The sequence below is a fragment of the Artemia franciscana genome, chromosome 3 (assembly GCF_032884065.1).
Source record: "Artemia franciscana chromosome 3, ASM3288406v1, whole genome shotgun sequence".
NCBI lineage: Eukaryota > Metazoa > Arthropoda > Branchiopoda > Anostraca > Artemiidae > Artemia > Artemia franciscana.
This window is the reverse complement of record NC_088865.1, coordinates 14,572,005-14,644,093: the sequence shown is the minus strand read 5'-3', so window position 1 is coordinate 14,644,093 and position 72,089 is coordinate 14,572,005. Positions and strand designations below refer to the sequence as shown.

At 35.8% G+C, this 72,089-nt stretch overlaps 1 protein-coding gene across 1 annotated transcript; it reads right to left on the bottom strand.

Annotated features, from left to right (window-relative positions):
* Positions 1–18,790: 18,790 nt before the first annotated feature.
* LOC136025470 (transforming growth factor-beta-induced protein ig-h3-like) lies at positions 18,791–63,088 on the bottom strand. Its single transcript, XM_065701502.1, has 8 exons — positions 62,965–63,088; positions 27,003–27,173; positions 25,003–25,210; positions 24,580–24,640; positions 23,543–23,741; positions 22,092–22,303; positions 20,976–21,042; positions 18,791–18,949 (listed from the first exon to the last, which is right to left on the bottom strand). The coding sequence occupies exons 1-8, from the start codon at positions 63,086–63,088 to the stop codon at positions 18,861–18,863; spliced, it is 1,131 nt and encodes a 376-aa protein (XP_065557574.1). The 3' UTR covers positions 18,791–18,860.
* Positions 63,089–72,089: the final 9,001 nt, after the last annotated feature.

Below are 72,089 nucleotides of genomic sequence, written 5' to 3'. Positions count from 1 at the left end.
GTACCATTGTTTGTGCACATAAATAGATTGTCAGGTTTACCGACTCTTGAACATGCAACATATAATTGTCCATGGGAAAACAATCCGTATTCAGATCTATTACCGCATTTTTCTAATGATTGCCCTTGAGCCTTGTTGATGGTGATTGCTAATCGAATATTCCCTGTGTCCCCGTCGTCATTTATATATCCCCCCTGTGCCCTTCCGGCGTCCCCGTTGTAGTCGTGTCCTGGCCGTCATTTGTGTCCCAGTGTCTTGGTCTGTAATTTCTCTTTGAGTGTCCCGGTCGTCATTTATATCTGTGTCCCGATCGTCATTTGTGTCCCGGTGTCCCGGTCTGTGATTTCTCTTTGAGTGTCCCGGTCGTCATTTATATTCCTTGTTTCCTGGTGTCCCGGTCGTCATTTGTGTCCCGGTGTCCCAGTCTGTAACGACATAAAGTCTTCAATGGCTCTGGTAGTGCAGCCAGTTTAACTTTCCCTGAGGCGCAACATATTCCCATTGTTTCACCATTAAATTTCAAGGCCTTGCAATAGGGACAAATTTTAGACATAGTCCCGATTTGAACACATCTACTCAAGCTATAATCATCGACTGGGCTGTACCTGAATGCCAGGCGACAATTTTCAGGTTGCTCTTGTGATTCCTCGGCACGCTTTCTTCTGGTGATTTCTCTTTGAGACGCAAGCCTGTTTTCACGCTGTTGTTGTGATTCGACGGCACGCTTTCTTTTTATACTTTCCCTATTAGCCGCAAGCCTGTTTTCACGCTGTTGTTGTGATTCCTCGGCACGCTTTCTTTTTTTCTTTCTCTATTAGCCGCGAGCCTTTTGGCGTGAACTCTTTGAGCAGCTTCCTCGGCTGTTTCTTCTGCCATTGTAGGTTCCTCTGTCATTTGGGCGCGAAGCCTGTTTTCACGCTGTTGTTGTGATTCCTCGGCACGCTTTCTTTTCTTGCCTTCTCTATTAGCCGGAAGCCTTTTGGCATGAGCTCTTTGAGCATCATCCTCGGCTGTTTCTTCTGTCATTGTAAGTTCTTCTGTAATTTTAAGATCTAAATTAAAATTTTCTCTTTGAAAGGCCTTCTTATATACTTATAATGACGTCATATACAAAGCCTTTGACGTCATAACAAACATGACGTCAGTCGACAAGCAACTTCATGACGGCATAATGATACATCCTTATAATGACGTCAGTCAACAAACGTGACGTCAGTCGAAACACAAATATAACGTCAGTCAGCACACAAACAACTCGTTTTATATATCTATATATATAAAAATAAGTTGTCTGTGTGTGGATCTGTGGATGGATCAGGTGACGTCATGTTTCGGCTGACGTCATGAAATTAGTTGCCATCATTTTTGCTTTGAAGGTGACGTCATTCAAGTTATATAAGACATATGTTCGCCGTCATGTTTCGGCTGACGTCATGAAATTAGTTGCCATCATTTTTGCTTTGAAGGCGTGACGTCATTCAAGTTATGTAAGACGTATGTTCGCGTAGAATTCTATTAATGCTTAAGTTTATAATGACTGATGAAGATGCTCAAAGAGTCTATGCCAAAAAACTTGCTGCTGATAGAGAAAGTCAGAAAAGAACGCGTGCCGAGGAACTACCAGAGCAACGCGAAAGCAGACTTGCTGCTAAAAGAGAAAGTGAAAAAAGAAGGCGTGCCGAGGAACTACTAGAGCAACGCAGAAGCAGACTTGCTGCTAAAAGAGAAAGTGAAAAAAGAAGGCGTGCCGAGGAATCAAAAGACCAGCAGGGAAACAGGCTTGAGGCTGATAGAGAAAGAAAGAACAGAAAGCATGCCGAGGAACTACCAGAGCAACGCAGAAGCAGACTTGCTGCTAAAAGAGAAAGTGAAAAAAGAAGGCGTGCCGAGGAATCAAAAGACCAGCAGGGAAACAGGCTTGCTGCTGATAGAGAAAGTAAGAAAAGAAAGCGTGCCGAGGAATCAGAGCAATCTGAAAGTTATCGCCTGGCATTCAGGTACAACCCAGTCGATGATTATAGCTTGAGTAGATGTGTTCAAATCGGGACAATGTCTAAAATTTGTCCCTATTGCAAGGCCTTGAAATTCAATGGTGAAACAATGGGAATGTGTTGCGCCTCAGGAAAAGTTAAACTTCCTCTATTGGGTGCACCACCAGAGCCATTGAAGACTTTCCTTACTGGAACTACGTCAGAATCTAAGCGTTTTTTGTCAAAAATCAGACAATACAACTCATGTTTCCAAATGACGTCGTTTGGAGCCCAAATCGAAAATCCAGATCAATTTATGTCTACTTTCAAAGTAAAAGGGCAAATTTATCATAAAGCAGGGTCCCTTCTACCATTCTCAGGCGAGAATCATAAATTTTTACAATTGTACTTCATCAGTGATAGAAATTCTGAATTGAATGCACGTTGCGAAATTTCTCCCAACGTTGAAAGGACAATCGTTTCCCAATTGCAACATCTTTTCCACGAAAATAATAAGTTAGTGCGTCTGTTCAAAACAGCCATCGATTTGATGCCTACTGATACTCATAAAATTGTTATTTCCGCTGACAAAACGCCTCCTGGCCAACATGTGCGTAGATACAATGCTCCGACTATCGACGAAGTGGCAATCGTTATGGTCGGTGATCAGTTTTTACCTCGAGATATTATTCTACATAAGCGAAACGCTCAGTTGTTAAGAATTGCTGAAACTCATCGATGCTACGATGCCCTACAATATCCTATCATTTTTTGGGATGGAGCCGACGGCTATCACTTTAATATTAAATTGATGAATCCAGCCACTAACAAAGAAATGAATAAGAAATGCAGTGCAATGCATTATTATTCCTATAGACTAATGATTCGGCAGGATGAAGAAAATTATATTTTAAAATGCCGTGAATTGTTTCACCAATTTATGGTTGATATGTATGCTAAAATTGAATCAGAATGTTTGCTATATATCCGCCTGAATCAGACCAAGCTCCGCTCTGAACAATACATTCATTTGCGAGATGCAGTTATAAATGACGGTAATACCACAAACGTTGGAAGATTAACAATTTTACCTTCGTCATATGTTGGCAGTCCCCGTCATATGCATGAATATGCTCAAGATGCTATTGCGTATGTTCGTCTCTATGGTCGTCCAGATTTATTTATTACATTTACATGTAATCAATCTTGGGACGAGATACTGCAGCTTTTACTTCAAGGACAATCGGCGGTTCATAGGCATGACATTACGGCACGTGTCTTCCGGCAAAAGTTGAAATCACTGATAAACTACCTTGTAAAACATGAAGTGTTTGGGTCAGTGCGATGCTGGATGTACTCAGTGGAATGGCAAAAACGAGGTTTGCCACACGCACATATACTAATCTGGCTACATAAAAAAATTACTTCAAACGAAATTGATGATGTGATTTCCGCTGAAATACCTGATAAAAATGTCGATAAGGGGTTACATGATATTATTGTAAAAAATATGATACATGGACCTTGCGGTGCACTGAACGAAAATTCACCATGCATGGCCAAAGGAAGGTGCACAAAGCAATATCCTCGACTTTTAGTACCCAAAACAATTACTGGCAATGATGGTTACCCACAATATAGAAGAAGATCTACTGAAGATGGCGGTAAAACAGCAATAATAAAGAAGCGTAACGGTACCACCATCGAAGTAGATAACCAGTGGGTTGTTCCATATTCCCCTTTATTATCAAAAACATTTAATGCACACATAAACGTTGAATACTGTAACTCCGTAAAGGCAATCAAATACATATGTAAATACGTCAACAAAGGCAGTGACATGGCAGTTTTTGGCTTGCAGTCCGAAATCAAAGATTTCGATGAAATCGTAGAATATCAGGCTGGAAGATACATAAGCAGTAATGAAGCTGTTTGGCGAATTCTTTCATTTCCGATACATGAACGTAGTCCAGCTGTTGTTCACTTAGCGGTACATTTACAGAATGGTCAACGTGTTTATTTCACGGAAACCAACGTGCAACAAAGAGTCCTGAATCCACCGGATACAACATTAACAGCTTTTTTTTCGCTTTGCAAAAATAATTCTTTTGCGAAAAAACTGCTGTATACTGAAGTGCCTTCGTATTACACGTGGAATACTAAAAATAAAGTATTTGAACGTCGAAAACAGGGTAAGTCAGTCGACGGCCAACCTACCATCTTCAAAGATACCACGATAGGAAGACTCTACACCGTTCACCCCAATCAACATGAATGCTTCTTTCTACGCCTGCTTTTGGTGAATGTACCCGGTCCGACATCCTTTGAGTATTTGAGGACTGTAAATGGTACTATACATGACACTTACCGTAGTGCATGCCAAGCTCTGAATTTATTGGAGAATGACCAACACTGGGATAACTGCATCAATGACGCGTGCGAAACGTCAACCCCAAGTCAAATTCGTGCATTGTTTGGCATCAGTTTAACAACTTGCTCTCCATCAGCTCCTACAGATTTATGGGAAAAATATAAGTCAAAAATGTCCGAAGATATACTTCATCGAAAACAGTTAGAGACGTCAGACATGACTTTTGATTTTACACCAGAAATTTATAACTACACTTTAGTTGTTATAGAAGATTTTTGCATAAGTATGGCAAACAAACCTCTTCAGGGTTTGGGAATGCCTTCACCTAACCGTATCGCTGCTGTTTCGACATGTGTAGAATTGGATCGTGAACAAAGTTACAGTACGAGTGATCTATTGTCGTATGTACAAAATAACATTTCCAAGTTAACGTCGGAACAAAAAGACATTTATGATACGATAATGTATTGTGTCGATAACAACGTTGGAGAAATTTTCTTTTTGGATGCGCCAGGAGGTACTGGTAAAACGTTTGTGATAAAACTGATTCTGGCATCAATTCGATCTAAAAATGATATAGCGTTGGCAATTGCGTCGTCCGGAATAGCCGCAACATTGCTGCCTGGTGGAAGAACTGCTCATTCCGCTTTGAAATTGCCTCTGAACTTGCATTCTACAGAAACTCCCACGTGCAATATTTCCAAATCATCTGGGATGGGTAAAGTATTGCAGCAATGCAAACTTATTATTTGGGATGAGTGCACAATGGCACACAAAAAATCGCTCGAGGCTCTGGATCAATGCTTGAAAGATTTGCGAGGGAAGTCGAAACCCTTTGGCAGCACCTTAATATTGCTTGCGGGAGATTTCAGGCAAACATTACCTATAATACCTAGATCAACTCCTGCAGACGAAATGAATGCTTGCCTGAAAAATTCTAATTTATGGGCACACGTAAAAACATTAAAATTAACTACAAATATGCGTGTCCGATTGCAAAACGATGACTCTGGTCAAACATTTTCAGATCAATTGCTGGCAATGGGAAACGGAAAGCTCCCAGTAGACTCAATTTCAGGACGTATACAACTACCTGCTGATTTCTGTAATTTAGTGACGTCCAAAAATGAATTGATTGAAAAAGTATTTCCGAATATTCTAAAAAATTATAAAAATAATAAATGGCTAAGTGAAAGAGCGATTCTCGCACCCAAAAATATAGACGTCCACGAAATCAACAATATTGTTTTGACCAAGATTCAAGACCAGGCAGTCCTTTACAAGTCAGTCGACACAGTTTTGGAACCAAATGAAGCGGTTAATTATCCATCTGAATTTTTAAATTCCATAGATCTTTCAGGGTTTCTACCACACGTGCTACAACTAAAAATAGGCGTACCAATAATATTGTTACGTAACATAAACCCACCAAAGCTTTGCAATGGCACTCGACTTGCCGTAAAAAAAACAATGGAAAACCTAATAGAGGCCACAATCCTGACAGGGCCTTTTGAGGGTGAGGCTGTTCTTATTCCTCGCATTCCCATGATTCCAACAGATCTGCCTTTTCAATTTAAAAGATTGCAATTCCCAATTCGATTAGCATTTGCAATCACCATTAACAAAGCTCAAGGTCAATCATTAGAAAAATGTGGTATTGATCTTAATACTGATTGTTTTTCCCATGGACAATTGTACGTTGCATGTTCGAGGGTCGGTAAACCTGACAATCTATTTATATGCAGCGAGAATTGGACAGCGAAGAATGTTGTATATTCGCAAGTTTTACGCAGTTAATTTGTATTTCGGAACCAAATGAAGCGGTTAATTATCCATCTGAATTTTTAAATTCCATAGATCCTTCAGGGTGTCCACCACACCTGCTACAACTAAAAATAGGCGTACCAATAATACTTTTAAGAAATATCAACCCACCAAAGCTTTGCAATGGCACGCGACTTGCCGTAAAAAAAAACAATGGAAAACTTAATAGATGCCACAATCTTGACAGGGCCTTATGAGGGTGAGGCTGTTCTTATTCCTCGCATTCCCATGATTCCAACGGATCTGCTTTTTCAATTTAAAAGATTGCAATTCCCAATTCGATTAGCATTTGCAACCACCATCAACAAAGCTCAAGGGCAATCACTAGAAAAATGCGGTATAGATCTTAATACAGATTGCTTTACCAATGTACAATTGTATGTTGCATCTTTGAGGGTCGGTAAACCTGACAATCTATTTATACGCACAGACAATGGGACAGCGAAGACTGTTGTATATTCACAAGTTTTACGTAGTTAATTTGTATTGTATCTATCTATCTATCTATCTATATAAAAACGAGTTGTGTGTATGCATGTTTGTTTGTTTGTAAAAAGAGCGTTTGCATATGACGTCATTATTAGTACATACGGCTTTGTATATGGACAGACAATGGGAAAGCCAAGAATGTTGTATATTCGCAATTTTTACGTAGTTTGAAACACATATATAAATCTATCTATATTCACAGGTGGGACACAGGGACACAACTACAATGGCGCGTAACTAATATGGCGCGTAACTAATATGGCGCGTAACGACTTACGCGCGCGGGGGGGCTTGGGGGGGGGCGAAGCGCCCCCACCAACTAGGTGTTGGGGTGGCGCGAAGCGCCACCCCAACAGCTAGTATATATATAGATTTCCAGGACTATTCAAGAAAAATATAGTTTTCAGCAAATCCCCAATGACGCAGTAGGCCTTGGACTTTTACAATTAAGGAAGCGGGCAGAGGCCATACTCTTATTTGTAGAAAAAATTACATGTGTTTTGAATTTTCATTCAAAGAAGAGAATCTATACTAGAATTAAATAACTGAAATTAAAGAATTAAATTAACTGAAAGTAAGGAGCGACATTGAAACTTGAAACGAACAGAAATTACTCCGTATATGAAATGAATTGTCCCCTCCGCAATCCCTCGCTCTTTACGCTAAAGTTTTAATTTTTTTAAATAGTAGAATTGTGGCAGAGTCAAACAATAGCGTAAAGAGCGAGGGATTGCGGAGGGGACAACTCATTTCATATACAGAGTAATTTCTGTTCGTTTTCAGTTTCAATGTCGCTCTTTACTTTCAGTTAAAAAAACTAGTTTTTTTATTTAATTTCTGAACGCTTTTGAGTTAATGCATGTTTGATTTTGGCTCTCCGCACATAAATTATTAAAATGAAATTTGCATATTAATTCTTTTTTGGCTAAATGGCTTTCTCTTAGTTTTGATCAGACGATTTTGAGAAATAAGAGGTGGGGAAGGAGTCCAATTTTTTGGCTACTTAAAAAGGCAACTAGAACTTTTAATATTTAACGAACGTTTTTGTTAGTAAAAAATATACATAACTTAAGAATTAACTTACGTAACAAAATTTTATATTCTTATATTTTTACTTTGTATATGAGGGGGTTTGTCCCCTCGTCAATACCTCACTATTTACACTAAATCTTAAGTTTTGTCCCAATTCTTTAAGAATGACCCCTGAATCAGAAAGGCCATAGAATAAATAGTTGAAATTACTAACAATACTTTAGCAAAAAGAGCGAGATATTTATCTCCTCCTAAATACCTCGCTCTTTATGCTAAAGTACTTTTAGAACCCCTCATATGCGTAATAATATCTGTTTTTTTTAAGTTTTAATGCTACTCCTTACTTTCAATTGAAAAACTTTTTCATGTTTATTTTTTTATTGTTTTTTTTTATAGCAATGCTAGAAAATTATGCACCCTTTTCATTAAATTTCTCTTCCCCCATGACATATTTCTCCAAGGAAAGATCCTCCCACATAGCCCCCTCCCCTCAACCCCCAAACCAAAAAAATCCCCCTGAAAACGTATGTACACTTCCCAATAACCATTACTGTACGTAAACAATGGTCAAAGTTTGTAACTTGCAGCCCCTCCCCCAGGAACTGTGGGGAGGTAAGTCATCCCCAAAGACATAGTTTTATGGTTTTCGACTATGTGGAACAAAACGGCTCAAAATTTCTCAAAATTTTGATCCGTTGACTTTGGGGAAAAAATGAGCGTAGGAGGGGGCCTAGGCGAACTCCAATTTTTTTGTCACTTAAAAAGAGCACTATAACTCTTCATTTCCGTTAGAATTAGCCCTCTGGTGACATTGTAGGACCACTTGGTCGATACGATGACCCCTTGAAAAAAAAAAAAAAAACATGCACCGTGATATGTCTTCCTGCAAAAAATACGAAATTCCACATTTTTGTAGATAGGAGCTTGAAATTTTTTTACAGGATTTTCTGATATGGTGAATGCGATGGTGTGATTTTCCTTAAGATTCTATGACTTTTAGGGGGTGTTTCCCCTATTTTCAAAAATAAGATAAATTTTCTCAGGCTCGTAACTTTTGATGACAAAGACAAAATTTGATAAAACTGATATATTCAAAATCAGTATAAAAATCACACATAGCCCCCTTCCCTCAACCCTACCCTCCAAAACAAATAAAAATGCCCCTGAAAACGTATGTATACCTACTTCCCAATAACCATTACTGTACGTAAACAATGGTCGAAGTTTGTAACTTGCAGCCCTTCCCCCAGGGACTTTGGGGAGGTAAGTCATCCCCAAAGACATAGTTTTATGGTTTTCGACTATGTGGAACAAAACGGCTATCTCAAAATTTTGATCCGTTGACTTTGGGAAAAAAATTACCGTAGGAGGGGGCCTAGGTGCCCTCCAATTTTTTTGTCACTTAAAAAGAGCACTAGAACTCTTCATTTCCGTTAGAATGAGCCCTCTGGTGACATTGTAGGACCACTTGGTCAATACGATGACCCCTGGAAAAAAAAACAAAAAAACAAACAAACAAACACGCACCCGTGATCTGTCTTCTGGCAAAGAATACGAAATTCCACATTTTTGTAGATAGGAGGTTGAATTTTTTTTTTTTACAGGGTTTTCTGATGTGATGAATGTGATGGTGTGATTTTCTTTAGGATTCTATGACTTTTAGCGGGTGTTTCCCCCTATTTTCCAAAATAAGCCAAATTTTCTCAGGCTCGTAACTTTTGAGTACAAAGACTAAATTTGATGAAACTGATATACTTAAAATCAGCATAAAAATCCGATTCTTTTGATGTATCTTGTAGCATCGAAATTCCGTTTTTTAGAGTTTCTTTCACTATGGAGCCGGGTCGCTCCTTACTGCAAGCTCGTTACCACAAACTGTTTGATCTATTCCCAGTGAAGTAGTAATGCAAATTGAAAAACATTATAATTACCCATGTTAGAAAAATGGGGTGTGCAGAATAGCTCAAGAACAACATGAGGGATCGAGCTGAAGCTTTCAGGAGGTCTTGTTGGGTCAAGTCGATTTCAAATTTTGTCTTGGAAGACTGGGCACAGGTAAATCTAACAACATTATATGTGTCCAGGGTGTCAAAATAGTCTATCTGCAATTTATTGGGAGCTGCTTTGGAGGTACAAATACTTTTTTGTTCTTAATACAACATTGAACATCAAATGAAAATTGCAGTGAAATAAAATCTTTAACTGATGAGCTTTTAGCAATTATTAGCATTGCATATCAAACATTCACATTGATTTTATTAGTTATTTTCAGGACTATTCAAGAAAAATATAGTTTTCAGCAAATCCCCAATGATGCAGTCGGCCTTAGACTTTTACAGTTAAGGAGGCGGGCAGAGGCCATACTCTTATTTGTAGTGAAAACTACATGTGTTTTGAATGGTCATTTAAAGGACTAATAAAATTAAACTGAACATTTGATAGATAATGAATTTAGTTGCTGAAAACTCATCTGTAAGAAATTTCATTTAACTGTAATTTTTATTTTGTTTTCAATGTTGCAATAAGTATGAAAGAAAATATTCCTAATACAATTATTTTTCAGTAAAACGCCAATGACGCAGTAGGACATAGAGTTTTAAAGTTAGGGAAGAGGGCAGTAGCCAAACTCTTGTTTGTATTGATTTTTATTCGTTTTAGGCTTGAATCACATATTCAGTTTATATTTTACTAGCTTTAAGATTTATTTATTCATTCAATTTAGTACTTGTTATAATTTCGTTAGCTACGGTTGTTTATTTAATATCTGCTCGTTTTTGGTTTCATTTCTTCATGCATGCTTAGTTAATTTTCTTTGAAAAACTTATTTTTCGAAAAGTTTTTATTATTGACCCTTATCGACAGAATGATATGCTTAGCGATGGAATGGCAGATGATTATTTTGCAATTGATTTTGATTGCCAAAGATTGAGTAAATATATTCCAGTTATATTGTCGCCATGGGAAAAAAGTGAGAATATTCTTCGTGTATGCCATTGGAACTATCATCTAACATCAAGTTATAATGATATCTTGCATTTACTAGATCTGACTAATAGCTATTTTGATGTTGTTGGGTTTTGCGAGACTTTTTTGACTTCTGAGTATTTTCTGCCAGCTTTTCAATTTCTAGGTTACTAGTTAATCGTGAAAAACCCTGACTTGATGGCTCGAGGAGGCGTATCCTTCCTGGTGAAAAATGAGATGCTTTGCCGTCAAAGGGGGGATGTAGATGTTTGGATACAAGGTAAGGTTGAATCACTTACTCTTGAACTGGCTATTAATTCAAAATAAATTATTGTAAGTAAGGCTTATTAACCACCAAGTGCTCGTTTGGAGGATTTCACGGAAGGATTTGAGATATTAATGAGAGCTGCGGTATCTAGCCAGTTGGATTTTATTTGTATGGGAGATTTTAATTTGGTTTGTATGATTTACATGCTATTAGTTTTGATTTTTTAAATTAAATGGTTTCAAATTATTTGTTCCCCTTGTTGGGGTCCCGACACGCATAACTAGTCATTCAGCAACTATAATAGATAACATTTGTGATAATTCGAAGTACCTGAAATCTAGTGCTGGCGATGTTCTAGTGTTCCCATGTTCGGATCATCTCCCAGTTATAACTTCTGTGCCACTAGCATATCCCAAGGAGAAAAAGGTAGAAAAAAAGCAAATGCGTCAATTAAAGAAGCAGAATATTTAAAACCTCGCTGAGAAACTTAGTAAGGTGTCATGGGAACTGGTTTTTGATGAGACAGACGACGCTTCCCATACATTCGATATTTTTATGAATTTGATATTTTACGGTGGCGTGATAGTCTTGACTAAAAAATGTGGCATTTTTATTAAGACCTCTCAGAAATAACTCTTAATATGACTTACATTTACCTCTAATAACAAGCCCCCCCCCCTCTAGAATTGGTTGCTATGACATCGTTCTTTAATTCATGGTTCTTTTGGCTTATATTTTATCCTATATCATATTTTTTTACGTTTTGTTTTTCTCTCTGTTGAGTTTTAAATTTTTTTTCAGTGATTTAATGGTTGTTTTTGCTTATATTATATCCTTTATAAGCTTTTTCACTTTTTGCTTTTTTTGTTTATTGACTTTTAAGTGCTCTTTCTGTGATTTCATGATTTTATAAAGTTTTTCTATTAGTAGAACTTTTATTTACAATAAGAAGTGTGTCTTTTCAGATTACTTGTTCCAGGACAAATCTTCAATGTGTAATCATTTACGTGAACGACAAATACTTCGTAATCAAATGTATTTTCACTGGAAGCAGTAGGGGCTCTGCTTAGAACTATTCCATTGTTTCAATTATAAAATGATCAGCAATCAAATGCATTTTCATTAAAAAAAGAGCACGGATGGGTGTCTTTTTCTATGTTTTTTTTTCAGGGGTAAAAGCATCGACCCATTGGTCCTAGAACATCGTGATAGGGCTTATTTGGACGGAAACCAAAAGTTCTAGTGCCCTTTTTAAGTGACCAAAAAGATTGAAGGGCAGCTAGAACCCCTCTCCCACCTTTTTTTCACCAAAATCGTCCGATCAAAAATTTTGAGATAGCCGTTTTCTTCATCATCCTTTTTTCACACACTACTGATTGTGTACTTGTGAAAGACAATACAAAAAACAGTGGAAATTGCTTGGATGGTTGAGTCTATCTCCAGTGTGTTCTGTCAGTCAGAATGAAAACTGAGTCAGTTAAATTTTTCTTTAATTCGGCTAATTTTTTTTAGGGAATATGAGGTGTTCCTACTCATCTATTGTGTCCTAATCAAACTCAAACTATCAGTACCTTTAAACCATTTATCTCATGGGAACAAGGACCCAGCTTTTTTTTGTCCAAGGTGGAAGAAACAACAATTATTTACAAAATCTAAAATAATTAATCCGGGCTCATTTTCATTTTAGGCCAGCCATATGGTGAATATAAGGTTTATCCTACTCATCTATTGCGTCCTAATCAAACTCAAAATACAAACTATCAGTACCTTAAACCCTTTATCTCATGTGAACTAGGACCAGTTTTTTTGTCCAAGTAGGAAGAAACAATAAAAATTTACAAAATATAAAATAATTTATCCGGACTCAGTTTCATTTTAGGCAATTTCTTTTTTCTTAATTTCAGAAAAAAGAAAAGGACTTAATTCCAGAAAATTATTCTGTATATGAAAGGGACTGTCTTCTCCTCTACGCCCCACTCTTTACACTAAAGTTTAACTCTTTCTCACAACTCTACTTTTCAAAACAATTACAAAAAAATTACAAATTACAAAGAGCGGGGCGTCGAAGAGGGGACAGTCCCTTTCATATACGCCTTAATTTCTGTTCGTTTTAAGTTTTAATATCGCTCCTTACTTGCAGTTAAAAAAACTTGTTTTCTTTTTTATTTAATTTCTGAATGTTTTTGAATTAATACAGGTTTCAATTTTTACTCACTATACATGAAGAAATTAAACGGGATTTGCATATTATACATTATATATTATTATATATTTACATATTATATATGCATATTATTTTTGTATATTATATATTTGCATTCATTTTACTTTTTTTTAACTAGTAATAACCCTACAATGACCTAAATTTGATTTTTGTTCCAGTTATTTAAGAATGGCTCCTGAATCACAAAGGCTGTTTAATTTGAATAATAGTCTCTTTTGAAAATAAAAATAAAAGGTTTTAATGTTGCTCCTTACGTTAAGTTAATAAAACTTATCTATTTATGTAATTGCTGATCATTTTTATATAAAGTTGTAAAATCCATTTCCCCGTCGAGGAAAAATCCATTCCTCCACGGGGAATTCCTCTATGGAAATATCCTCTCACCTTCTGTGACTTTAGGGGGTGTTTCCCTCTATTTTCTAAAATAAGGCAAATTTTCTCAGGCTCGTAACTCTTGATGTGTAAGATTAACCTTGATGGAACTTATATATTTAAAATTAGCATAAAAATATGATTCTTTTGGTTTAACTATTAGTATCAAAATTCCGTTTTAGAGGTTCGATTACTATTGAGCCGGATCGCTCCTTACTACAGTTCGTTACCACGAATTATTTGAAAGTATAGAGAGGGAAATCAGCTTTCTTCCATGTACCTTTTTCAGACCATTTTGAAGACTGGAGTGCTTTATAAATGCTCGTAAGAGTTAGTTAAGCGTAAGAGTCAATGAAACAAGGAGATGATCTAAACCTTGTTCTTCAGTAATTACAGACAGTATTGATGTAAAATGAGCAGACGCTATTGGTGTAAATGAGTACACTCCGACGTTTCTGCGACCATGAGGTGGAGGTAGCCTATGGATGAAGAAGGAACAGTCTCTTTCCTATACTGAACTATATTCCTATTCTCTCCCTCCTCTCCTATTTACTGATATTAAATTTCTACGGGGGAATTTTCCGCAGGGGGACGGAATTTTTTGGCGGGGGAGCCAGGTCTCCCGTTATTATTCAAAAACGATCAGAAATCAAATTATAAAAAAAACAACAAGTTTTTACAACTGAACGTGAGGAAAAACGTCAAAACTTAAAACGATCAGAAATTATTACGAATATGAAAAGTGTTGCTCCCTCCTCAAGACCTTGCTCTTTATACTAAAGTTTTGACGCTTTTTCCCAATTCTTGAAGATCGATTCCTGAGACACAATAGCAGTTTAATTAGAATAATAAGCCTTTTTTAGTTCTATAAAAAAACATTGTCACCACCCATAAAAAAAACTCTTAGAATTTGACAAGGCCTTCGTCCATAAAAATTTAATTATAAACAAAACTTTGCCACCACCCGTAAGAAACTCGTAGAATTCGACAACGCCTTCGTCTGTAAAAAATTAATTATAAACGACACTTTGCCAGCACCCGTAAGAAACTCGTAGAATTCGACGACGCCTTCGTCTGTAAAAATTTAATTCCAAACAAAACTTAGCCACCACCTGTAAAAAAAACTCGTAGAATTTAACAACGCCTTCGTCCATAAGAATTTAAACAATGCAAATTTGTTGGTTCCCAAAGCCAACCATCATTTCAAAGGAAAGCTAATTCTTTTTAAGTCTCTTGGTGTCATATGATTTTAGCTTAATTTTGATGATTTTTCGCCTATATTTTTGTTGTTCTTTTTTTTTTATTTGGTGCCCGCTGCTGCCAAAAATTGCAGAAGCTCGTATGGAAGTCAATTCAATATAAGTAGATTTGTGAATTTTTTCTTAGTTCTAAGATAATTATGGTGTGTAAATTCCTCTTTTTCCCTTTCCTTAGCACTTCTGAACTAAACTACATAAAACTTTAAAAATCTCAGATTTAAAACCATGTTTTCTGCCGGGAGTGGGGGTATTTTCAGGGAGGTATTTTCACTGGGGACGTTTTCCAGAGGGGCGGGGGGTGGGAGTCGGGAAAACCCTAGAACTTTGATAAAGTGACCAACCGAGGTGCTATGTCTCCCTGACATATCTTATACTTCTTTACTCTCAAAATTTAATGAGCTCTATTAAGTGTTTGTCGAATTGTCAGGGAAATTTGAAATCAGCTGAATTTTCCTTAATTACCCAAACCTAATCCAGCAATTGGTAATCATTCAACATTTGGTTCTAAGCGCTATCATAAATATATCCCAAATCCATTTGCGTTGAAAGGACTCCCATAATTTCCGCAAGCTGCCTGATACTCTTGGCGGACATGCCTGTTAAAAAGCTAACACACAAGTATTTGTTCTATAAGAGAGTCAAAGTTACTCCCGTTAAACACCCTTACCATTTACAAAAACATGAAAAACTATAGGTCTCCTGTTCGCCTGTAAGTCCAAGGGACATATCTCAGTCATGCGTAAATTCTAAATCACGGTAGTCCGCCTGAAACTCTAAGCGGGCAAGCTTATTAGGATTAGCTCACTTGTTCGCCTGTGATTTCAATCAAATTCACTCCCCCGTTTTGCATACAAGTCAAGTGGATATGTCGTCTGAAATCTACCACAAAATCTCGATCATCACCATTGCAATTCTAGTAGGTTTTCCCAGTATTCAAAGCTCATTGGCCTATAATGAGAAGAATCATAATTACCCAATTGTCATCAAACTCCTTTGGACATGGTGAGTCATAAATCTCTGAAACTCTACTCTTATTAGGTGTCTACAATTGCCTTCAAATGGCACATAGAAATCCAAAGAGTATTTGAATTACCCTTATTCTATGACTATCTACCTTAGTTCTGCCCTAGGATGGATGGATAATAGACTATCTATCAACAAGTGAAATAACATCATTTTTGTACAATTCTTGAAAAGGCTTATGTCAGCTTTGCCTCTCAGTCAGACTATCAGACTGTATTGGCTTTCTTCCAATCTATCTATATATATAAAAATAAGTTGTCTGTGTGTGTGTGGGTCTGTCTGTCGGGTGACGTCATGTTTGTTTGTCGACTGACGTCATGTTTTCAACTGACGAAATTACAGACCGGGACATCGGGACACAAATGACGACCGGGACACTGGCACATAGGGAATATAAATGACGACACTCAAAGAGAATGCGACCGGGACAAAAGGAATGTTCAATTAGCAATCACCATCAACAAAGCACCGGGACACAAATGATGACCGGGGCACAGGGAGTATAAATGACGACCAGGACATAAGTAAAAAAAACTAAAAAAACTAAAAAAAAAGGTAAAAACTACAAAAAAACTAAAAAGAAAAAAAAATTAAAAACTAATAAAAAAACTTAAAAGCTAAAAAACTAAAAAAACTAAAAAAGAAAAAAAATATTTGGTTTGTTTTAAGTTTTAATGTCGCTCCTTACTTTCAGTTAAAAAAAACTAGTTTTTCTTATGTAATTTCTGAACGTTTTTGAATTAATGCATATTTGATTTTGGCTCTCCGCACATAAATTATTAAAATGAGATGCGCATATTAATTTCTTTTCTGGCTAAATGGCTTTCTCTTAGTTTTGATCAGACGATTTTGAGAAATAAGGGGTGGGGAAAGCCTAGTTGCCCCGCAATTTTTCGGTTACATAAAAAGGCAACTAGAACTTTTAATTTTAACGAACGTTTTTATTAGTAAAAAATATGCGTAACTTAAGAATTAACTTACGTAACAAACTTTCATAACCTTATATTTTTATTATGTATACGAGGGGGTTTGTACCCTCGTTAATGCCTCGCTCTTTACACTAAATCGTGAGTTTTGTCCCAATTCTTTAAGAATGACCCCCGAGTCCGAAAGGCCGTAGAATAAATAGTTGAAATTACTAAAAATACTATAGCATAAAGAGCGAGGTATTTATCTCCTCCTAAATACCTCGCTCTTTATGCTAAAGTATTTTTAGAACCCCTCATATGCGTAATAATCTCTGTTCACTTTAAGTTTCAATGCTACTCCTTGCTTTCAATTGAAAAAACTTTTCCATGTTTATTTTTTCATTGTTTTTTTTTTATAGTGATTTTAGAAAACCCTGCGCCCTTTTCATTGAATTTCTGTTCCCCCATGACATATTTCTCCAAGGAAAGACCCTCCGACATAGCTCCCCCTCCTCAACCCCACCCCCAAAACCAAAAAAATCCCCTGAAAACGCTGTACACTTCCCAATAGCCATTATTATATGTAAACACTGTCCAAAGTTTGTAACTTGCAGCCCCCCCCCAGGAACTCTGGGGGAGTAAGTCATTACTAAGGACATAGTTATTATGGTTTTTGACTATGCGGAACAAAATGGCTATCTCAAAATTTTGATCCGTTGACTTTGGAGAAAAAATGAGCGTGGGAGGGGGCCTAGGTGCCCTGCAATTTTTTTGGTCACTTAAAAACGGCGCTAGAACTTTTGATTTCGTTAGAATGAGCCTTCTTGCGACATTCTATGACCACTTGGTCGATACGATGACCCCTGAAAAAAAAACAAATAAAAAACAAATAAACACGCACCCGTGATTTGTCTTCTGGCAAAAAATACGAAATTCCACATTTTTGTAGACAGGAGCTTAAAACTTCTACAGTAGGGTTCTCTGATACGCTTAATCTGATGGTGTGATTTTTGTTAAGATTCTATGACTTTTAGGGGTTGTTTTCTCCTATTTTTTAAAATAAGGCAAATTTTCCCAGGCTCGTAAATTTTGATGGGTAAGACTAAACTTGATTAAAAGTATATATTTAAAATTAGCATTAAAATGCGAATCTTTTGATGTAGCTATTGATATCAAAACCACAGTTCGTTAACACGAACTGCTTGAAATTTGCATAAGTAGATTCTTAAGCTCCAAATTGTTCGTTGAATTGTCACCCAATAGCCCCTTAGGCTTTTTTGGGCCAAACTTGCTTGTTTTTGGTACAAAATAGCAAAAACAGCATTCTGGTGAGAATTGATATGTCTTTTATACTTATTATGGGCACTTAAACTTTTCCAAATGTTTACCAATAATGGTTTGATAAGATTCACCTTGATAAAAATTCACGCTGAGGCTTCAGTTACTATTGCAATGGTCTTTCTTTACTCACTGAGCGCTACCATGAACAGTTTAACAAAAATGGGCTTAGCAAAGGCTCAGGGTGTTTTCTTCTCAGTTGAAAAAAAAAGTTTGAAAGAATAAAAGGAAATGTTTGCGAACCAATATTAGAAAATTTAAAACTAGTGATGGCACTGGTCAATCGTGGTTCTGAAGCATGGATGCTTTGAAAAACGGAGGAGCATTGGCTATACGCTCCCCCAGAGAAATTTTTTACGGATTGTTTTGGGTACCCATCTGACTGACCGTATTTCAAACAGTAAAATGTGTGAAAAAATTTGGTTGTATCCCCCTTATAGAGCTATAATGAGAAAAAGTTTAAGAAGGAAGGATTAGGTTCTGAAGATAAAGATAAAGTTTATATTTATCGGCCAAACATTTAGGACAGAATAAAAAGCTAGTTGTCTCCGATTGGTTTGGGAGTAGGTCACAAGGAAAAATTAAGACAAATTGGAACCTCTTGGGAGGGTGTAAAAAGGCAGATTTTGAATAGATTGTGAAGGAGATGGAGTTCATGGAGCTGAATTGGCATCAGGCAGCTTGGTCCTGTTACGAGTCGTAAACAGTAGTAGTATATCACACGTGACTTTAAATTTGTAAAAGGATATACAATACGCATGTTTTATTCGTAAAAAATCGTAAAAAAACAACAAAACAAATTATAATACAATTTTTGTTTATATCACTTTGTTGATGACATGGATGACACCATTAGTTGCTGGGAGGTCAGCTTGGATAACATTAGCATCATTTACGCTGACACCAGCTGAAATGAAATTAGATCGAAGTTAGTTAATTGTCACTTCATAAATAACTGAAAAAAGATTACAATGTGTAAAAAAGATCACTTAAAATGAAGAAAAGATTAAACCCTTCAATAAACATGAAAATTCACTGAAATGGGAAAGAGCTCCCATGACTGAAAAGAGCTTCGGGCCTCAATCACAACATTAGGTCTTAAGAACGAAGGGGGAAAAGCGAACAAATAAATACAAAACATGAGCAGCGCCTGTAATGAGTAATAAGAAGGGGGGAGTAGGGGGATGTTTTATTTGTTTTTCCAAAATGTAGGGGACAAAAGTTTTTTTTATAGCTGGAGGTCTGACAGCGAAGCGGTCCAAGGGAGGTGGAATATAAATAGGGAGGTTTTTTTGAAAAAGTGTGAGCCCTGCATGGGTTTGTCTTTGCATTTTCTTTTAAACGGTCGTGTGTAATATTTCTTTTATCAATAATTTTGACTGTAATGTGGTTGTGGAGAGGCAGTCTCCCCCACATACGGAATAATTTGTGTGCCTTTTAAGTTTTAATGTTGCTCCCTGTTTACAGTTAAAAAAACAAGTCTTTTCATTGAATCATTGGGTAAAAGGAAATCTGATCCAAAATAGAAAACTAGCCTTAATTTATTGCCCCAACCCCCTACTAAGGGCAAGCTAAGGGTTAAAGAAGGGCCAAAAAATGTTTTTCTTTACTCTACTTACATGTCAAGGTTACAAGAGAATGCTATATTCCCCTTTATAAGGGCAAAAAGTGATTTAAAGGTAGTCAGCCTCCCTTCTATGTTTTTTCTGCTACCCCCTCCTTCATAACTCCAGTGATATTGGACTAAATTTTGAGATATCCATTTCGTTTAGGAACATTGAGATGCATAATAAGTATACATCCTGGGCAAACGTAAACCCCAGCGAACCAGGGGCAAGGACCCTAACTAAATAAGGTAAAATAGCGATTGTCCCCATTTAGGTTTTAGGAGAAAACACAAAGTAACATTTGCTAGGCCAAAATTTCCAGAGTTTCACAACAGTATGATTATAACGTTGTGAAATTCTGAGACGACACGTTTACCTGAGTAAATAAAAAGATGCTATCTGTAACCGAGTTTTCAAAATATATAGAATGTCTCCAAATAACCTGGAGGATTAGCTTAGAACTTTCAGGCGGTCCTAAGGAAAGAGGTGCAAGTACACCTAAAGTTTTGACTTGAGAAGGGGAGAAAAAACCACGCGTATTCAGATCATCAAAAGTGTATATTGGTAACATTTCAGCAATGGCCGGGGGGCTAACGTTCAACCTTGCAATTACTTTTGGGGAAATTTAGTGGGAGCGTAGAGCAAGCAGACTTCAACTCTTATTCAAAGGGGTTCACAATCTATGAATAGATAATTAGTAAGCTAAATCAAAAGACAGTATATGCTGCTACGCTATTAAAATTTGCTGGGAACTGCTTGGGATATCATGTAAAATGTTTAAGGGAGTGCTTAGGGGGAGGGGGGATAGATTAAATTTGACCTTAAATTCTGATTTTCACAAAGATGTAGCTTTAAATGAAAACAAACTATGTGCATCCAGGTCATCAAAATAGCAATCTAATAGAATGTGGGGAGGATGGGGCAAGAATATTTCAAGCTCAGTGTTGAGGGACGATGGAGGGGTTAAAAAATTTTGTTTCTCACCCACAAAACATTTTTTAACTGCCTATCGCATTTATAACCTATAAAAAATTAAGTAGCAAGGCGAATCAAAAGACACCATGTCCGATAAAAGCTAATAATGAATAACAAATCTAGCTAAACAGAGAAAACGAAATCTATGGCGAGATAAGTAACTCCGCCTTTTTCAAAACTGATTGGTTCTTTTGGAAAAAATATCAAGCAAGTAGCTAGAACGAAAGGTCCTTGAACCAAAACATTCTTATAGGTAACAAAACTCTCTATTTCTCTCTAGTTGAATTTTTATTTCAAATAACTAACCTATTATTTTCTGTTAAAGCCACACATAAGTAAGATATCAATTACAAGACACTTTTGTATCATTTGGGACTCGGTTAACAACCATGTCTTGTCTAGATGTCATTATATACCTCTAAATAAGAGAGTTTGGGAGTTCAGTTTGGGAGATAAACCTAGAATTTGAAAAACTGAGAAGGAAAAATGTTAAGAAAACAATTATTTCTTTAGGCTAAGCAAGAAAAATGTAGTTAAACATTTTGAAGGCACTTTCACTTTACGTTAACCCCCCCCCCCCTACTGTTCAAAAATATAGCCAAAATTATATGTTTCCCATGTGTTTTTCCGTTTTTGATTTTGTGTAAGCGCTGATTCAATTTACGGGTACACGGGTTGAACAAGAGAAAAATACATGGGAAATATATAATTTGGGCTATATATTTGCACATTATGTGTGTCGGGTTGGGGGGGGGGGGGGGAGGGGCAAAGTATAGTAGAGTAACGTGTTCCTTCTCAATAACCCCAATTCTAAGCTTATACAGGCCCAGATTTACCCGTAGGCCCACTAGGTCCGGGTGTAGGGGCACACAATGCCACGGAACGCAGTAAATTATTACTGAGTGATTCTGTCTTAGCAAAGCTAGACTTCTGGGATTTATCGTCAAAGTTCCAGATGTACTCCGCCGTCAAACTGCCTATTCACAGAAAAGTGATTTTAGAAAAAAAAAACAGGAATTCCGTAGCTACTTATAACTTGTCAGATGTCTCCAAGAATTACAGCTGAGAATCGGGCATCACCTCTCTTTCTTATTACTTGTGGCTCGTCAGCTGCGGTTCTGTTAAGTACTTCCATTATTGTATTTCCCCGAGTTTTCGGATATTTCCCCGAAATTGTCACAAAAAATGGAGTGGCTAGGCCTAGCTAGGGCCTAAAAGCATCAAAACTTTAAATGCAGTCCTGGGCTTATACCAAATTTTGAACTAAATGACGTCCCAGTTTGAAGTATTTTAGCTGGATCAGCCTCCTTATCAAAATAGTAAACCTTTGCTGAGGTTCATTAATAAGAAATGATAAAATTACAGTGTATCGGATAGGATAGATGCAACGTAGATAACTCCATTAGAGGGACATAACACCCTCTTAATTATTACTAAGCAATAATAATAGAAAATTCACTATCTTACCAGTAGACATTCGGACGCTGATTTGGGTGCCACTTCTAACGGCAGGTACAGCCCCGGCAGCAGGGACACCTTAGCGAAGATGGTGCCTGGAACAACATGACCAAGAAGTACGTTCCTCAATGCTACTTTATCTTTCAAAAGACCATCAAGAGTTCCGGCAGGTAGGGCATTAAAGGCATCGTTGGTTGGAGCACATAGAGTATAGGGTCCATCTAGAATAATTGAATAATTTTATGAATTTATAGCATTTTTATGTAATAGTTAAAGTCAAATTGTAATATTGTGCGTTTGAGCATCATTTTTCCTTAGGATTGAGCGTCAGAGAAATAGACCCGCTATACTTTACCCTTATATACGCGTAATATATATAAGGTAATATATACCTTATATTACCCTAAATATCCTTATACACGCGCACATCCTCGGAACTTTTTAAGATTAACCCATTATTGACATTTATACTCAGAGGAACACAGCACTTCAGAAAGGTTAAATTGAAAAATTAGAAAAAATGAGGTATTTTTAACTTACGAAGGAGTGATCGGATCTTAATAAAATTTCATATTTAGAAGGACCTCGTAACTCAGATCTCTTACTTCAAATCCCGACCGGACCCAAAGTCATTAAGGGGGGAGGGAGTTGGGGTGGAACCAGAAATCTTGGAAAACACTTAAAGTGGAGAGATCAGGATGAAACTTGGAAGGGAAGAAATTTTTAATTCTTAGCAGCACATTTATCAAGACGGATGGGTTTTAGAGATCTCTATGTCTAAAATAGCAAGCAAATGAGTGGAGACCGTTTGTATAAGCCTATTTGCATATTTAAGGTTTCCCTTGAGTCAGCTTATTCTTATACAATGCAATCTATATTATCCTCTGTTGTATTATAGGCTTTACTGATTACCGTGTCCTCCAGGGAACCATTTTTTTTACAAGCCTTACCGAAACCCTTTTTTTTACAAAGAAATCTTGAATCATATTAGGAACAATAATTTGAACGTTCACCAATTCCCAAAGCCCCGCTCACCGTTCAACCCCTGTAATAAGAGAACAAACGAATTTCAAACGAATTTCAAATGGTAAGAATTCATATTAGAAACATATTTTATGTAAATCACCTAATGTTTGCCGTTAGAAACAAAACCCTCTTTAATTCTGTCGTCTATGTCGTCCAACCCATAACCCCATACCTATATCCCATACCCATAACCATAGTTTGCATATTCCACGTATTCCACGGAGTCCATAGAATCGCCGTCTTAAATATACTTATAGCTTTATTTTTACCCTGCTTTATTAAAACTCTTCAACGTATGGAGAAGCTGAGGCTTTGCCACTGGATTACACAATCCATAAGAGACACACGAAATAAATTATTTTCCATTTGTCTTATATTTTTCCCCGAATAAGAGAATTATTGGATTCGTTTCTTTTGATCTAGTTAGGACTTACCAGCTTGAAGTGTTTCGACTAGATCAGCCTCCTTAACAGCTGTTACCAAAGTAGTGAATCTCTGTTGAGGATCGTTGATAAGGACTGATGGAATTGCTGTTTCTGGGATAGGATAGAGGACTCTGTCTACAACACGGATTATTCCATTGGAGGCACGTACGTCTGGTTTGATAACTTGTGCACCATCAGCAGTAATGGCCTAGAAAGAAGAATAAACACTGAATATATACCTTAAATTAATGGTATTTATATAACCCGGTCGATCAGGTAGGCAATACAGGTGCAACAAATACTCAATGTAGGCAGAGGTTTCAAATACTACATCACATTTTGTGTAGCAGATATTTTGCTTGTAATTTTTCTAAATATTGAGCTTTTATGCTTATATACTAATCCAGACAGGGGAAAAGCTGGGTATACACTTCATTCCTGTTTTTTTCTGTATTCGTTTTGGGTAGATATTTAAAAATAAAGATTTTTAGTGGTTATCCCTCTTGTTTTTTTCTCACTACTAGATTTTTTAGCCTTTCGATACATGTTTGCTGTTTCAGAGAGGGGTGATCCAATCAATTATTGGTACCTATGACATAATAAACTACCTATTTAGCTATTTACACTAAATTTAGGATGGATTGAATTAGACACGATTAAATTACAAATGACCAGAAAATGGCCAAAACGAGCAAGATTTTGAGGAGGGATTTTAAGGTATCTCATAACATGATTTCGAGGAATCTCCAGGATTTTAGCAAGGTTTTGAGAAATCTTCAAAACTTTGGTCTTGAGCAAGATTTTGAGGTTAAAAACAAGCAAGATTTGACAATTCTCCAAGATTTTAATGTTAACTTTGAAGAGTATTTGCTTTCAAATTGTTACTCCACTTTGAGATGTATAACCACTTTTCTAGCACATTTTCGAAGCACTATTTGGTCTCAAAAGAGGAAAAAATGATAAGGAAGAAGAAAAGAAATTCAAAAGTCCATTGCTAAATTGAACGCTTAGTTTTGCCATTTACTATTAAATAAAAAGTTTTTTACCCAATTCCTCTTCCTTATTCTTAAAAATAATACTCTCAAAGTTACTTTTAGTGTCTGTAGCCTAAAAAGTATTAAGTGGCTAAGGAGCAAAAACTAACAAAATTAGTAAAAATGATCACCAGAAAATATTTGGATTCATTATTTAATACTATTATATTTAACATTATCGAAATCAGCTTTTCTGTAGAATAACCTGAGGCCCCCCTCCCAGCCCTCCAGAAGAGATTCAAAGATTTGATATATGGATAATAGTATTATATTATCTTGTATGTTATACACTAAAGCTAATGTACCTGTTCGTCCAAGGCGCTTTGCGCCCATCCTTCGAGCTTTTCATCTTTCTTTGGAAGTTTCAAGTAACACCCCCCCCCCCCCCCACTACGACTTCAATAAATTATATATAACACTCATTAAAATACTTACATCTCCGTAAATGTTAACACGAACTTTAGCACCTTGAAGATTTGGCGCTGTAATGTCATTGGCAAGAGCGTAGATGGCACTTCACCTTGGACAACGTGGTACAACAAGACTTTTTTGAGCAGTACGGTATTTTGTCCAAGTGCGTCGAGTGTGGGCTTGGGTAGGGCGGCAAAAGCATCGTTTGTTGGGGCAAAAACAGTGAATGGTCCTGCAAATATTTGCCATGTCACTATTTTTTCTTCTAAAGCGCCCTCTGAGTAATCATGCTGAAGTAACATCGAAACAAGCCAAATTAGAAGGATCTACTACTACTAATAACTCACTGCAGCACCAAGCCGCCTGAGGCCAACACAGCTACGCACGCTCCTCCTCCAACCTAATCTATTCAAGGCTTCCCTCTTTACACCCTCCCAGGAAGTTCCCATTTCCTTTAAATCTTTATTTATAACATCCTCGCAACCCAGACAAGGACGACCTGTAATTATAAGGATCGCTTTAAACATTTTCAAAATAAGTATTTTGAACAAAGAAATCACCTGCCGTAATTAGAAAACATCCTTTGGTATTTGTGTTAAAAGATAGATTTAAATTTTTTCCCTGAAATTAAATAAGCGCTATTGATATATCCTCTTTTATGATTTACAAAGTATTCAAAAATAGAGATTTGAATATCAAAATTTGTTACTGTCGTGGAGAAATAAAAACCCTTTTTCATGCACAGTGTGTCTGTAATTCTTGTGACAGAAAAGAAAAAAAACAATCAATTTTTTCTACTCTGGTATTAAATTAAAAGTATGTACATCAGCCAATTAATTTACATCAGCCAAAATTTTGTTCCAAAAAATTACAAAAATCTTACGGAAAAAGATTGTCAAGAAATTTATTTTCTAAATTAACAAAAATTAGATTAACAAAAAGTGTTACGCAAATCCCACTGGCCTTCAGCAAGGAAGAGCAGAAGAAATTATAGTACAAGTAAATAAAAAAAAATCGGCCAATGAATAATTCGGAAATTTGATAAAAATTTTTCTTTTTAATTAATTACACTAATAAGTAGTAAAGAAGTTAAAAAATACAGTGAATAATTTAAAAATATTAGAGAGTCTTGGTATCGATTTGTCTTTATCCTATTAAATAAACTGATTATTATAATACAATCACATATATTATAAAATTATCTGATTTATTGTAAACATAAACTCTGGAGATACAGCCCATCGTTAGTCCAAGACTGTTTACAACAGATCCTGAAAATTACTCTACTGATTTCTGAAAATGAAATTTTTATCTTTTAAAACAAATTTAAAGTTTCCCTTTAATTTTTTTGTCATTCTTTCTTATAATTGTTTTTGTATTATAAATTCTTTGTTTTAGTATTGAATTTGTTTAGCTCTACACAAGCGCTTGCTGTTTTAGCTATGTCTAGCTAAAACAGTTTTATTCCCCCCCCCCTCCCCTCTTAACAACTCCCAAACATTCAAGAACTGTAATTTGAGCACTATTTTGAAGGTTTTTTGCGACCTTTAGGAAAAAGAAAAGAAGAAAAATTGTCATAAAATGCACTTTGCCGCACGCTCTATCTAAAAAAGAAGAAAAAAAAACAAACAAAAAGTAATAATTTGAAAGTAACTTACAAGTTACAATTTCAAAAAGACTTTCAAGAAGGGTTGGGAATAAAACCCTCTTCCTAAAAAAAAATTATTTGGCCCACATTACCACAGTTGGCTCCCCGGGCGAATCTCCTCAGAAGAAGATTGATAAGTTAGGTTGAGGTAAAAACCCTTGTTCTCCCCTCCATCAAGATAATTTAATGGCGTCGTTACATTGGTATGCTTTAGTTACTGGATTAATTCAATAATTTTTAGCATACTTATCAAATGCGTCATAATAAATAGTAGTTGTTACCAGTCTAACCTAAATAAAAGATTTTGCTTATCCATTCCAGTAAGCTTTAAAGTACCTCTACCCCTTTTCTGTTGAAATATCATAAGAGGTCTCACCAGGTCCAGAAAGAGCATCAGCAAGCCCAGCTTTGATAACTAAGTCAACAAGTGTAGATGCTCCGAGATCTGTGGCTACACCGGGGATATTCTTGGGGGTGGCAGATTTGGGCTGGACTGGTTCTCCCCTTTGTTGAACTTGGCCTGGTTGAGCTGGGTGAGCTTGAGGAACTCCATATCATTGTTGGCCGTGAGACTGAGTCCTTTGGTGATGTCCTGCATACTAAAAGAAAATTTAAATATTAAGTTTTTAGTGGACAATTTCCTAAGAGAACTTGTATCTGGAGGAAAGAGGAGGCTTTATATTATGATCGTGTTTTTATCATCATACTTACAAAAAAATAACTTACAAAGCACCTCAAAGTGAGTAAAGGATAAAAAGAATGTAAGGAAAGGACATGAGTTTAAACCGGTGATGCTGATCTCCGTTTCATAGCCCCTCAATGGAGGAAGCCACTTAAATTCAAACTTTTTTCGCGTGATGACCAATGGTCTGTGTAGCATATGTACTGATCTCCCGATTCGATGCCTTCGGTCAGGACTGAAATGCGGGGGGGGGGGGGAGGGGGTCACATCGTCCGAAATCTCCCGTGTTTTTCCTTCAAATTTCTCCAAGAACCTATTTTAAGCAGGGTCGTCTCTGGCTATACTTATAGAGTCACACCATTGACCCCCGTTCCAAACCAAATAACCAGCAACGCCACGACTCTATCCCCTGACCTCAGGATTTCAAGTTTGGAGCGTTAACCATTTGGCTAGCTGCACAAACCCTCCATTTGTGTGATTCCGTTTAGTATATGCCTGCACAAAAGCCTACGTAATGAAATTACGCTTCGCAAGTCGGGTGTGACCTGTCATTCATGGGAAGAGATTTAGGCCCATAAGACTGAGAATTTATTTGAGCATGAATAAAGCTGGAGTAAGCAATCCAGACCTTTTTAAAATCAAATTCATGGACTAGTTTTCACCTTCAACACCATTTCATCTGTGCCGATATCTTCCAAATGCTTAGTAATTTAGTTCATTGTTTGAATAAATCCGGTCTCATTTGTTTAAACTCTTACTCACACTTAAACCTATCTAAACTTGAACTTGCTACTCTCACTGAGTCCAACTTTAACTCTGGAAATTCTGTTGATATTGTAGATTTAAGTTTTTTCGTTAGACATGTTTAGATTTTTATTTCAGTTTTAGGTAGGAAAAAGCTTCTAAATTGTTCAATTGATATAAAAGGGAAGCATTCGAAAAGCAATAAATAATTTTGGAGACTTCATCATTTCCATAAGAAAATTGCAATTAAAAATTTGAAAGAAAATGGTAGGGCTTTTAGTAGGAATGTTTTTGAAACTAACAAATGCAATTATATTTTAAAACCAATGTTGGCTTTGCTCTGTTTTTTATGTGCCGCTATCTCAGATATCGTGTGCCCTCTAGCTTATTATTTTACTTGGGCTCATTTCTTATTCACAACTAATGGGATAAAAATCCAGGTTTGGTTGTAATGAAACATTAAAAAAAAAGAGAAGCCCTGTTAGGTATGAAAATTTGCTAAAATTGATCTACAGAGAAGAAAAAATTTCCCAGTGGGGCCAGGGCTTAGAATTAAAGCTTTTCAAGCTATTAATACTTCAAAGTTCAAGCTACAAACTGACTTCAATCACTATAGACCGGTAATTTTAAAAATACAATAATTTGGTAGAAATTATCTACATTAGTGATTCTAAAAAGCAAACTCGTTAAATCTCTACTACCCATCAGAAGTAATTAGCCTAAAAGAAGGAAACAACAACTCAAAAAGAGACTCTTTTTTGTTTTTTTGTGCTTATGTTTTGTTTTTTTCTTAATCCAACTTGCTGTAGAATCAAACAGATCGTGGTAACGAACTGTAGTAAGGAGTGACCCGGCTCAATAGTAACCAAAACTCTAAAAAATTGAACTTTGATATAAATAGCTACATCAAAAGAATCCCATTTTAATGCTGATTTTAAATATATAAGTTTCATCAAGTTTAGTCTTACCCATCAAAAGTTACGAGCCTGAGAAAATTTGCCTTATTTAGGAAAATAGAGAGAAACACCCTCTAAAAGTCGTAGGATCTTAACGAAAATGACACCATCAGATTCAGCGTATCAGAGAACCCTACTGTAGAAGTTTCAAGCTCCTATCTACAAAAATGTGGAATTTTGTATTTTTTGCCAGAAGACAAATCACGGGTGTGTGTTTATTTATTTATTTTATTTTTTTTCCAGGGGTCATCTTATCGACCAAGTGGTCCTAGAATGTCGCAAGAGGGCTCATTCTATCGGAAATGAAAAGTTCTAGTGCCCTTTTTAAGTGACCAAAAATATTGGAGGGCATATAGGCCCCCTCCCACGCTCATTTTTTCCCAAAGTCAACGGATCAAAATTTTGAGATAGCCATTTTGTTCCGCATAGTCGAAAACCATAATAACTATGTCTTTGGGGATGACTTACTCCCCCACAATCCCTGGGGGAGGGGCTGCAAGTTACAAACTTTGACCAGTGTTTACATATAGTAATGGTTATTGGGAAGTGTACAGACGTTTTCAGGGGGATTTTATTTTGTTTGGAGGTGGGGCTGAGGGGGGGGGCTATGTTAAAGGATCTTTCCTTGGAGGAATATGTCATGGGGGAAAAAAAATTCAATGACAAGGGCGCAGGATTCTCTAGCATTACTATAAGAAAACAATGAAAAATAAACATGAAAACGTTTTTTCAAATGAAAGGAAGAAGTAGCATTGAAACTTAAGACAAACAGAGATTATTACGCATATGAGGGGTTCTAAAAATACTTTAGCATAAAGAGCGAGGTATTTAGGAGGAGATAAATACCTTGCTCTTTATGCTAAAGTATTTTTAGTAATTTCAACTATTTATTCTACGGCCTTTCTGATTCAGGGGTCATTCTTAAAGAATTGGGACAAAACTTACGATTTAGTGTAAAGAGTGAGATATTAACGAGGGTACAAACCCCCTTGTAAACATAATAAAAATATAAGGTTATGAAAGTTTGTTACGTAAGTTAATTCTTAAGTTACGTATATTTTTACTAATAAAAACGTTCATTAAAAATTAAAAGTTCTAGTTGCCTTTTTAAGTAACCGAAAAGTTGGAGGGCAGCTTGGCCTCCTTCTCCACCCCTTATTTCTCAAAATCGTCTGATCAAAACTAAGAGAAAGCCATTTAGCCAAAAAAAGAATTAATATACAAATTTCATTTTAATAATTTATGTGCGGAGAGCACATAAATCTTCTGAGGTTTACATAAGTAAACCTCAGGAACTACCTGTTCGTAGAGTATGTTTTCGTTATGCTAAATTCCTTCTCAGTTACCCTCCTTGGACTAGAAATAGTTACTTAATGAATAAATTCCACCTAATTTTGCCTATATGTGCTATTGATGAAAAGCTACATGATTTTCATTCTTCTGTGTCGATAGTATCTCATCCATGGTCAGCATTATTTATTTAACTGTTGGCTGGTGTTGATTTGTATTTATTTTTAGCTTTTTTTTCTCTCTTGTTACTCTATCTTATAGGGATTTTGCACTGTTTTTGTAGATGGGCTATAAATAAATTGATTGACTATTTAATTGATTATATTCTGTGATATTTCATTAGGAGTGAGGGGCAGAGAAACATGTTCTATTTAGCTATATACATAGGCGCTATAACATCGACACTATAACAGACAAGTACTTCAACCGTTCCTCCAATGGATCTTCCTTTATTCCCCTCTCTCTCAGTGTGGTGCAGATGTGCATGCTAACGACTTGTTAGGTAGCTTTTTTGTAGATATTATATTTTTAAGTTATGAGGAATAAACCCTAAAGGGTATTCCGAAACTTGTAACAGTATACACGCGTATCATTTCAAGTTTATCGAGTATGAATAGACTAAGTGTCGTGTGCTTTCATGTTCACAAAAAACAGGCTCATCTTAGTTGCTATGAAGCAATTTAATATTTACTATTTAGCGTCTCTTATGAAGAACTACGGAACGGGCCGCGTAATGGCTTCAAAAATAATCAGTTTGATGCTGAAAATGAAGATATTTAAGGCATCGTGAAATTTACGACATATAACTGAAAAAGTGTATCAAATAAACTGGCTCGTAATATTCTGTTATATTTCTAGAATTCTGAGAAGAAGCACTTCACGGTATTTGTCGGTTATTGGAAACATTCAAGAATGACGCTTAGATTACATCTCCGAAAACCAGTTTCATAGCGACAAAAACAAGTGATGGATGATAAAAAACATTCACAGCTTAGATATACGATACAGTTATGGAAACTCGATTTATTTTTGGGACACAGTGTGCGGTTGCGATGCTAGTGGCTGGAGACAGGAAACTGGCAGTCTGAATCTAAAAGATCTGAGCAATTGGACAAACAAAACGAAATCGCGTTCCTGCTCATGGTGTTGTAGTACGATCTAGGAGGCGCCTAGTACGAAAAGCTTTTCTGTACGCAAAACTTTTCATGGGCAAGATAGGAGTTTTCATAACTGTGTTGTATATCTAAGCTGTGAATGTATTCGACTTAGACTGAAGGCACTGGACTTTTACAATTTCGGCTATATATTTGCATATTAGGGGGTGTGGTGGGGTAAGTTTAGGTTGGGTTTTCACAGTTTTGTTACTAAAGTATTGCATTATCATCATGGTTTGTTATGTTTCATTAGGATTAACCTAACTTCACATTTCGGGTGTGTTTCCAATAACGGACAAGTAGCCTACCCACTTAAATAATAGGACAAAAAAACAAAGCAAGGTTACCCTTGGTTCACACTGATACAGTCTTTTTTAACGAAAAACAGCTCACGATCATTGATGTAGAGAAACCAAAAAATATTCACTCAAAAACGGTTCCTTGCAGGTATTGAAACTCAAAAAGAGTTTAAAACAAGTTTTGAAAGCCAGAGAAAAATATTCTACCGGCAAGCCTGTTTTATCCAAGGCTAGTTCTGCCTAGTTAATAATATTATTCTTATATTTTATGTTCAATTCCCTAGAAATCTCCACCCGAAAAAGAAGTTTTCTAAAGAAAAGTAAAGGCCATATTAAACTTAAGATCAGAAGAAATAGAAACCTACAATAACTCAAACTCAAAATGACCAGAAATTTCTATTGAAGACTAAATCAAACCCAAAAAGAACAGAAATTAAATAAACAAGCATAGCAAACAAACATACAACAGGTACTAATATAAATGAGTAAGTTAATATAATACTAATCATAAAACGAGTAAAGCTCAAGTTGAATATGCAAATCAAGCTTAAAAAGAACAAAAATATTTTGCTATTGAAGCATAAACAAGACCCAAAACGAATAGAAATTAAATAAACAATCATAGCAAACAAACATAAAGCAGGTACTAATGTAAATAAATAAATAAATCTTAAAACGAGTAAAACTTAAATTGAATTTGCAAATCAAGCTTAAAATGAACAGAAATCACTACCAACAAGATTTTAAATACTACCCCCTTCCTTAACGGTAAAAAAATAAAGCTTGTAACATCATTGGTTCTTTTCTGAAAAGTATATGTGTCTTGAACAGTCTTAGAAAGAACTAATAAAATTACACTAAATATTTTACATATACTGATATAAATTGCTGAAAACTCAGCAGCTCAAGATCTTATTTCACTGAAATTTTCATTTTATTTTCAATGTTGTAATAAATACAGAAGAAAATATAAGTAATATAATTCGTTTTAGTAAAGTGTCAAATAAGCAGTAAAGTGCAAACAATCACAGTAAACAAATATACAATAGGTATAAATGAGTAAATAAATCTTATAACGAGTGAAACTTAAATAAAATATGCAAGCCAAGCTTGAATCGAACAAAAATTTCTAAAAAGAAGAGTTGGGGTTTTCCTTTCTTCTCTAGCTGTAAAAGTCTAAACCTGCTGCGTCACTGGCGCTATACTGAAAACTCTAAGTTTCTTGAACAGTCTTGAAAAGTGCAAAGAAAATCAAACTGAATGTTTAATATATAATGTTATTAATTGTTGAAAGATCATCAGTACAAGATTTTATTTCACCGTAATTCAATTTTCATTTTAAATGCTGTAATAACTGGAAAAGAAAATATTTGTAATATAAATCACTTTCAGTGAAGCACCATTGGCGTAATAGACTTTAGACTTTTACAGTTAGGGAAGGGGGCAGTATCCAAACTCTTGTTTGTAGTGAAGTGTAACCCCCACTCCTGACACTAAAGTTTGACTCTTTCTCACAACTCTGCTTTTTTTAACAATCAAAAACTTTTATTGTCCGAATTCTATTCTAAGCAATAAAAAACTTTCGTGTAAAGAGTGGGGCGTCAAGGAGGGGACAACCTCTTTCATGTACAAAATAAGAGGCGTTCGTTGTCAGTTTTAATGTTGCTCCTTACTTTCAGTTTAATGAACTTCTTTTTTTAATTAATTTCTGAACGTTTCTGAATAAATGCATGTTTTGATTTTGGCTCACCGTACATGAATGATTAAAACGAAATTTGCATATTATTTTTTTTACTAAATGGCTTTCTCATAGTTTTGATCGGACGATTTTGATGAAAAAAGCGATGGGGGAGGAGGCCTAGTTGACCTCCAATTTTGATTACTTAAAAAGGCGACTAGTGCCTTTTTATTAGTTTTTATTAGTAATAAATATACGTAACTTACGAATTAATTTACGTAACGAACTTCTGTCTATCTGTATATATAAAAATAAGTTTTTCGTTTGTGTGTCTGTTGACTGACGTCATGTTTGGGTGTCGACTGACGTCATGTTTGTCGACTAACGTCATTATGAGGATTGAGCATTATTCCGTCATGAGGTTGTTTGTCGACTGACGTCATGTTTGTCGACTGACGAAATTACAGACCGGGAAACCGGGACACAAATGACGACCGGGACACCGGGACATCTATCTATATATCTATATATATAAAAATAAGTTGTCTGTCTGTGTGTCTGTCTGTGGATCAGGTGACGTCATGTTTCTGTGTCGGCTGACGTCATGAAGTTAGTTGTCGTCATTTTTGCTATGACGGTGACGTCATTAAAGATATTTAAGACATATATGTTCACGTAGAAATCTATTAATGTTTAAGTTTAAAATGACTGATGAACTTACAATGGCAAAAGCCGATGAAGATGCTCAAAGAGTCTATGCCAAAAAACTTGCTGCTGATAGAGAAAGTCAGAAAAGAAAGCGTGCCGAGGAATCAAAAGAACAGCAAGGAAATGAATGCTTGCCTGAAAAATTCTAATTTATGGGCACACGTAAAAATATTAAAATTAACTACAAATATGCGTGTCCGATTGCAAAACGATGACTCTGGTCAAACATTCTCAGATCAATTGCTGGCAATTGGAAACGGAAAGCTCCCAGTAGACTCAATTTCAGGACGTATACAACTACCTGCTGATTTCTGTAATTTAGTGACGTCCAAAAATGAATTGATTGAAAAAGTATTTCCGAATATTCTAAAAAATTATAAAAATAATAAATGGCTAAGTGAAAGAGCGATTCTCGCACCCAAAAATATAGACGTCCACGAAATCAACAATATTGTTTTGACCAAGATTCGAGACCAGGCAGTCCTTTACAAGTCAGTCGACACAGTTTTGGAACCAAATGAAGCGGTTAATTATCCATCTGAATTTTTAAATTCCATAGATCTTTCAGGGTTTCCCCCACACGTGCTACAACTAAAAATAGGCGTACCAATAATACTTTTAAGAAATATCAACCCACCAAAGCTTTGCAATAGCACGCGACTTGCCGTAAAAAAACAATGGAAAACCTAATAGAGGCCACAATCTTGACAGGGCCTTTTGAGGGTGAGGCTGTTCTTATTCCTCGCATTCCCATGATTCCAACGGATCTGCCTTTTCAATTTAAAAGATTGCAATTCCCAATTCGATTAGCATTTGCAATCACGATTAACAAAGCTCAAGGTCAATCATTAGAAAAATGTGGTATAGATCTTAATACTGATTGTTTTTCCCATGGACAATTGTACGTTGCATGTTCGAGGGTCGGTAAACCTGACAATCTATTTATATGCAGCGACAATTGGACAGCGAAGAATGTTATATATTCGCAAGTTTTACGCAGTTAATTTGTATTGTATCTATCTATCTATCTATCTATCTATATAAAAACGAGTTGTGTGTATGCATGTTTGTTTGTTTGTAAAAAGAGCGTTTGCATATGACGTCATTATTAGTACATACGGCTTTGTATATGCACAGACAATGGGAAAGCCAAGAATGTTGTATATTCGCAATTTTTTCGGAGTTTGAAACACATATATAAATCTATCTATATTCACAGGTGGGACACAGGGACACAACTAGTATGGCGCGTAACTAATATGGCGCGAAACGACTTACGCGCGCGGGGGGGCCTTGGGGGGGTGCGAAGCGCCCCACCAACTAGGTGTTGGGGTGGCGCAAAGCGCCACCCCAACAGCTAGTATATAAATAAAAATAAGTTGTCTGTGTGTTATGTCTGTCGAGTGACGTCATGTCGCCATGTCGTCATGAAGTTAGTTGTCGTCATGTTTGTTTTGACGATGATTATGTCAGTCGATTTGACTGATATAAGTCAATACGAATGATATAAGTGACTTCATTTGAAGTTAGTCGATGATTATAGTAGATGTGTTCAAATCGGGACTATGTCTAAAATTTGTCCCTACTGCAAGGCCTTGAAATTTAACGGTGAAACAATGGGAATGTGTTGCGCCTCAGGAAAAGTTAAACTTCCTGAACTGGCTGCACCCCCAGAGCCATTGAAGGCTTTGTTTACTGGAACTACGTCAGAATCTAAGTGTTTTTTTTTTATCAAAAATCAGAAAATATAACTCATGTTTCCAAATGACGTCGTTTGGTGCATTAATACAAAAGAAGAAAAAGTCTCCTGATCCACTGACAGACACACAGACAGACAACTTATTTTTATATATATAGATATATATATATATATATATATATATATATATATATATATATATATATATATATATATATGTATATATATATATATATATATTTATGTATATATATATATATATATATATATATATATATATATATATATATATATATATATATATATATATATATATATATATATATATATACTAGCTGTTGGGGTGGCGCTTCGCGCCACCCCAACACCTAGTTGGTGGGGGCGCTTCGCGCCCCCCCCCCAAGCCCCCCCGCGCGCGTAAGTCGTTACGCGCCATATTAGTTACGCGCCATTGTAGTGGTCTCCCTATGTCCAACCTGTATATATATATATATATATATATATATATATATATATATATATATATATATATATATATATATATATATATATATATATATATATATATATATATATATATATATATATATATATATATATATATATATATATATGTTTTTAACTACGTAAAACTTGCGAATATACAACATTCTTTGCTGTCCAATTGTCTGTGCATATAAATAGATTGTCAGGTTTACCGACTCTTGAACATGCAACATATAATGGTCCATGGGAAAACAATACGTATTCAGATCTATACCTCATGATTCTAATGATTGCTCTTGAGCTTTGTTGATGGTGATTGCTAATCGACGATTCCCTGTGTCGCCGTCGTCATTTTTATATCCCCCTGTGCCCCCCGGCGTCCCCGTTGTATTTGTGTCCCTGTGTCCCCGGTGTCCCGGTCATCATTTGTGTCCCGGTGTCCCGGTCTGTATATACATTCGTTTTTGAATTGGTCTTTTTTTTAGGTTTTAGTTTTTTACCTTTTTTTAGTTTTTTTAGTTATACCTCATGATTCTAATGATTGCCTTTGAGCTTTGTTGATGGTGATTGCTAATCGAACATTCCCTGTGTCCCCGTCGTCATTTATATATCCCCCTGTGCCCCCTCGCGTCCCCGTTGTAGTTGTGTCCTTGTGTCCCGGTCGTCATTTATATTCCCTGTGTCCCGTTCGTCATTTGTATCCCAGTGTCCCGGTTTGTATAGGCTATACATTCGTTTTTGAAATGGTATATGATGAAATAAATTTTTGTATTTTTCCCCTTTTTTTCTTTTAATTTTTTTTTTTGGTTTTTACTTTTTTTTAGTTTTTTTTCTTTTTTCTTTTTATTTTTTTTATTTTTATTTTTTTTAATTTTGTTTTTCTCCTTTATTTTTCATTTTTTTTCCTTTTTTTCTTTTTTCTTTTTTAGTTTTTTTATTTTTTTATTAGTTTTTAGTTTTTTTTTCTTTTTAGTTTTTTTGTAGTTTTTACCTTTTTTTAGTTTTTTTTTAGCTTTTTTTTACTTATGTCCTGGTCGTCATTTATACTCCCTGTGTCTCGGTCGTCATTTGTGTCCCGGTGCTTTGTTGATGGTGATTGCTAATCGAACATTCCTTGTGTCCCGGTCGCTTTCTCTTTGAGTGTCCCGGTCGTCATTTATATTCCCTATGTGCCGGTGTCCTGGTCGTCATTTGTGTCCCAATGTAATTTCGTAATTTCGTCAGTCGAAAACATGACTTCAGTCGACACAGAAACATGACGTCACCTGACACACAGACAGACAGACAACTTATTTATATATATATAGATATATATATATATATATATATATATATATATATATAAAAATAAGTTGTTTGTTTGTGTGTTTGTCGACTGACGTCATTATGAGGATTGAGCATTATTCCGTCATGAAGTTTTTGTCGACTGACGTCATGTTTGTCGACTGACGAAATTACAGACCGGGACACCGGGACGCAAATGACGACCGGGACACCGGGACTCAGGGAATATAAATGACGACCGGGACACTCAAAGAGAAATTACAGACTGGGACACCGGGACACAAATGACGACCGGGACACAAGAAATATAAATGACGACTGGGACACAGGGACACGACTACAACGGGGACGCCGGGGGACACAGGGGGGATATATAAATGACGACGGGGACACAGGGAATGTTCGATTAGCAATCACCATCAACAAAGCTCAAGGGCAATCATTAGAATAATGAGGTATACATCTGAATACGGATTCTTTTTCCCATGGACAATTATATGTTGCATGTTCAAGAGTCGGTAAACCTGACAATCTATTTATATGCACAGACAATGGGACAGCGAAGAATGTTGTATATTCGCAAGTTTTACGTAATTAAAAACATATATATATATATATATATATATATATATATATATATATATATATATATATATATATATATATATATATATATATATATATATATATATATATATATATATATATATATATATATATATATATTTATATATATATATATATATATATATATATATATATATATATATATATATATATATATATATATATATATCTATTAATATTCACAGGTGGGACACAGGGACACAACTACAATGGTGCGTAACTAATATGGCACATGACGACTTACGCGCGCGGGGGGCTTGGGGGGCGCGAAGTGCCCCCACCAACTAGGTGTTGGGGTGGTGCGAAGTGTCACCCCAACAGCTAGTATTTGTATGTTTTTATAACATTTATGAGGGGGCTTGTCCCCTCGTCAATATCTTGCTATTTACACTAAAGCTTGGAATTTGTCCCAGTTCTTTAATAATAACCCCTGAATCACAAAGGCCATAGAGTAAATAGTTGAAATTACTAAGAATATTTTAGCGTAAAGAGCGAGGTATTGAGGAGGAGACGAGCCCCCTGGTATACGTAATAATTTCTGTTTGTTTTAAGTTTTAATGCTGCTCCTTACTTCCAGTTGGAAAACCTTTTTTTAAATATATTTTCCCTTCTTTTTTTAAAATAATTCTAAAAAAAACTCTGCACCCCCTTCATGGAAATTTTCTTCCCTCGTGATAAATTCCTCCATGAAAATATCCTCCCACATAACCTCCTCCCCTGACCCCCCCCCCCCCCAACGCTAAAAAGTTCCCTTGAAAATCTCTGTGCACTTCCCAATAACCATTACTATTTGTCAAAGTTTGTAACTTGCAGCACCTTCCCCGGGGACTGTGGGGGATTAATTCATCCCAAGGATGTTATTAGGTTTTTTACTATGCTGAACAAAATGGGTGTCTAAAAATTTTGATCTGGTGACTTTTGGGAAAAATAGGCATGGGAGAGGGCCTATGTACCCTCCAATTTTTTTGTCACTTAAAAAGGGCACAAGAACTTTTAATTTCCGCTAGAATGAGCCCTCTCGCGACATTTGATGTGATTGATACGATCACTTCTGGGAAAAAAAAAAAACAAAAAAAAAATAAACACACATCCGTGATCTATCTTCTGGCAAAAGAAAATACAAAATTCCACATTTTTGTTTATAGGAGCATGAAACTTCTACAGCAGAATTTTTTTGATACGCCAAATCTGATGGTGAGAGTTCTCTACGGCTCGTAAATTTTGATGGGTAAGACTAATCCTGATGAAACTCTTATATTTACGAGGCAGGGCTTACAAATCTTGTTCCTAGGCATTGGGCTTTTTTTGTTGTATTTTAAAATATTTTGAACGAAATAGCTATACCCAAATTTAAATTGGATGCATTTGGGGGAAAAGGACCCGGGGGCTAGTTACCCTTTGGTCACTTTTGAATCTTGAAAATAGCACTAGAAATTATGATTTACAATTGAATGAGCTCCTCCGAAGTTTATACTACCAACCCTTCCATAAAAACCCTATATGCCAAAAGGGGCACTTTTTTCAACATTTGGCCCCGGATTCTGGGGGGGGGGGTGGTTTTATCCCTGGAACTGTTAATATATTATTTTTGGTCTATTTTGAACACAATGACTACATAAGAAATTCGACTAGACACATTTGGGAAAAATAATGTTTAGAGGAGGAGGGAGGGGTGGTATGTTGACAACAAAGTTTTTGATATCTGATACTTGGACTATTTCACACAAACTGGTTATCTCAAAATTTTCACTGGACGCTTTATGGGAAAAGAGGGTGTGTGTGTTGGGGGGGGGGAGGGTTGATACCTTCCATTAACTTTTGACTCATAAGAAGGTAACTAGAACTTTTAATTTACAATCAAATCAGCCAACCTTTGAAGTCTATACAACCACCCCTTATATTAAAACCATCTACACCTCCAGGGCATAACTTAAAAAACTTGCCTCTGGGCTCTGGGGGGTTTGTGACGACCCTGGAGCTTTTGTTATCTGATGTTCGGACTATCTTAAAAAAAATGGCTGTCTCAAAATTTGTATCGGATGGGTTTGGGCAAAAGAGCATAGGGGATTAGTCGCCCTCAGATCTCTTTTGACTCTTAAGAAGTAAACTAGAACTTACAATATCCAATCAAATTAGCCCTCTCTGAAATTTTTACGAGCATCCCTTGCGTAAGAACCATTCTTGCCCCCAAGGCATAACTTACAACGCCTGCCCCCGGGCCCTGGGGTTGTGTTGGCCCTGGAGTTTTTCTTATCTGACCTTTGAACTATTTTTAACAAAATGCCTATCTCAAAATTTTCATCAAATGGGTTTGAGAAAAAAAGGGCGGGGGCGGGGGATCTCTTTCGATTCTTAAAAAGGTTGAACTACAACTTTCAATTTCAACTAAAATGAGCCCTTTATGAAGTCTATACGAGTATCCCTTGCATAAGAACCATATATTTCCCCAGGATATAACTTCCAACTTCCAATGATACAGCCCTGGGGGGCTGTATCGATACTGGAGTTATTCTCCTCTGAGCTTTGAGCTATTTTTAGCAAAATGACCATCAATAAATTTTTATCGGAAGGGTTCGGGGAGGAAAGAGTATGGGTGGGGCTGGTAGCCCTCAGGACTTTTTTGACCGTTAAAAAGTGAACTAGAACTTTCAATTTCCAATAAAATGAGCCCTACTTAAAGTTTGTACGAGCATCTCCTCCATAAGAACCATATATACCCCAGGGTATAACTTACAATGCCTGCCCCCAGGCCCTGGGAGGAGGGGGGTATATCGACACCAGAGTTTTTGTTATCTAATTTTTGAACTATTTTTAACAAAATGGCTATTTCAAAATGTTTATCAAATACATTTGGGGGAAAAAGACGATTGGGGGAGTCTAGATGCCCACTGATCTCTTTTGATTCTTAAAAAAGGAACTAGAGCTTTTAATTCCAAATCAAATGAGCCCTCTCTTAAGTTTATACGAGCATCCATTCCATAAGAACAATATATGCCCCCAAGGCATGACTTAAAACTCCTATCCTTGGGCCCTAGTGGGTTGCATCGAGCCTGGAGTATTCGTTCTATTATATTTGAACTATCTGAGAATGGTTATCTCAAATTTCTCATCAGACAGGTTTGGGGAAAAAAGGGTTTCAGGGGGGGGCTAAAAGTGAATCTTAAAAACTGAACTAAAACTTTCAATTTCAGATCAAATGAACCTTCAGAAGTTTATTAGACCGTCCCTTCCATAAGAACCATATATGCCCCCAGGAAATAACTTATAACGCCTTCCCCCGGGCCTTATGGGGTTGTGTTGACACCAAAGTTTTTTTTTATGATCTTTGAACTATTTTTAACAAAATGTATATCTCAAAACTGTTTCGGATGCATTTAGGGAAAAAAGGGCGTGGGGGGCTAGTTGCCCTTTGATCCCTTTTAACTCTTAAAAAGGCATTAGAACTCCCAATCTTCAATCAAATGAGCCCCCTCCGAAGTTTATAGGACGACTCGTTCCATATGAATTGCCTCTGGGAAAAAAATAAATAATAAACGATGAAACATTGGAGCCGTATAGCCTTTAATATAAGCAACGCTATAGGATTCCCTCTGATTAATAGACAACTTTCGATAAATATGATAAGTACCCCAGCTAGTTCCATTTTATGGTTCAAGGAAGCTCTCAATTAAAAATAAAGGATGCGTTTTTTAACGGCTAAGTAGTCGGTGCAGTCGTTCAACCGTTGCGACGCATAAACGTACATAAAAAAACGAATGATATTTGACAGATAACTCAGAAACGACCGTTTTTAAGTGGAAATGCATAATTGTACACAAAAAGACATAAATTTGCATAAACTTGCACAAAAGCATAAATTTGACGGATAACGCAGAAATGGCTGCGTTTACGTGGAAACCTAGCAGTGCTTAACATCCTGAAGTAGGTTGCAAAATTAAAAGACAAATTTATAAGGTTCTAATTTGTCTTTTAATGGTGGCAAAATCAACAAGTTTTACCATATAATTGTAATTCTCTAAAGAAAAAAAAAATAATAATAATAAAGAAGCACAGTAAATTAGTAGTTTTTGAGAATTCTGCAATCATAGGGGAAATATTGTGAGCCAGTTTACTTGAAACTTTTTTTTCAGATGCATGTTTACATTGGTGTAATTTCGTCAAAATCCTTGGGGAGAGTGAAAAATGAGCCATATAATACCATATACAAAGTACAAAGGCAAAACTGGGGGGACAAACTGGGGTCAGCAGAGGACAGTTGACTCCCTCCTCCCTGCCTCATAACAAATTACGCCCCTGGAAACTGCCTGATCTGTGAAGTAACATTGTTTTTTTTCTTCGTGTTAGGTTTTAACTGCGCTGCTTATGTTCGTCAGAGAAGCTTTGTTTGTTTTGGTGAATAATTTATAGAAGGTCTTTTAAAAAGTCGTTATGCAAGATGTATAAGAATAAAATTTGAGGCTGTAATGCGGCCACAAATTTGAACAAAATTTTAGTCCTTGTTAACTGAGCAAAACCAATCAATACAAACATTCAAAATAAATGATGTCTTAACAGACTATTTGCTAGATATACTATGGCTATTATGTAATATATAAAAAAAAAACATCCTTTTGACGGTTTTTGAAAAAGCCTTGTTTTTGCATTTGTTTTACTTTATAAGCAATGAACGTTGCGTATGAAATCGCCCTATTAATGAAAATGAAGTCAAAATAGAGTTATTCTTTAGACGCATCAGTTTGACAACTGAATTCCAAAATTTGTATGATGACCAAGTTGAAAAAAGCTAAATTTGCCCAAGAAAACACACTTAAAAAAACAAGTAATCTAAAAAATTAGAAAAAGAGGTTAAACTTAAAAGTAATCGAAAACACCTAGAAAAGAAGGGGGAGCGCATAAAATTCTACCTTCCCGATCAGGACTGCGACTTATAGGCAGTATTTTTCCGAAGTTTTGGATTTCAGTCCGTGGGACTGAAACACGCTAAAGTTTGACTCAAAGAAGAGTCAAACTTTAGCGTAAAGAGCGAGGGATTGCGGAGGGGACAACCCATTTCATACACGGAGTAAGTTCTGTTCGTTTTAAGTTTTAATGTCGCTCCTTACTTTCAGTTTTAAAAAAAAACTAGTTTTTTTTACATTATTTCTGAACGTTTTTGAATTAATGCATGTTTGATTTTGGCTCTCCGCAAATAAGTTATTAAAATAAATTTGTATATTAATTCTTTTTTTTGGCTAAATGGCTTTCTCTTAGTTTTGATCAGACGATTTTGAGAAATAAGGAGTGGGGAAGGAGGCCTCGTCACCCTCCAATTTTGCGGTTACTCACAAAGGCAACTAGAACTTTTAATTTTTAACGAACGATTTTATTAGTAAAAATTATACGTAACTTGGGAATTAACTTACGTAACTTTTATATTCTTATATTTTTATTATGTATATGAGGGGGTTTGTCTCCTCGTTAATACCTCGCTCTTTACACTAAATCATAAGTTTTGTCTCAATTATTCAAAAATGACCCCTGACTCAGAAAGGCCGCAGAATAAATAGTTGAAATTACTAAAAATACTTTGGCATAAAGAGCGAGGTATTTATCTCCTCCTAAATACCTAGCTCTTTATGCTAAAGTATTTTTAGAACCCCTCATATGCGCAATAATCGCTGTTCTTTTTAAGTTTTAATGCTACTCCTTACTTTCAATTGAAAAAACTTTTTCATGTTTATTTTTTTATTGTTTTTTATAGTAATACTAGAAAATCCTGCACCCTTTTCATTGAATTTCTCTTCCCCCAAGACATATTCCTCCAAGAAAAGATCCTCCAACATAGCCTCCTATCCTGAACCCCACCCCCAAAAACAAAAAAAAATCCCCCTGAAAACGTGCATACACTTCCCAATAACCACTACTGTATGTAAACACTGGAAAAAGTTTGTAACTTGCAGCCCCTCCCCCAAGGACTGTGGGGGAGTGAGTCATTCCGAAAGACATAGTTTTTATGGTTTTTGACTATGCGAAACAAAATGGCTATCTCAAAATTTTGATTCGTTGACTTTGGGAAAAAATGAGCGTGGGAGGGGCCTAGGTGCCCTCCAATTTTTTTGGTCACTTAAAAAGAGCACTAGAACTTTTTCATTTCCGTTAGAATGAGCCCTCTTGAGACATTCTAGGACCACTTGATCGATACGATGACCCCTGGGAAAAAAAACAAACAAATAAACACGCACCCGTGATCTGTCTTCAGGCAAAAAATACGAAATTCTGCATTTTTGTAGATAGGAGCTTGAAATTTTTGTTATAGGGTTCTCTGATACGCTGAATGCGATCGTGTGATTTTCGTTAATAGTCTATGACTTCTAGGGGGTGTTTCCCCCTATTTGCCAAAATAAGGCAAATTTTCTCAGGCTCGTAACTTTTGATGACAAATACTAAATTTGATGAAACTTATATATTTAAAGTTAGCATAAAAATCCGATTCTTTACTACAGTTTGTTACCACGAACTGTTTGATATATTTATTCATTTATGTGGTACCAATTGTATGTTTGTTTGCTATGGTTCTTCATTTAAATTACATAAAAAAAAACTAGTATTTTTAACTGAAAGTAAGGAGCGACATTTAAACTTAAAACGAACAGAAATTACTCTGTATATGAAATGGGTTGTCCCCTCCGCAGTCCCTCGCTCTTTACGCTAAAGCTTTTAATTGTTTTAAAAAGCAGAATTGTGGCAAAGAGTCAAACTTTAGCGTAAAGAGCGAGGGATTGCGGAGGGGACAACCCATTTCATGTACGGAGTAATTTCTGTTCATTTTAAGTTTTAATGTCGCTCCTTACTTTCAGTTAAAAAAACTAGTTTTTTTATTTAATTTCTGAACGTTTTTGAATTAATGCATGTTTGATTTTGGCTCTCCGCACATAAATTATTAAAATGAAATTTGCATATTAATTCTTTTTTGGCTAAATGGCTTTCTCTTAGTTTTGATCAGACGATTTTGAGAAATAAGAGGTGGGGAAGGAGTCCAATTTTTTGGCTACTTAAAAAGGCAACTAGAACTTTTAATATTTAACGAACGTTTTTGTTAGTAAAAAATATACATAACTTAAGAATTAACTTACGTAACAAAATTTTATATTCTTATATTTTTACTTTGTATATGAGGGGGTTTGTCCCCTCGTCAATACCTCACTATTTACACTAAATCTTAAGTTTTGTCCCAATTCTTTAAGAATGACCCCTGAATCAGAAAGGCCATAGAATAAATAGTTGAAATTACTAACAATACTTTAGCAAAAAGAGCGAGATATTTATCTCCTCCTAAATACCTCGCTCTTTATGCTAAAGTACTTTTAGAACCCCTCATATGCGTAATAATATCTGTTTTTTTTAAGTTTTAATGCTACTCCTTACTTTCAATTGAAAAACTTTTTCATGTTTATTTTTTTATTGTTTTTTTTTATAGCAATGCTAGAAAATTATGCACCCTTTTCATTAAATTTCTCTTCCCCCATGACATATTTCTCCAAGGAAAGATCCTCCCACATAGCCCCCTCCCCTCAACCCCACCCCCCAAACCAAAAAAATCCCCCTGAAAACGTATGTACACTTCCCAATAACCATTACTGTACGTAAACAATGGTCAAAGTTTGTAACTTGCAGCCCCTCCCCCAGGAACTGTGGGGAGGTAAGTCATCCCCAAAGACATAGTTTTATGGTTTTCGACTATGTGGAACAAAACGGCTCAAAATTTCTCAAAATTTTGATCCGTTGACTTTGGGGAAAAAATGAGCGTAGGAGGGGGCCTAGGCGAACTCCAATTTTTTTGTCACTTAAAAAGAGCACTATAACTCTTCATTTCCGTTAGAATTAGCCCTCTGGTGACATTGTAGGACCACTTGGTCGATACGATGACCCCTTGAAAAAAAAAAAAAAAACATGCACCGTGATATGTCTTCCTGCAAAAAATACGAAATTCCACATTTTTGTAGATAGGAGCTTGAAATTTTTTTACAGGATTTTCTGATATGGTGAATGCGATGGTGTGATTTTCCTTAAGATTCTATGACTTTTAGGGGGTGTTTCCCCTATTTTCAAAAATAAGATAAATTTTCTCAGGCTCGTAACTTTTGATGACAAAGACAAAATTTGATAAAACTGATATATTCAAAATCAGTATAAAAATCACACATAGCCCCCTTCCCTCAACCCTACCCTCCAAAACAAATAAAAATGCCCCTGAAAACGTATGTATACCTACTTCCCAATAACCATTACTGTACGTAAACAATGGTCGAAGTTTGTAACTTGCAGCCCTTCCCCCAGGGACTTTGGGGAGGTAAGTCATCCCCAAAGACATAGTTTTATGGTTTTCGACTATGTGGAACAAAACGGCTATCTCAAAATTTTGATCCGTTGACTTTGGGAAAAAAATTAGCGTAGGAGGGGGCCTAGGTGCCCTCCAATTTTTTTGTCACTTAAAAAGAGCACTAGAACTCTTCATTTCCGTTAGAATGAGCCCTCTGGTGACATTGTAGGACCACTTGGTCAATACGATGACCCCTGGAAAAAAAAACAAAAAAACAAACAAACAAACACGCACCCGTGATCTGTCTTCTGGCAAAGAATACGAAATTCCACATTTTTGTAGATAGGAGGTTGAATTTTTTTTTTTTTACAGGGTTTTCTGATGTGATGAATGTGATGGTGTGATTTTCTTTAGGATTCTATGACTTTTAGCGGGTGTTTCCCCCTATTTTCCAAAATAAGCCAAATTTTCTCAGGCTCGTAACTTTTGAGTACAAAGACTAAATTTGATGAAACTGATATACTTAAAATCAGCATAAAAATCCGATTCTTTTGATGTATCTTGTAGCATCGAAATTCCGTTTTTTAGAGTTTCTTTCACTATGGAGCCGGGTCGCTCCTTACTGCAAGCTCGTTACCACAAACTGTTTGATCTATTCCCAGTGAAGTAGTAATGCAAATTGAAAAACATTATAATTACCCATGTTAGAAAAATGGGGTGTGCAGAATAGCTCAAGAACAACATGAGGGATCGAGCTGAAGCTTTCAGGAGGTCTTGTTGGGTCAAGTCGATTTCAAATTTTGTCTTGGAAGACTGGGCACAGGTAAATCTAACAACATTATATGTGTCCAGGGTGTCAAAATAGTCTATCTGCAATTTATTGGGAGCTGCTTTGGAGGTACAAATACTTTTTTGTTCTTAATACAACATTGAACATCAAATGAAAATTGCAGTGAAATAAAATCTTTAACTGATGAGCTTTTAGCAATTATTAGCATTGCATATCAAACATTCACATTGATTTTATTAGTTATTTTCAGGACTATTCAAGAAAAATATAGTTTTCAGCAAATCCCCAATGATGCAGTCGGCCTTAGACTTTTACAGTTAAGGAGGCGGGCAGAGGCCATACTCTTATTTGTAGTGAAAACTACATGTGTTTTGAATGGTCATTTAAAGGACTAATAAAATTAAACTGAACATTTGATAGATAATGAATTTAGTTGCTGAAAACTCATCTGTAAGAAATTTCATTTAACTGTAATTTTTATTTTGTTTTCAATGTTGCAATAAGTATGAAAGAAAATATTCCTAATACAATTATTTTTCAGTAAAACGCCAATGACGCAGTAGGACATAGAGTTTTAAAGTTAGGGAAGAGGGCAGTAGCCAAACTCTTGTTTGTATTGATTTTTATTCGTTTTAGGCTTGAATCACATATTCAGTTTATATTTTACTAGCTTTAAGATTTATTTATTCATTCAATTTAGTACTTGTTATAATTTCGTTAGCTACGGTTGTTTATTTAATATCTGCTCGTTTTTGGTTTCATTTCTTCATGCATGCTTAGTTAATTTTCTTTGAAAAACTTATTTTTCGAAAAGTTTTTATTATTGACCCTTATCGACAGAATGATATGCTTAGCGATGGAATGGCAGATGATTATTTTGCAATTGATTTTGATTGCCAAAGATTGAGTAAATATATTCCAGTTATATTGTCGCCATGGGAAAAAAGTGAGAATATTCTTCGTGTATGCCATTGGAACTATCATCTAACATCAAGTTATAATGATATCTTGCATTTACTAGATCTGACTAATAGCTATTTTGATGTTGTTGGGTTTTGCGAGACTTTTTTGACTTCTGAGTATTTTCTGCCAGCTTTTCAATTTCTAGGTTACTAGTTAATCGTGAAAAACCCTGACTTGATGGCTCGAGGAGGCGTATCCTTCCTGGTGAAAAATGAGATGCTTTGCCGTCAAAGGGGGGATGTAGATGTTTGGATACAAGGTAAGGTTGAATCACTTACTCTTGAACTGGCTATTAATTCAAAATAAATTATTGTAAGTAAGGCTTATTAACCACCAAGTGCTCGTTTGGAGGATTTCACGGAAGGATTTGAGATATTAATGAGAGCTGCGGTATCTAGCCAGTTGGATTTTATTTGTATGGGAGATTTTAATTTGGTTTGTATGATTTACATGCTATTAGTTATTTCTGAACGTTTTTGAATTAATGCATGTTTGATTTTGGCTCTCCGCACATAAATTATTAAAATGAAATTTGCATATTAATTCTTTTTTGGCTAAATGGCTTTCTCTTAGTTTTGATCAGACGATTTTGAGAAATAAGAGGTGGGGAAGGAGTCCAATTTTTTGGCTACTTAAAAAGGCAACTAGAACTTTTAATATTTAACGAACGTTTTTGTTAGTAAAAAATATACATAACTTAAGAATTAACTTACGTAACAAAATTTTATATTCTTATATTTTTACTTTGTATATGAGGGGGTTTGTCCCCTCGTCAATACCTCACTATTTACACTAAATCTTAAGTTTTGTCCCAATTCTTTAAGAATGACCCCTGAATCAGAAAGGCCATAGAATAAATAGTTGAAATTACGATTTTGAGAAATAAGGGGTGGGGAAAGCCTAGTTGCCCTGCAATTTTTCGGTTACATAAAAAGGCAACTATAAATTTTAATTTTTAACGAATGTTTTAATTAGTAAAAAATATACGCAACTTAAGAATTAGCTTACGTAACAAACTTTTATATTCTTATTTTTTTATTATGTATATGAAGGGGTTTGTCCCCTCGTTAATACCTCGCTCTTTACACTAAATCTTAAGATTTGTCCCAATTCTTTAATAATGACCACTGAATCCGAATGGCCGTAGAATAAATAGTTGAAATTACTCAAAATACTATAGCATAAGGAGCAAGGTATTTATCTCCTCCTAAATACCTCGCTCTTTATGCTAAAGTATTCCCAGAACCCCTCATATGCGTAATAATCTCTGTTCGTTTTAAGTTTCAATGCTACTCCTTACTTTCAATTGAAAAAACTTTTCCATGTTTATTTTTTCATTGTTTTTTTTATAGTAATTTTAGAAAATCCTGCGCCCTTTTCATTGAATTTCTGTTCCCCCATGACATATTTCTCCAAGGAAAGATCCTCCCACATAGCTCGTTCCCTTCAACACCACCCCTAAAACCAAAAAAAAAATCACCTGAAAACGCTGTACACTTTCCAATAACCATTATTATATGTAAACACTGGCCGAAGTTTGTAACTTGTAGCCCCTCACCCAGGGACTGTGGGGGAGTAAGTCATTCCCAAAGACATAGTTATCATGAGTTTTGACTATACGGAACAAAATGGGTATCTCAAAATTTTGATCCGTTGACTTTGGAGAAAAAATGAGCGTGGGAGGGGGCCTAGGTGCACTCCAATTTTTTTGGTCACTTAAAAAGGGCATTAGAACTTTTCATTTCCGTCAGAATGAGCCCTCTTGCGACATTCTAGGACCACTTGGTCGATACGATAACCCCTGGGAAAAAAAACAAACAAACAAACAAATAGACACGCACCCGTGATTTGTCTTCTGGCAAAAAATTCGAAATTCCACATTTTTGTAGATAGGAGCTTGAAACTTCTACAAAAGGGTTCTCTGGTACGCTGTATCTGATGGTGTGATTTTCGTTAAGATTCTATGACTTTTAGGGGTTGTTCTCCCCTATTTTTTAAAATAAGGCAAATTTTCTCGGGCTTGTAACTTTTGATGCGTAAGGCTAAACTTGACTAAAATTATATATTTAAAATCAGCATTAAAATGCAATTCTATGATGTAGCTATTGATATCAGAACCCCATTTTTAAGAGTTTTGGTTGCTATTTAGCCGGGTCGCTCCTTACTACAGTTCGTTACCACGAACTGTTTGATCGAACAAAAAAAAAAACAAGTTTTCTTAAATGAAAGTAAGGAGCGACATTAAAGCTTAAAACTAATAGAAATTACTTCGTATATGAAAGGGGCTGCTTCCTCATCAACGCCCCGCTCTTTACCGCTCTTTAAGGTTTGACTCTTTCTCTTAACTCTATATTTTTAAACAGTAAAAGAAACTTTAGGGTAAAGAGCGGGGCGTTGATGAGGAAGCAGCCCTTTTCATATACTAAGTAATTTCTGTTCGTTTTAAGTTTTAATGTCGCTCCTTACTTTCATTTAAAAAAAACTTTTTTTTTTGTTTAATTTCTGTACGTTTTTTAATTAATGCATGTTTTGATCTTGGCTCTCCGCATATAAATAATTAAAACGAAATGTACATATTAATTTTTTTGGGCTAAATGGCTTTTTTATAGTTTTAATCGGGAGATTCTGAGAAAAAAGAGCAAGGGAGGAGGCCTAGTTGCCCTCCAATTTTTGATTACTTAAAAAGGCAACTATAACTCATAATTTTTTACGAACATTTACATAAGTGAAAAATATACGTAACTTACGAATTAAATTACGTAGCAAACTTCTATATTCGTATGTTTTTATTGCGTATATGAGGCGGTTCACCCCTCGTCGATACCTCGCTCTTTACATTAAAGCTTAAATTTTGTCCCAATTCCTTAAGAATGACCCCTGAATCACAAAGGCCGTAGAATAAATAGTTGAAATTACTAAAAATACTTTAGCCTAAAGAGCGAGGTATTACGAGGAGGTAAACCCCTCACATGCGTAATGATTTCTGTTCATTTTAAGTTTTAATGCTGCTGCTCACTTTCAGTAGAAAAAACTTTTCATATTTATTTTTTCATTCCTTTTTTAAATAATGCTAGAAAATGCTTCGCCCCTCCATTGAAAGTCTCTTCCCCCATGAGAAGTTCCTCCATGGAAAGATCCTCCCACGTACAAAGACATAGCTATTAGGTTTATCGACTATGGTGAATAAAATGACTATCTCAGAATTTTGATCTGGTGACTTTGGGGGGAAAATGAGCGTCGGAGGGGGTGTAGGTGCCCTCCAATTTTTTGGTCAGTCTTTTTTTGTCAGTTTTTTGGTCTTAAAAAGGGCACTAGAACCTTTAATTTCCGTTAGAATGAGCCCTTTCGCGACATTCTAGGACCACTGAGTCGATACGATCACCCCTGGGAAAAAAAAAAAAAAAAAACAAATAAGCGCGCATCCGTGATTTGTCTTCTGGCAAAAAATGCGAAATTCCACATTTTTGTAGATAAGGGCTTGAAACTTCTACAATAGGGTTCTCTGATACGCTTAGTCTGATGGTGTGATTTTTGTTAAGATCGTATGACTTTTAGGGGGTGTTTCCCTCTATTTTCTAAAATGAGGCAAATTTCCTCAGGGTCGTAGCTTTTGATGGGTAAGACTAATCTTGATGAACCTTATATATTTAAAATTAGCATTTAAATACGATTGTTTCGATGTAACTATTGGTATTAAAATTCCGTTTTTTAGAGTTTTGGTTACTGTTGAGCCGGGTCGCTCCTTACTACAGTTCGTTACCACGAACTGTTTGATTTCTGTTCGTTTTGGGTTTCATTTCTATCTCCGTTTTATATTGATCATTTTGACTTTGTCTTAAGGAGCATGGGAAAGGCAATGGGACAACATGGAATCAAAGTGGGAGAAAAAAAATCCTAGACTTAGATTATGGTGATGATTTAAGCATCCTAGATGAAAGTATGAGCAAAATGAATGAACTTTTAGAGGTTTTGCCAGTTCAGGATGCTAGAATAGGTTTGAAAAATTTTTATTAAGAAGACGAAGGCCTAAGAATAAGTGAAGATGGAAAGGTGACAATGGCTAACGAAAAAAGATGGACAGGTTCACTTACCTTGGTAGTATTATTATCAAAGACGGTTGGAGCAGTAAAGTCGTTAAAAGCAGAATACCCAAGGCTCAGGGTATTTTTTCACAGTTGAAAAAAGATGGGAAGAACAGGCAGCTAATTCTGCAGACAAGAATTAGAATATTGGAAGCTACAGTCATGACAGTGGTCAAATATGGGTCTAAAATTGCCTGATGTTTCCCAGAGATGTTTTCCAGAGAAATTGCCTACGGATTGTTCTGGTACCCAGCTAACTGACTGTGTTTCAAGCAGTAGGTTGTGCGAAAAGTCCGGTTAGATCCCACTTTCTAGGGCTATAATGACAAAAAGGTTGGGATGGCTTGGGCACGTTCTGCGGATGAAGGATGACAGATTTTTGAAGAATGTCCTTATTCAAGGGCTAAAAGGACAGCAGGATATCAGCGGTTGGGGTCATACGATATCATAAAGAAAGATTTAAGGGAAGTGGAAACTTACTGGGAAGATGTAAAGAGGAAGGCTTTGAATAGATAGGGATTGAGGGGGAGCATGCGTAGCTTTGTCGGCCTTAGATGGCTTGGTGGCGTGGTGAGTTGCTAGTAGTAGCAGTAGTCTTTAGTAGTAATTTCTGTTCGCTTTGACTTTGAATTATTGTAGATTTTAATTTCTGCTGACTTTAAGTTTAATGTGGCATTTACTTTTCTTTGAAGAATTTCTTTGTCAAAAAGTTTTTTTTTATTTAATTTCTTTTTGTTTTTGATTGCGAAAAGTTTCAAGTTTTCAAATACCCCTATTTTAAAATCAAATTTTTTTTCGACATCAGAGATTCATCAAAGTTCCAAAACTAGTATCAAAGTAGCAATGTCAAAATAACAAAGTATCAAAATAATAATAAGCAGCTTGCATAGCTTGCAGCCCTTGTCCGTAAATCAAAGATACCCTGTAAATTTATAAATCCAAACATCAAAGTAAATTCAAGCATCAAAGTTAATAGAGTATATAAAGTAACAATAAGTAAATTATATAAACCAGGTCTAGGAGGGGGTTCAACCCTGGGAGCATAGTTATTTGGCCATTGGACTATTTGGAATAAAATGGCTCTCTTAAAATTTTGACAGGATGCCTTTGGGGAAAAGGGGTAGGCGGGGGGAGGAAGGCTGGTTGCCGTTTGTTCACTTTTGACTGTTAAAAAAAGAACTAGAAGCTTCAATTTCTAATCAAATGAGCCCCCTCCCAAGTTAATACGACCACCCCTTCCACAAAAACTGTATGTGTTAACAATGTGCAACTTGCAAAATTAACAAAGCTTGCCCAGGTGGCTATGGGGGATTTTTAAGCCCCGAAGCTATACCAATCTGAGTTTTGGACTATTTAAAACAAAATAGCTGTTACAAAACTTGAATTGGATGCATTTGGGGGAAAACACGCTAGGGAGGGGTGCCCTTTGATCCCTTTCAACTTTAGTAAGGGTAAAGGAAATTTTAGTTTCCAACTGAATGAGCCATCCCCAAAATTTAGTCGACTATACCTTATATAAAACTTTATATGTTAGCGATGGATAGCTAGCACAATTTGTAGCCCTTTCCCCTAAGGCTAAAAGGGAGAGGTTTCAAAGTCAGAGTATAGTTATTTGACGTTTGGACTGTTTTGAACAAAATGGCAATAAAAAATTCGATCTGAAACACTTGAGAAAACACTGCATTGGGGAGAGGAGGACTAGTTGCCCTCCGATCACTATAACGTTCAATTTTCAATCAATTAAGCTTCCTCAAAAATTTATACGACCACCACTTCCATAAAAACCAGATATGCTCCTGAGACATAACAGGCAACCCCTGTTCCGGGTTCTTGGGATTTTGTCAACCCCAAAAGCATTTTATATGATCTTTCAACTATTCTGAACAAAATAGCTATCTCAAAAGTTAGATCGGATACATTTAGGAATATGATGGTGGGGGAAATCTTTGCCCTCTGATCACTTTTGACTCTTTAAAAGGGAAAAGAACTTCCAATGCCAATCAAATGAGGCTCTTCTAAAATTCATACCGCCACCTTTTTTGTAAAAACCTTATACACCCCCTATGGATAGCTTAAAATCCTTGCCCCAGGGCTCAGGGGGTTGTATATATCCCCTCTCCAGGTTGTGTATTGCCTTCCGATCACTTTTGGCTCTTAAAGCAAGGAATTAGAACTTTCGATTTCTAATCAAATGAGCTTTCCCAAAAGTTTATACGACCATTCCTTTCCATCGAACCTTGCCTTGTGTTAAGTTGAATTATCTTGGCCTTCCTATTGGAAAAAATCTGAAGAAAACTATTGATTGAGAAAACTATTGATGCTAGAAAGTATGGAAGCTAAAATCTGGCGTGCATATGGTACACTTGGTAGTTATCAGTTTCATTTGAATAGAGCCCATGTTGCGAGGATTTACAATAGTGTCATCCTGCCACATATTCTGTATTTAGTACCGTTTTACCCTTTATTTAGTGAATCTGACCATCTTAAAATGAAGCGCGTTTTCTTCAAATTCGCTAAGTTTCTGTTGCGAGTTCCTCCGTGGACCCGCAATTCCTATTTGATGAAAAAATATAGCTTGTCTAACCCGTGTGTTAAGTTAGCTGAGCTGAATGTGCACATTTGCAATAAGCAAACCGGCCATGAATGGCAAAATGTTGTTTTTTGACGTGGAATTATTTTTATTTGTATTTTAGAATGTAATTACGATATGCTGTTTTTTTTTCAATGTACCCAATCATTTCATTATTTTGTATGATGGGTTATAAATAAACACATACATACATACAATGGCTATCTCCTAAATTTGACCGAATTCGTTTGGGGAAAAGGGCGCGGGGAGATTGGGGATTGATGCCCTCTGATCACTTTTGGCACTTGTAATGGAACTAGAACTTTCAGTTTCTAATTAAATAAGCCCCCTCCAGATTTTATGCGACCATCCCTTCCATACGAACCTTATATGCCCCTTGAACATAACTCGCAAAACTTCCCGCCGTGTCCTGGGGGGCTGTGACAGTCCCGGGGTTTTGTTATATGACTCTTGGTCTATTTTGAACAAAATGGCTATCTTAAAAATTCGGTTACGTGAATTTTAGAAAAAAGGACAGGAGGAGGGGGGGGGCAATCTTTGAACTAAGTGGAACGTAGTAGCTTTCTCAAATTTTCAGTCAGGTGCACTTGAGGAAAAGATGGCAGTAGAGGGGTTAGTTGCTCTCCCGTCCCTTTCGACTCTTAAAAAGGTAACTCGACCTTTTAATTTTCTATCAAATGAGTCTACTCTCAATTTAAGTTCATACGACTACCTATTCCATAAAAACCTTATATGCCTTTGGGGCATAGCTTACCGAACTTGTCGAAACAAATGAATGTTCCAATAGATTAAATATAAAAAAACAAATTTTGTCAACTGAAAGTAAGGAGCAACGTTAAAACTTAAAACGAACAGAAACTAATGCGTATATGAAGGGGGTTGCCCCTCCTCAACACCTAACTGCTTACACTAAAGATTTAAAAGAGCCTCTTATTGTTCTAATTAAACGGCCCTTGTGTTTAAGGAGTCATTCTTTAAGAATTGGGACAAAAATAAAACTTTAGCGTAAACAGAGAGGGGCTGATGAGGGGGCAACCCCCTTCATATAGTAATAAATTCTGTTTGTTTTAAGTCTTAATGTTGCCTAAGTTTTAAGGTTAAGTTTTAACCTTACTGTTAGTCGAAAAACTTGTTTTTTTATTTAATTTCTGATCATTTTTTAGATAATGCTAGGAAATCTGGCCAAACCTCCACAGAGAAACCCACTCCCGTGGAAATATCCTCAAGATAATTCAATACCGGTGAAAATTTACCTACACAATCACTTTTAACCACTCCACGAGTAAAATTGAGACGGCAAAGAGAAAGTAAGACATATAAGAATTTTATATAAGAATTCTGGCAAATTCCCCCAGTGTATAATTTCCCCTGACAAGTTCACGCCCTGAAAACTTCCCCCTCATAGATAATTTTCCTGTGGAAAAACCCTCAGCAGAAAATGTATCCCCTCCTCCCACCCAAAAATATAAGCATACAACCCAATAACTTTTACTATGCTTAATCAATAGGCAAATTTTATAACTTAAAGATCTTTCCCCTGAGGCTGTGGGGGAGGGGGTTATTTTATACACAAATGAATAGTTGTTAGGCCTTTCAACTATGATGAACAAAATGGCTATCTCAAAACTTTGATCGGATGATTTGTCGGGAAAAGGACGGAGGAGGGGGACCAGTTGCCCTTCAAATTTTTTGGTCACTTAAAAGGGCAGTAGAACTTTTAATTTTCGTTCGAATGAGCCTCTCCTGATATTTTAGGGCCAATGTGTCGATACGATCACCCCTGGGAAAAAAAGTAAATAAACACACATTTGTGATCCTATTCTCGCAAAAAATACAAAATTCCATATTTTTGCCGATAGGAGCTTGAAACCTATACAGTAGGGTTTTCTGATACGGTGAATCTGAAGGTGTGATACAGCTCATTAAGATCGCTTGACTTTTAAGGGGTGTTTCCCCCATTTTTGAAAATCCATTGACTAGTTTTTTTCAAAAATCAATTGATCCTTTTACTAGTCTATTGACTTAAAAAGTTCACTAACTGTTCTAAATTTCGTAAAACCATGTTGAATATTCTTCTAATTTAAAATGAAATGCTGTTGGAATTTAAAGGTGCTAAATTTATCTTCTTATTCTTCTAATGGCAAATGCAATGTTACTAATTCTAAAGTTGGTCTGATATCCATATATATATATACCACGTTGTTTTTTTTTTTTTTTTTTTCAAGACCATATTGCCTTTTCTATGACGAAACAAATAAGACTTCCAAATAGGGACAGGTCCTTTTATTAGACAGTAAAACAGAAATATATACGAAGACTCTATATTTTGATGACACAGTCGGTCAAAAAAAATCTTGCTCCAAGGTTTTGGGGGGTTGTGTCAGCCCCAGAGCTTTTTCATATGATCTTCGGGCTAATTTGAATAAATGAATATGCTATCTTTAAAATATTTTGGGGAAAAATTGTGTGGTGGGACGGGGGCTAGTTGCCATCCAAAGTTTTTGTAATTTGATCTTTGAACTATTTTCAACGAAATAGCTATCTCAAAATTTTAACCGAAAATAAATGTGAAAAACAGGGCGTAGGGGAGGAGTTAGATACCCCCCGAACAGAACTTCCAGTTTCCAATCAAATAAGCCTCCTTATAGGCTTATACGACCACTGGCTTCCACAAAAACCGTATGTGCCCCCCGAGAATAATTTAAAACCCTTGACGAAAGTATATCAGTTCAAAATAGGAACGAAACCTTTTAATAGACAGAGAACAGATATAAAAATTATAAACTGGATATTTCGAACACATGTACAGTGTTCATCATCAGCAGTAAAACTAAAAGACATCAATAAAACAAACAAAATTTACACCCAATAAACTAATTACATATAGTTTATTGCTCTTATTTTTTTCAATGCAACAGCGGAAGCAAATCTCCTTGACTCTAGACCTTTTCGGTTCCGGTTCATTAGATTTATCCGACATATCAGGTGGACATAGGTCATAGCTCTTAGGTGAAGTAATATTTACTTTATTTGACTTCAGTAAATTATCATAAATTGAGTTCAATCCAAATTTTCCTGTATCTCTATTTATGGAATTATTCTTGAATACATTGTTTTTATTTTAAATTTTATCAAAAAAAAAAATTATTAAAAAAAATTATTCAAAAAAAATTATTCAAAAAAAAATTATTCAAAAAAAATATTCACAAATAATTCCATAGAGATACAGGTGACTTTGTATTGAACTTGAAAATGCAACAGCTTCCGCTGTTGCATTGAAAAAAAATAAGAGCAATAAACTATATGTAATTAGTTTATTGGGTATAAATTGTGTTTGTTTTAGTGATGTCTTTTAGTTTTACTGCTGATAATGAACACTGTATATATGTTCGAAATATCCAGTTAAAATTTTTTTTATATCTGTTCACTGTCTATTAAAAGGTTTCATCCCTATTTTGAACTGTTATACTTTCGTCATGGAAAGGCAGTGTGCTCTTCGAAGGTATCTACAACCCTTGACCACGGGCTTTGTAGGGCTGTGTTAACCCCACATTCACTGTTATACGATACATCCGACCGTTATATTTACCGTTATATATGTTATCACCATTATATGATATATGAACTACTTTGAACTAAATGGCTATCTCAAATTTTTGACCGTATTCATTTGGGGGACAAGAGTGGGGGGTGTTGGTCTAGCTGCCTTCCGATCACTTTTGACTCTTAAAAAAGGAACTAGAACTTTTAATTTCCATTCAAATGAGCACTCTCTGAAGATTATTAGACCCCCAACCTTCAATACAAACTTTATGCGGGATTCTTATGTTCTGGGGGATTCTGTCAACCCCGAAGCTTTTGTTATATGATCTTTGGTCTATTTTGAGTAAAATAACTATCTCAAAGAAGGCATTTGAAGAAAAGGGGCATGCCCTCCGATCACATGCTTCATTTAAAAAGCGAAATAGAGCTTTTAATTTCCAATCAAATAAGCCCCCTCTGGAGTTTTTACGACAACCCCTTCCATAAGGATCTTATATCCACCCAAGGCATAAATTACAATTCTTACCCTGGGCTATAGGGGGTTGTGTTCACCCCGAGGTTTTTTTTTATCTGATCTTTGAACTATTTTCAACAAAATATCTATCCCAAAATTGTGATTTGATGTAGGTGAAAACCGATTGGGGAAGGCGGCTAATTGTCCTCCGATCACTTTTCACTTTGAAAAAGGGTGCTAGAACTTCCGATTACCAGTCAAATGAGCCCCCTCTGAAGTTTTATGACTACTACTTCCATAAAAACCCTATATGCTGTCAGTGTATAACTTACACCTCTTGCCTTCTAGGTTCTGGGGGGTCGTGTCGACCTCAGAGCTTTTTTTATCTCGTGTTTTAACCGCTTTAAAAACAAGAGCTAAGAGCTCATATGGCACTTGTGACGAGGCGAGAAGAGGTAAGAGCCAAGAGATCATATGGTATGAGCTCTAACAAAATTCTATGAGTTAATAGATTGATTTAAAAAGGAAAATAAGAGGCTTAATGCCTGTCAGGATTTAAAATAAGAGCTCTGAGTCACGATGTCCTTCTAAATATCAAAATTCATTAAGATCCGATCACCCACTCGTAAGTTATAAATACCTAATTTTTCCTCTCCCTTTAGCCCCCCAGATGGTCGAATCTGGGAAAACGACTTTATCAAGTCAAATTGTGCAGCTCCCTGACACGCCTATCAATTTTCATCGTCCTAGCACGTCCAGAAGCACAAAACTTACCAAATCACTGAACCCCTCCCCCCAACTCCCCCAAAGGGAGCGAATCCAGTACGATTCTGTCAATCACGTATCAAGGACATTTGTTTATTCTATCACCGAGCTTCATCCCGATTCCTACACTCCAAGTGTTTTTCCAATATTTCCCCCTCCAACTCCCCCCAATGTCAAACGGTCTGGTCGGGATTTGAAATAACAGCTCTGAGACATGAATTCCTTCTAAAAATCAAATTTCATTAAGATCCGATTATCTATTCCTAATATAAAAATACCCCAATTTTCACTTATTCCAATATTTCCGGTTTTCCCCTCCAACTCCCCCCAACGTCACAGGATCTGGTCGGAATTTAAAATGAGAGCTTTAAAGCACAAGATCCTTCTAAATATCAAATTTCATTAAGATCTGGTCACCCTTTCGTAAGTTACAAATACCTCAATTTTCAAAATTACCCCCCCCCTCGAATTCCACTAAAGAGAGCAGATCCGGTCCGGTTATGTCAGTCACGTATCTTAGACAGGTTTTTATTCTTCCCATCCAATTTCATCCTGATCTCACCGCTTTAAGTATTTTCTAAGATTTCTACCCCCTCCCAACTGCTCCCAACCTCCCCCCCCCCCAATTACACTTGATCCGGTTGAGATTTAAAATAAGAAATCTGAGTTACGAGGTCCTTCTAAATATGAAGTTTCATGAAGATCCGATCCCTCCTTCGTAAGTTAAAAATGCGTAATTTTTTCTTATTTTTCAGAATTAGCCCCCCCCCCCAATAGATCGGATCCGTTCCAATTATGTAAATCACATATGTAAGTCTTCTGCTTATTTTTCCCACCAAGTTTCATCCCGATCCCTCCAATCTAAGTGTTTTCCATGATTTTAAGTTCCCCCACCCCAAACTTCCCCCAACGTCACCAGATCCAGTCAGGATTTAAAGTAAGAGCTTCGAGATACGATTTCCTTCTAAATATCAAATTTCATTGAGATCCGACAACCCGTTCGTAAGTTAAAAATATCTCATTTTTTCTAATTTTTCAGAATTAACCCCCCCCCCAACTACCCCAAAGAGAGCGGATCCATTCCGGTTATGTCAATCATGTATCTAGGACTCGTGATTATTTTTTCCATCAAGTTTCATCCCGATCCCTCCACTCTAAGTGTTTTTCAAGTTTTAGGTTTCCCCCTCCCAACTCCCCCCCCCCCAATGTCACCAGATCTGGTCGGGTTTTAAATAAGAGCTCTGAGTCACGATATCCTTCTAAATATCAAATTTCATTGCGATCCGATCACCTGTTTGTAAGTAAAAATTACCTCATTGTTTCTAATTTTTCAGAATTACCCCCCCCCCCCAACTACCCCAAAGAGAGCAGATCCGTTCTTTGAACCATGGAAGAATCTATGGAATGATTCGTATCTGCTCCAAGATTTTCTATGTGCCCAGATCAATTAACTTTTGGACGATTCATGAATTATAAGGGCTGTGAAGAATCCAGTCAACTAATATCGTTTTCCTAATCTTTGCATCTGTCCTGTTTCAAATTTTTACACAACTGTGATATCACTTGAGACACCCCCCCCCCATAACTCCTCCAAAGAGAGCAGATCCGTCCCGGTTATATCAATCACGTATCTAGGACTTGTGCTTATTTTTCCCACCAAGTTTCATCCCGATCTCTCCACTTTAAGCGTTTTCCAAGATTTTAGGTCCTCCCCCCCTCAATTCCCCCCAATGTCGCCGGATCCAGTCAGAATTTAAAATAAGAGCTTTGAGACACGATATCCTGCCAAAATTCAAATGTCATTAAGATCCGATCATTCCCTCGTAAGTTAAAAATACATCATTTTTTCTGTTTTTCTCGAATTAACATTCTTGAATTGGGAAGGGTATTATCGACAAAAATCCACGTAGATATTCGAGAATTTGTTCCGCCACGCTAGGAAATCGCTACCTGGTGTATATGATTTATGAGAGTTGACAACCCCTCAATGGAAATACACTGGTAATGCTTTAATTTTGTAACACGCATAGTTTTATCAAGATTAGATAAGATATTTATTCCAAAAAGATTTCTATCACAAGCCCTCAAAGGGCCGAATTCGGACTTCGGAGTCGACAAAATACATGGCTGCACTAACACAGCAAAAAAAAAACAACAAAACAACGAGAAATAAAAATCATAATGAATCATCAAATTATGAGTCAATAAAAAACTGTAATAAGTTAATTAAAAAGTTAAAAAAAAAGTCAAACTAAACTTGAACAAATACAAGTCACAAAAAAAGGAAGGGTATAAAATAAGGATTTAACACAGAAAAGAACAAGAAATAAATAAATAAATAAATAAATATATATGTATATATATATATATATATATATATATATATATATATATATATATATATATATATATATATATATATATATATATATATATATATACATATATATATATATATATATATATATATATATATATATATATATATATATATATATATATATATATATCAAATAAGGGGCAATCAAATAAGTGCGACGACCTGGGCAGCACCTCACCAGAAAAAAGAAGGGAGAAACTAGTTGGATATTCTATTCATTTTTTTCTGTGAGGAAGGGGACAAAGGTTTTTTCATATCTGGAAGTAACGCAGCAAATGGGGGACAAAACTGGGATGGGCTCAAAACGGCTTGAGGCTGTCGTAATCTGGATTGGGAGTGAAGTTTAGGCACAATACATGCCGTCCGATGGTTCATTATTGCATTTTTTTGAAAAACGGAGGCATAACGATAACCTCCTTTGCTCAAGGGTTTCCAAACTAGCCTTTTTAGGAGCAGAGAGTAAGGCACCTTGCCTTCTTTGAAAATTATTCGCAAGGTTCTTTTTTGGATTGACTCAATTTTGTCTGATTCTTCACGAGAGATGCTAAGGTGCCAAATTAGACAAGTATATTCAAGATGCGGGCGGACAAAAGACGTGTACAACCTTAAGGAGTGAGAAGGGGGACGCTATATTTATTTAGGAGCTTAAGGAGGGCGATTGACGCATTAGCTTTATGGATGATGTCTTTAACGCGGATATCCCACTTTAAATTTGAAGAAATTGTGACTCCAAGTAATTTAACCCAGGACACATAAATTTCAGGAGGGATAGGATTAAGAAAAGAGGGCGAGGAATTGAGGAAACAAATCGGCATTATCATGGACTTAGAAGGGTTTACTGTCATATCTAAGTCCAAAGCCTCACTTCCAATTTCATTGAGGATATTCATAGGGTCGCTTATTAAATTTCTGAAGCAGCTTTCAACAATTGTTAGGTCATCAACAAATTTCCAACGGTCAGGAACATCCTTTACGAGGCTGTTGATCATGACTGAAAAAAGGAGGGTGCCTAGGAGAGTTCCTTGGGGTATGCCATTGTAGATAGGGAGAGGATTTGAGTAATGGTTCTGGTATTTAACCACCTGCCATCTATTTGTTAAAAAATAGTCAATTATAGTCAAACTCAATTTCACCAGTAAGGGATCGATATTGAACTCGCTTACTAGTTTCTCGATTAAAATATTGTGGTTAATAAGGTCAAAGGCTTTCAGACGGTCAATGGAAATTAAGTTTGGCCAGAAATTTGGCAATTCGAGGATTTTCCCGATGTGGTGAATAAGACAAACGAGGTAGTGGGAAGTAAAAGTTGATTTTAGGTTTCCAAATTGCTTCAGGTCAGTAAGAGGTAAGATTTTTTCCTTTAGCAAATCTACAAGGAATCCTTCATACAATTTTGAAAAAATAGGAGTAAGAGTAATAGGTCGAACGCCTTCAAAGCCAGGCCTTCCGTTTTTCTTTTTCAAAGGGATAATGAAACCCAGTTTCCAAATTGTTGGAGTTTGCCCAGACTTAGTAATTTCGTTAAACAAGACAAACAAGGGCTTAGAAAGGAAGTCACCGGAGGCTCTAATAAGAGGAAATGGGATATCCAAAGAACAAACACTTCTCTTCCTTAGTTTGTTAATTCTTCTCCCTATCTCAGATGGTCAAACAGTCGGAAAAAAGGGGTGATGGGGCTCCTATTGATAATTGAACGCGCAATGCTGGAAGGCTCTGGACAATGCAAGTGAAAAATTTGTTTAGATTATTTGCGGTAACATCAGGGGCTCTGGTAAGTTGAAATTAAGCTGGTCAAAACTCCTGCCGTATAGCTTTTTAACATCGGAATACCAGTATTTGGGCTTATTAGTGAACAATTCTTCGATCTTATTTTTGTAGTACGATCTTGCGAATATACGAATTTCTCTTTTAATTGATTTTCTTAGTATATTGGCTTTATCGAGTTTACCATTTTTAAAAGCTTCAATTTGGTTCTAATTAGTGTTTTTAATGTTTGATTAATAAAGGGTTTAGCATTTGAGCACCTTTTAAACCTTTTTTTCTGGGAAAGAAATATGATATTTATCAATTAGCTTTCTATGAAACGTGGCCGGTTTCCCATCAAGGTTGTGTGAACTATAAATGTCAGACCAATCTTCATTACTCAGCCATATACCGAAAGAAAGAAGACCAGAATTTTGAAGAGGGCGGTAAGAGCTATAAGCTACTGAAAAATGATGCTTAAAATTTGAGGAGGGGGACAAAGAATGGAAAGATGATAACTCCCACCTAATGGGGGCAAAGTTGGGGGGGGCTGTAAAAATTGTATATATTAGTCAAAATAACATCAAGAGAGGTATTTCCCCGAGTCGTTGGTATTTTAACAATTTGCTTTACTTCAAGTGAAGCGCAAAAAGAATCCATTTCAAGGTCATTGCCATCACCAACTAAAAAAAGGCCAGCATTGGGGTATTTAGAAATAACAAAATCAGGACTTGCCTGGAAAATTACGTTTTGAATCGATATTTTGATTTGGGGAGTAATAGAAAACAGCTATTGCAATAATATTAAACTGACGAGGGAGTACTTTTGGTGTAACACTTAACCAAAGGATTTCATCATACTCGGATAAGCTAGGGACTTGAATAACCTTTGGGTAAAGCTGACTCTTAGTAAAAAACAAAATTCCGCCCCCTTTTTCCCGAGTGGGTGGTCTGAAGGACGAAGTTTAATAAATTCTGAATAATTTGTCAGGCGTAGGGACCCTGGGTCAAGGGATTGAACTTCAGTAATAGCTATAATATTTATCAAATTTGATTTTGAAAGCACCTCGAGTTCAGTAAGCTTTTCAAAATTAAGACTTCTAGAATTAGTGACTAAAAGCTTAGCAAAAATAAACCGATTGGGGAATCGCGACAGGGAGACTTGATGGGGTTGAGGATTTCCTGGGTATGGTTTTAATTTAATTTTATTATGCTTTGGAGAAGAAGGGTAAGAGAAGGATTTGACTTGGGGATTTGGAGGTGGGGGGACGGGCAAGGATATGGACGAAGAACGAGGAGAACAATTTGGACATATTACATGACAATTAATAAAATGCAAAACGTCTCAGGCATGAGTCACGTTGACAGGGCAGGCACGAGGGATAAAACGAATGGGCTGGGTGAGAGGTTTCGTAAGGTTCTGGGTGGGAATAGTGTATTTATGTCCGTCAAAAATGACTGGTTTGTGGCAGAGTAGGGAGGGTATGGGGCAGCATACTGTAAGGGGGAAGGAAATAATACTTCTGTAGGCGGAGAGGTGGAGGAGATAACAAGGGGTAAGGGGGGGGGGGAGTATGTAATTGGGAAGGGCTCATTAATCGAGCTGAAAATGCAGGGGGATAAGAATGGAAGTCGACAGGAACCTGGCCAAGGGGAGGAGGGGGTCGTGAGTGCTTTCAACGCTGCCCTAAAAAAGGTTGAGTTTTAAACCTGGGAGACTCAAGGAGTCTTAGGTACAGGACCATCAGGAATCATCAGGACCATCAGGAATAGAATTCCAGGCACGTCCGACAGCAACTATCAGACGAAAGTCCGAGCGTACTGCAGGGGTGGATGGCACTAGCACATTATCTTGGTTCCTAGCTTCATAAGGACTGACATTTCTAACAATCTCAAAAAGCCCCGAAAAACTTGATGGAAGATCTCCACGGAAATACTGAAATGCAATGAAAGAGAGGTGTAATGTATGAATATTTTTAATCTTCATAAGTTCAACAGAAATATGGATGGTAAACTGCGGGACTTTTGCTGCTTTCAGCTGGGCATTAAAAGTGCATTCCTGCCAAAAGAACAAAAAATCGCGCTACCCAACATTCTGTCTCGCGTGTCACATGGGAAAACACTAAATGTGCTGTCCCCTGCGCCGTGTTATGTCGTTATATGCGCCTCATAAAACAAAACTCAATGAGCTGTATGAAAATACTTAATTCGTTTTTCATAGTATAATAAAAATGATTTTTTTTTACGCGTCACTATGCGCTGAAAAAAAAAACTGTGCATATAGTAATAAAATAATTTAATTTCCTTTTAACTTAAAGGAATTAATACTATAATATCTCTGATAAATTTGTTTTTAGGAAACCTAAATGAAACAAAAATTCTATTATTTTAAACTCTAGGCTATATTGAACAACATGCTTAATATATATGTATATATGTTTATTTATGTATATATATATAATTTTTCTTCGCCTACAAAATTTTAGAAGCCAGAGTAGTTAAATAACTCTTTGTCTAAAACTCGGTTTGGAAAGTGTAATTTATAACAAGTATTTTTTTTTAAGCAAAAAAGGGGAAAGTTGTAAAATTTTTTGAAATTTTTTGTCTAATAATTTCACTTTTCTTAAATGATTATGATACAATCTATTCTCAATTATGAGACAATATAAGATCATATATACAAAGAGATTAATAACCTACGACTTATCATTTAAATTAGGCTAAAATTCGACTAAATTTAAATTATAGGTCAAAAGTTATTTTTTTTTTTTTACCAATTAGGCTACTTAATTTTGAGCTGGAAGGAATTCAAGTACAAAACAACGTTAACTTGTCGGAAGTCAAACCCTTATACCTCAATATGACACCCTCAGCCAATTTGTGCCAGTTTCGGCATAGCTACAATTATTTCCCAAAGTGCATACCAAGAAAGCTGTGATCTTTGAAATATAGTTACTAGGCCTAATAATCTTATTATTTAAAAAAAATCAAAAATCTTAAGCTCCAGACTATATTAACCAATCTATAATTGGATTTTAACCAAATTCAAATTTGAACCATAAATCAAAACTTTGATAATAAAATAGGCCAACCCTTCTATTACACATGTATAATCAGTAATATAAGCTTTTGGCCATAACAAACAAATAAATTATTTCATACTTTTATCAGATATGTGGTATTACAAGAATTTCCTCTTAGTTAGCAAGATTTCAGTTAGTTTTCGTTCTTAATTGTTTAAAATCATAAAGAAGTTTAACGGCGATTCTCTCAAGATGCAAGTGCTATTATTTTCTTCAATATTCAGGTATTTTTATAAACAATAAAATAACTTTAACGTAAATGTTACTAATATCTATCCATCTCCCCCTAAGCTCTCTTTTAGTGGCAAGTAATGAACACATAATAGGTCTTGAGTTAACCCCATCCCAGGCCTAAAACAAAAAATTTCAAGAAAGTCACTAATAAATTATTAGTAAGTCTCGAGTTGGTTCTTTAATTTGTTGACAATCTACATATTAAAATACATAATGCTACACCCTTAAAGTATTATTGTTTTGTCTTCTGAAACACGCACCCATGATTAATCTTCTGGAAAAAATAATACGAAATTCCACATTTTGTGGATAGGAGCTTGAAATTTTTGCTATAAGGTTCTCTGATACGCTGAGTGTGATGGTGTGATTTTCATTGCGATTCTATGACTTTTGGGGGATGTTTCCTCCTATTTTCCAAAATCAGGGAAATTTTCTCAGGCTCGTAACTTTTGATGACAAAGATTAAATTTAATGAAACTTATATATTTAGAATTAGCATGAAAATTCAATTCTTTTATTGTATCTTTTAGCATCAAAATTCCGTTTTTTGAGAGTTTCGTCACCATTGAGCCGGGTCACTCCTTACTACAGTTCGTTACCACGAACTGTTTGATTGTTGATTGATTTTATGAAAAAAACGATCACTTCATTTCTCAGCTCTAATTGATATTTGTTGATATTTTTAAATTAACTATTTTAACATTATTTGTTGGTAATTAAACTATAAGGTTATTAGCCCTTTAGATTAATCTATGCTCAGCCATTCAAATACTATTTAATCAATCTCATTGTCACGCAATTCATTTTTTTCCCTACCATATTTATTCAAAAAATAATTTATTAAACATCAATTACAGATAAGAAATGATGATCTTAACATTTTTGATGACCATGTGCATAAATGCTTATGAACAAGATGTCGTAAAACATGGGATAATATTCAAACATGAAAATTCACTTCTAACTAGTAACTAAGCATGGAAAATATTCATGAAGCTAGACCCTAAACCATTCGAAACGTTGTTCCAACAAGTTATAAGACTGGAGAAAAATACATATGACATGAAAGAATCAATTTTTCAATTCTTATGATCAGACAAGGGACTACAGGCAAGCAAAAGCACCCACAAAGAAAAAAAAGATACACCGTCCCCTACCTATCCCAAACTCAACACAAAGAAAATAGTTGATGATTTTGATGCAAAAATGGCCAAAATTGATAAAGCTATAGGACTCAGAAAAGCCATTGAAAAAAGAAAAAAGAGATCAATTAATGAAAGCCAAAACCCAGATACCAATAAAGAGACCCAAAATATAATCAAACCAATTAAGACAACTTAGACAAAGAAAATATTATGATGGAAAATAAGCATTATTAAACGAATTGCCCACAGTGCGGAATTTCTTCAAAGAACTATGGAATAGGCCAAAATCAGCTAACACGGCTGAGAAGAAACCCGTACAAAAAGAAATAAATCTCTCTGAAATAAAGCCAACAGAAGTTAAAACGAAAGATGTAACAGACATTCCCCTAAACACACAAGAAACCGCTCCTACTGAAACCCAAACAACCAAAATTGAATCTGGCCTTGCTAAACGAACAAATAAAATACCTGAAATAATAAAGGGCATAGAAAATATAGAAATAGCATCAAATTCTACTAACGGTACTACCAAACCAAAATATAAATTCAAATGTCAATACTTCTGTAGAATCATAAACATTACAACGGAAGCAACCAAAATCTACACGACCTCCCGTATTCCACATCTTACTAATGATACCGAAATGATCACAAACAAATTAATGGAAACCTCAAAAGTACCTCAAGGAAATATGAAACGACTACCTTCTGGAAATACAATACTCAAAACGAGGAAACTACACTTGAAACTGAATTTACACCAACAACAATTGAAACTGAATATACCCCAACGATCGAAGAAGAAGAAACATTCCCCACGTCAATCCCCACGACTACTGACCCACAACCGATAGAACTAGACACCTCAATGTCAGAACTTACTACAGAAACAATCCCTAGTATATTAATACCAAATAACAACGATGAAATTTTAATAACAGTAAGGCAACCATACCGATCCACTATCTGGAAATGGACTTCTACGAAGAAAGGAAGAATACAAGTTAGATGGCAAATCCCTTTTGTAGACACCGACTATGGTAAACACAATGTATGGATGGAGACAAAAAATGCAAAGATGAAAATCACTGGAGAGAATGTTCGACTATAGACGGTAAAAAAACTTGCGCACAACTGGCCATGGCTGACGAGTCAGCAAAGAATGAACTAGAACCCCTCCCGGAATTAACCATGGAAAATGCTTATAAAATATCAACTCATCAGGCATTCCTTGTATTATATAGACAAAGTTTGGAAGCGTTATTTGAACTATTCAATACAGAAATACAAAAACTTAAAAAAGCAAAACTCGTATATTTGAAGTATTTTTCCGAAGGAGTAAATATAAAAGATCGACAAGTTTAATCCCAATAGTAGGGGAGCTTGCTCCTCGTCTATTCGGTTTGTCCACCGAAGAAGATTTAAATATATTAAGAGATATTGTTAAAAGGTGAGAGATGGCTGGTGAATGTAAAACGGGTGAATGTTTTGCAAGTTTTAAAAATTTAGGGCAATTGTTCAGGTTGGCAACTGAGCACAATAGTAAAATTTTGTGAATGGTTTTTCTTTCTGACTCTTATACTTATGTAATGTCAAGTATTTTATAGTTAATCTTTATTGTTTTGTTTTAATTGCAATGACCCTAGGACTTTAGTGTAATTAAACCAACTTACATCCATCCATTTTCTTCAAACAGACAGGAGTTCTATGTTCCCTAGCTTCAATAAATTTATATGCAATTTTGAGAACAAGGGTTATAAAGTAGGTCAAAACTTGCAAATGGAACTGTGGTGCAACTAGTTGATTTGTAAGGAATGTATATCAATTAGAAGATTAAAAAACAGTCATTTGGAATTCAAACAAGACAAATAAATAAATAAAAGCATCCCTTTACAACCATTTAGTGAATTGTCACAAATGAAGGTCACTCTTAAGATTGAAATGAACAAAGCTTCAATTATGAATCTGTTTTCTTTCAACAGACTGAAGGGGCAAACCTCTAAGCTTTGCCAAATTCAATCTCACTTTTGGGCTCTTTTCAATGAGAACTTTCTTTCGATTTTTTTTTTACCAACTAAAAACAGAAGAGAAAGAATCAGGTATAAGTGACTTAAGAAACTTGACAACTTGAGACTTGACAACATTTAGAAAAAGCTACATGCAACCTGATCTAAATAAGGATGCTATTGTAGAGTATCCAAGAGAAGCCTACAGCTAAATTCCAAATAAAGTAAAGGCATATTACAAAGAACAAGAACAGGTTCAGAGAACACCATTGAAGTGGTAAAGAAACAACAAAATTGAGATTATTAGATTAACAAGAATCTATGAAAATTGCAAGTACAGTACTAGCCTCCTTCCAACTGGACAAATAAGGGGATTCACACCCCAAAGCTCTGACTATTTACAACCACACCTTTAGAAGCAAAAAAAAAAATTAAATACATTTTTTCACATATCTCAAATATGACAGTTGACTCAGGAGTTCAGGGATTCAATACTCTGTGGTGCCACAAATGGAAGGGCCTTTGCTGTCATAAGCATTGTTAATCCTAGCACACACCCACACTCAAATATAATGTTCTGTAAAATCATAAACATCTTAAACAGCAAAAATAAAAGACTTTTTATTTTTGATAAATAGTATTTGAAAAAGGACACTACAAGGCAAATATCAGGTTCATCAGCATGCTAAATTTGAAGTGACAATGATAAAATTTGTTGAATCTTTTCTGGGATCTAATGTATTAACCATAGATAACACAGACATTGCAATATCTATTTGTCCAACCATCTGTTTGATTGAGATTCTGAGACTATGACCCTAGGTCAAAAAGGCTAAAGCTTTTAAAGTTTTTTCATTGACCTTAGGTCAAACAGGGGTTCTATACAAAAAAGTAGAATTATTTGTTGATTTGCTGAAGTCAGTGAAAGGAGTATCAAATTTAAATGAAAGATGCAATAAATGTACATAGGAAAATATCACCAATTTGGATCCTACTATAATTTATCAGATTTGTTTAGTACAATTTCAAGAATAGGTAAGGTGCTGTCTCTGATAGTTGACCAAGTTAAAAAAAATCCTTTAGATCAAAAAGCTTAAAAATAAATTTGTGTCTGATACACAATATAGTTAAAGGAAAACCTACCATATTTTTGATCCCTGGGAAATTAGTTTAAAGCCCTATCCTGATTAGAAGAGGTAGCTCACATCAGATTGCTCAAACATAATTCTAAAGGAGCCAGACCATGGTTAAAATGCTAATGCTACACTGATACTTAGTCAATTATACTGCTATTTCAGCTTATTTGTATTGTGATGTTAACAATGGGTTTGTAGCTTTAATGTGATGATTGCTTGAAGACAGAATTATCACCCTATTTAGGGTAGATCAATTTTATTTGAAAGAAAATCATTTGGTAAAATTCTAGCTGATTGACTTCTTGCTATCTCAGAAAGGGGTTATGTTCGGAAAATGAAACTTTTAGGGAATGCATCTACAGGCTAAAGTATGTCCTGGGAAGGTACTTTGAAGTACCCACCCCAACTCCTTCTCCCTCTAGAGGGCCCTGACCTTTGATGACTTTCAAAATATGTGTTATAAAAGTTAAATCTTGCAAAATAGATCTTCTGTTGAATGAAGTACATCAAAATTGTTTTCAGCTTCACAAAGTTGTTCAATCAAAATTTATAAGTTTTTAAAGATATGCCAATACATTTCCTAAATTTTGAAAATAAAACATTGATATGGCTCAGAATTCTACTCATAACAGGAATTGCATTTT

What these genes read in the sequence shown, in the direction of transcription:
- LOC136025470 (XM_065701502.1), bottom strand. Translation starts at nt 63,088, where the DNA reads ATGATCAACAGCCTCGTAAAGGATGTTCCTGACCGTTGGAAATTTGTT. An exon ending in TATCCTCAATGAAATTGGAA is followed by an intron (nt 27,174 to 62,964) that starts GTGAGGCTTTGG and finishes AATGATATGGAG; the next exon opens with TTCCTCAAGCTCACCCAGCT. An exon ending in AAATGATACAAAAGTGTCTT is followed by an intron (nt 18,950 to 20,975) that starts GTAATTGATATC and finishes ATTTCATTTCAG; the next exon opens with CTGGTGTCAGCGTAAATGAT.